The sequence below is a fragment of the Trifolium pratense genome, linkage group LG2 (assembly GCF_020283565.1).
Source record: "Trifolium pratense cultivar HEN17-A07 linkage group LG2, ARS_RC_1.1, whole genome shotgun sequence".
Lineage (NCBI taxonomy): Eukaryota > Viridiplantae > Streptophyta > Magnoliopsida > Fabales > Fabaceae > Trifolium > Trifolium pratense.
The window spans coordinates 55,134,003-55,184,764 of NC_060060.1; the positions used below are offsets into that span (position 1 = coordinate 55,134,003).

The 50,762-nt window shown below is 32.3% G+C and overlaps 8 protein-coding genes across 8 annotated transcripts; 3 read left to right on the forward strand and 5 right to left on the reverse strand.

Moving 5' to 3' along the window:
- Positions 1 to 9,980: 9,980 nt before the first annotated feature.
- LOC123904974 (probable serine/threonine-protein kinase DDB_G0267514) lies at positions 9,981 to 11,390 on the reverse strand. The gene has a single exon (XM_045954577.1). The coding sequence runs from the start codon at positions 11,388 to 11,390 to the stop codon at positions 9,981 to 9,983; it is 1,410 nt and encodes a 469-aa protein (XP_045810533.1).
- Positions 11,391 to 26,630: 15,240 nt separating this feature from the next.
- On the forward strand, positions 26,631 to 29,550 carry LOC123904975. The gene is made up of 4 exons (XM_045954578.1): positions 26,631 to 27,268; positions 27,408 to 27,892; positions 27,994 to 28,369; positions 29,175 to 29,550. The coding sequence occupies exons 1-4, from the start codon at positions 26,631 to 26,633 to the stop codon at positions 29,548 to 29,550; spliced, it is 1,875 nt and encodes a 624-aa protein (XP_045810534.1).
- Positions 29,551 to 29,885: 335 nt separating this feature from the next.
- On the reverse strand, positions 29,886 to 30,979 carry LOC123904977 (protein MAIN-LIKE 1-like). Its single transcript, XM_045954579.1, has 2 exons — positions 30,776 to 30,979; positions 29,886 to 30,602 (listed from the first exon to the last, which is right to left on the reverse strand). Exons 1-2 carry the CDS (start codon positions 30,977 to 30,979, stop codon positions 29,886 to 29,888), a joined length of 921 nt encoding a protein of 306 aa, XP_045810535.1.
- Positions 30,980 to 33,281, reverse strand: LOC123904978 (serine/threonine-protein phosphatase 7 long form homolog). Its single transcript, XM_045954580.1, has 3 exons — positions 33,275 to 33,281; positions 31,686 to 31,894; positions 30,980 to 31,459 (listed from the first exon to the last, which is right to left on the reverse strand). The coding sequence occupies exons 1-3, from the start codon at positions 33,279 to 33,281 to the stop codon at positions 30,980 to 30,982; spliced, it is 696 nt and encodes a 231-aa protein (XP_045810536.1).
- Positions 33,282 to 33,510: 229 nt separating this feature from the next.
- LOC123903951 (TPR repeat-containing thioredoxin TTL1-like) lies at positions 33,511 to 36,382 on the forward strand. Its single transcript, XM_045953639.1, has 5 exons — positions 33,511 to 34,562; positions 34,710 to 34,905; positions 35,227 to 35,399; positions 35,493 to 35,826; positions 35,996 to 36,382. Exons 1-5 carry the CDS (start codon positions 33,664 to 33,666, stop codon positions 36,119 to 36,121), a joined length of 1,728 nt encoding a protein of 575 aa, XP_045809595.1. The 5' UTR covers positions 33,511 to 33,663; the 3' UTR covers positions 36,122 to 36,382.
- Positions 36,383 to 37,176: 794 nt separating this feature from the next.
- On the reverse strand, positions 37,177 to 38,215 carry LOC123903950 (PLAT domain-containing protein 3-like). Its single transcript, XM_045953637.1, has 2 exons — positions 38,055 to 38,215; positions 37,177 to 37,954 (listed from the first exon to the last, which is right to left on the reverse strand). Exons 1-2 carry the CDS (start codon positions 38,124 to 38,126, stop codon positions 37,442 to 37,444), a joined length of 585 nt encoding a protein of 194 aa, XP_045809593.1. The 5' UTR covers positions 38,127 to 38,215; the 3' UTR covers positions 37,177 to 37,441.
- A 2,361-nt stretch (positions 38,216 to 40,576) lies between these two features.
- Positions 40,577 to 41,807, reverse strand: LOC123903952 (PLAT domain-containing protein 3-like). Its single transcript, XM_045953640.1, has 2 exons — positions 41,508 to 41,807; positions 40,577 to 41,379 (listed from the first exon to the last, which is right to left on the reverse strand). The coding sequence occupies exons 1-2, from the start codon at positions 41,577 to 41,579 to the stop codon at positions 40,864 to 40,866; spliced, it is 588 nt and encodes a 195-aa protein (XP_045809596.1). The 5' UTR covers positions 41,580 to 41,807; the 3' UTR covers positions 40,577 to 40,863.
- A 3,696-nt stretch (positions 41,808 to 45,503) lies between these two features.
- Positions 45,504 to 48,214, forward strand: LOC123903953 (ankyrin repeat-containing protein BDA1-like). The gene is made up of 2 exons (XM_045953641.1): positions 45,504 to 46,604; positions 47,296 to 48,214. Exons 1-2 carry the CDS (start codon positions 46,008 to 46,010, stop codon positions 48,022 to 48,024), a joined length of 1,326 nt encoding a protein of 441 aa, XP_045809597.1. The 5' UTR covers positions 45,504 to 46,007; the 3' UTR covers positions 48,025 to 48,214.
- Positions 48,215 to 50,762: the final 2,548 nt, after the last annotated feature.

Below are 50,762 nucleotides of genomic sequence, written 5' to 3' on the forward strand. Positions count from 1 at the left end.
TAGTTAAATAAGTGCGTTTTTTTTACATGTATTTAGTGTTTCTTTGGTATTCTTTGTGATTTCCTCATCACACTTTATTTTATTTTTCTGTTTTTGTGCGGTGTTCACTTCTTTCAATTCGAAGGATTAATTTCGATCTAGTGCAATTCCAACCGACGAATTTGGAATTTGGTGTCACCAAAGCAACAGATTCAGGAGCATATATATATATATATATATATATATATTTCGGATAAATACTTCAAAAATACAATCATAGGTTGAAAATTGCACTGAAGAGATAACTGCAGAGGCAGAGACAGGAGAGGATCCAGATCCATAAGTAACAAAACCTAACATCACAACAAGGGCGGTCTTATGCATAAATTACTAGTGGGGTTAAATTTTTTTGTCTAAGAACTAAATTATTATATTAAATTTACTAAAAAATTATATTAAAATAATCGTAACAACTAAATTTACAAAGGAAATAGTCTATAATCCATTTATTAAAAAGCTATACTAAATTATCAAATCTTTATAATTTTAAGTTACTCCATTTGAAAATATGGGAATTGATATGGGCTAAAACATTAGGAAATGTTCTTTGTATATATGATGAGAAAGGACCGAACATGATGTAAAAAAGGACCGTAGGCAATAGATATAGCCCACGCACGAAGCCCTTCCTCATCTTTTCCCTGCAATTTCAATGACAAAGCCTCTATGCTTGTGGTGTGGGTGGGAGTACCTTATCTGATTTTAGGTCTTTTTTTTTTGTGTGTGTGTCTTTACCTATTTCAAGAAAATAAATCTGTTAAAATAAATTAATATTCATATATCTAAAATATTGTTGAGAGTTGAGACGTAAACAACTAAGTTATTAAATTCTAGTAAAAAAAAACTAAGTTATTAAATTTACGTGGTTAATAAACTCCAACTAAACACAATTCATTCGGAAGGATATGATTTTAATTTTAAGTGAAACAATTATTAGTCATATTTTAATCACCTTTCAATTCAACTTTAAATCATCAAAATTCATTTTCTTCTCTAAGAAACTAGAGAGTTGGAGAAATAAATTAAGAGGTTGACTTGGAGATTAATTGTTCGGCCGTACCTTATGTGGTCGAGGCCAAGGGAAGTCTACTAACTATCTATAGGGTTAGGGACGGACCTATGTTGATCACTATGTGGGTTTTGGCCCCCAGTAAGTTTTAAGTAATTGTTCATGAATATACCATAATACTCTATTACTTTATTTAATTCATTAACCTTTCATAGAGATAAAAAAAAAAAAAAAACATGAGAGCTGGACTCTGTATCTCTTACCATCTTGAGAGTGTTGGTTTTGTTTTCCTTAGTATGATAATAATGTAATAGTATATTATAGTAAAAATTAAAAGCTTAGTATTGCAAAAAGAAAAATAAATTAAAAGCTTAGAATTAGAAGGGATTAGCAATAGCAATTTGTACCAACAAAAAAAAGTTAGAAGGGATTAGCAATATTTCTATTAAAATTATAAAAATAAATTTAAATGTGTCTTTTAGTAGTTATTTTGGTCTTTAAATATGTTTTTAGGTAATTATTTAGTCTTTAAATGTATTTTTTGTTAATCAATTTAGTCTATACAACGGTGTAAAAAACAGTATAATGCCCCTATATAGGGCTACTCCACCCGAGTCACGGTCGCTCCACATGAAACCACCCCTAGGAGACGAAGCAAACCGAGGGTTTCGAGGCATAAATAGAGCTCGGCAATGAACTAATCAATGTTACTAATTAATGTTTGAAATTTAATTGTTATCGATACTTAAGCATCGCCCAGCCCAACCCATAACTGCTATCATTTGAAAAGTGATTTTGCATCATTCATTCATTTAGTTGGTTTTGTTTTCTTTCTTTCTTTCTTTCAAACATTCATTTAGTTAGTTGAAACAGTCACAACAAATAATTGATGGATTATGGCCATGTTGTACATTGGAGTGATTGGACCACTTTGATAGCTTTAGTTCTAAATATACACGAATAATTGATATCTTTAATCCTAATTGATGGGCTAATCTTTATAGATATGTTTTCAAACTAATTGAATTCTTTCTTTCATCTTAGAATTATTTGGAGTGCTTATGTAATGTGGGGATATATTTCCTTCTTGTACCGGGACTTTGTAATTTCTGCATTGTCCTTGACTACTTGTACTATATGTGCTTGGACTTGTGCCATCTTAATGCATGTTGCCTTTTTAAAAAAAGTAATTAGACTTAAAGCATGATATGTTCTCAAGACTTGACTCCTAATCCTTTCTCCTCATCTTTCTAAAACTAGTCGGATACCATTTTTATTCTTCTCTTTCTTCGTATATGGGAGAGGGGTGATTTAAGATTAATTTTGACAAGGAATCACCCCTCCCGTCTTTCTCCTGAATGGTCAAGCTGATAAGCTCTGTTGTTGACCAAGTCGATGTTGAGCTTGTTGTGAGTGGTCAAGCTGGTGAGCTTGTTTTGAATGATCAGGTTGGTTGAGTTTCTCCTTACGATCCAAACTATTGTTGAGCTCGTCCTTAATAATCATGTCGGTGAGCTCGTCCGAAAGAACAAGCTGGTCTTGATCTTGATCGTTCGTTAGAAAGGACCAAGCTGTAATTGAGCTTGTCTGGAAGAACCAAGTTGGTGTTGAGCTCACCCTAAATGGCAAGCTAACGAGCTCGTCCTGAAAAACCAAGTTAGAGTTGATCTTGTCCAAAACAACCAAGCTGGATGTCAAGATAGTGTTGATCTCATCTAGAAAGACCAAGCTGGTTGAGCTCTTCCTAAATGGCTAAGCTGATGTATAGTGTGACCTTAATGCTTGAGGTGAGCTGGACTTGACCTAAATAATCAAGTTAGTGCTTATTAGAGTCTAGATAGTCAAATTGAAATAGTAAAGGACACTTGATATGACAATCTATACCAGTTCATTGTCTAATTACTGTCATTAAGAGTCTGTTTGGTTCTATGGAAAAAAAAGTGTGAGGAAAGAAAATTACGCAAGCCAATGCATGAACTTGAACTAAAATTAGTCTAAATGCATGCATTGATTTGCGTAATTTTATTTCCTCTCATCTTCCTTCCATAAAATCAAACTGACATTAAATGATGTGGTTTCCAAACAAATCCGAGAGCACTATTTATTATAAAGAAAGATATACTTAAACAGTTTAGTGGATATATCACATATATTGAGAAATTGAGAAGATCTTAATCCGCAAGCATATTTCCATAACATTAGAGATTAGATATGAAAATGTGTAAATTCTTTAGTAAATTAGTATGTACTACATAATCAAGATTAGTACTATCTAAGGATATCTAATCTAAATAAAACTTTGCATGACAAGACATTATGATTTTGCATTATAAATGAGATCTCTCGGTCTGTTTGGTTCTATGGAAAAAAAAGTGTGAGGAAAGAAAATTACGCAAGCCAATGCATGAACTTGAACTAAAATTAGTCTAAATGCATGCATTGATTTGCGTAATTTTATTTCCTCTCATCTTCCTTCCATAAAATCAAACTGACATTAAATGATGTGGTTTCCAAACAAATCCGAGAGCACTATTTATTATAAAGAAAGATATACTTAAACAGTTTAGTGGATATATCACATATATTGAGAAATTGAGAAGATCTTAATCCGCAAGCATATTTCCATAACATTAGAGATTAGATATGAAAAGGTGTAAATTCTTTAGTAAATTAGTATGTACTACATAATCAAGATTAGTACTATCTAAGGATATCTAATCTAAATAAAACTTTGCATGACAAGACATTATGATTTTGCATTATAAATGAGATCTCTCGCATGCTTTGTCTTTTTACGGCATCAGGTACTTGAATTGATGTTTTTCCCTGTTGAAGGAATGGATTCAAATGAAGTGGGAAAAACAGTGCAGCCTTTTTCATGAGAGGATGCCAAAAGCTGTTCATCTTTTTGAGTTTAGGCTCAAAATTGTAGGGCACTATGTCTTTGCGCGGGTGTGTGTGTGTGACAGATAAAAGAAAAGATAGTCTTTTACTGTTTAACCCTTATAATATGCTTCTTAGTTGTAGCCTGAAAAATGGTGCAGGGGAGAGTGATGAGAAAAAAACATCATTGCTAAAGAGCAAGTGAAAGTTTTGTTCATTGCTATGGGCCCTAAAATGAAATGTCAAACTTCACAGAAAGCATGCCCTTCACAAATCTCTCAAAATCCATTTTCTAATCATTTGAGTTTTATTTAAATGAAATGTAATTGATAAAGTTAATGTGAAAAAGTGTATCCACTTTTGTGAAAGTAATTTTCCATGGTTCATGTGACTCACTTTTTTATTAAAGAAAATAAAGATTCAATTTTTATTTTATTTTTTTCTAAGTGGCCTACAGTTTTAAAATTTCATCCGTAAATAAGTGAGGTGTCAAAAAGTCGAACTTAACTCCCAGCATATATAATACGATGTCTCTACCAACTAAGTTAAATTTATGAAAAATTAATGGTTACTTGTTAATAAATATTTAATTTTTAATAGTTTTTGCTAACAAGCATCTTCAAAATAATCTATATATAAGGGTAAAATTTCTAATCACTAAAATATTTAACAAAAAAAAATTAACTATACATAATTTTATAAAACTTATTATTTAAGATTTTAAAAAGTATACCGAAAGTACTTAGCTTGTTGGCGTTTACTTTTTTAATCTTACCCCATATATCTCCCCTGCTCATGTCTCATCATTTTAATTTTAAACACCAAAGTTTTTTCTTTTTTTGTTGGAAAAACTCCAAAGTGAAATCATGAAAAAGATCATGATATATCAATCAAAGAAATGAAAAAGATTAGTAACTTTTGGATGGTTATAATATATCCTTCCCGGCCCAGCTAGCCCTTTCATGCAAAGGCAACTCACTTTAACTTCACAATTCAAAAAATTAAATTTCATAATTGAACATCATAGTAGTGGCTGCAATGTGTTGATATATTAAAGGCTTATTTAAATTTTCCAGAATGATGATGATTATTATTATTATCTCTCTTTCTATATATGAAAAAGTTTGATTTGTTTCTCTTTACTCGACCGACAAAAATTGCCGAAATTGTTAGGCCTGACATCATAATGAGGATTCGAATTCTGACTTTCTCACTTGTATGTGAATTTATAATGGCTTTGACATTTCGTCTATCTACAAAAAAAAAAGTTAAAAGAAACTTATTAACCACTTGAAAAACCATGAGAAAATCAACAACAAATTATCTTCTTCAAACATATGTTAAAAGATGAAAAGACATATGTTAAAAGAAATTATCTTCTTCAACAACAAATTTAAGTTACACTAAGATATTAATCTCTGCGGTTATAGCATGAGAAAATCAACAAAAACAATTTGTCACAATGATGTTGGACAAAAAGATGAAATTAAATATTGCTAATTCTTTCTTTCAAAATGTAATTGCTAATTTATCGCCTAGATAAATTGAAATGCAAGTGGGGTAGAGGATGCCATATATAATCATGCTGGGGATGAGTAGTTAATTCGAAAGCATCATTAAAATCTCTTTGATTGGAATTAAAATCTCACTATCACTTATGAATAGGAGAATCAAATCATATATCTAGAATGTTAGCATTAGGCAGCTACCAATAGCCAGAGGGGTAAACAACAAAACAAAAGGCAACGTTAGTTTTTGCCATTCTTTTGTTTATTTGGCATGTGAAATTTGTATAGAGAATTTCTAATTTATAATTAAGAAAGTTGTTCAAATGATTATTTGAATTAGAGGTTGCCAACTTGCCATAGTGGATTCAAACTACTCTAGAACAATTTAATTTCGAGAATAAATTAATATAATATCAGTGGTTGATAAAATAGATTAATTTTATTTTTTACAATAAAATAAAATAATAATTAATATTATATTTTTTCTAATGACAAATAATATTGTATATAATGAGCAAAAAGAATAAGAGAAAATTCAAAATATAAAAGGGCATCAAAAGTACACCCCCGCCAACATCTAACAACTTATAAAAAAACACACACACAACCTACAAGAAGACACATCAAAAGCTAAACATTTCCGCCCTACCACCACAAGATGATCCAAAGATCCCTCAGAGATTTAAATTTTATTTTATTATTTTTTTTGGTTGACTATCCTAAAATTTAGAAATTTATCACTTGAGATGGAAAATGAAAAATTTTGGGTTCAAATTACGACGACTATCAAATATATAATGCGATGTTTCTACTAACTGAACTATTGAATTATTATTCCCTAAAGTTTAAGATGCATTAATTAATTTTTCACAAAAAAAAATTCTAATTAAATAGAATTCAAATATCAACTAGATATTTTTTTTTTTGTCAAAATAAAAAACTATTTGTCTTTCTTAATTATTGAAGACTTATTTTGAAAAAAATATATAAACAATTTTAATTAAAAAACTATTTTTTTAACTTCTATATTTTTGTCAGAAGAATTTATATTTAAAGATGAGTTAGTATTAAAGGTATCGTTTGATCTGACTTTTTGTCCTCTTATTTAGAGTTTCTGCAAACAACTTATGCAATTTTTATATATTATTATAAGTTTGTCAAGGTAGTTTATGATAAAATAACTTATAAAATTATAATTTTCACTAATGTGAACTTATAAAATAACATAAAATTTAATTTATATTGCATAAGTTATTTGCATAAACTTAAAAAAAGCTATGTCAAACGGAACCTAAGGGTTAGAACAGTCATGGTTTGCCATTAAAAAAAGTCATGGCTTGCGTATAGAAATAGGACCATATATCATGGCGATTGAAAAAAATGCTCTCTTGAATTTTTCCACATATTCTAGAACTAAATTGAATTAAAATTTAAAAATAAATAAAAAATGTTCATGTTCTAAATTAAGTTTAGTCCTTATTATTTTTTGTTTAACCAGAGTTAGTAATTAGAATTTTACATATAAAATGAATAAACAGAGTTTTAGAGATTCAAACTCCAATTTATATATATAAAATGTAACGTTTCTATTAACTGAATTAGACACGCGAAATCATTCCTTCTTATTCTAGTTAAAGAGTGATTAAGGTCGTATTCAAATTTAAAAAAGGAATATGAAACTCTAACTAATTAAATCTTACACATGAACAAACAACCATCAAAGTCTCATTCCTTTGAGAGATTTCGATCTACATATATAATTAGTATTTTAAATTGAAAAACCATATTATAGACATTTCATTCCCCACAAACAAAGTTTTGTAAAAGAGCTGATTAAAGAAAAAAATTGCCGGAACAATTCACGAATACGATTTTCATTTTCCCTTTCCTTCATGCTAAAGTGTGTGAAATGCGAGTTCACAAGTCATAACTCAATTGTTAAAAATATCAAAATTATTAGATCAAACATTATTATCAGGATTCGAACCTTGACTCTCTCACTTATCCCAACTTTTTCACTTATATGTGTGAGTTTATAATGATGTTGCTTCCATTTTATTTATCTACTAAAAAAATGTGATGCGAAATTAAATAAAACAAACAAATATGGTGGAGAACAATATCCTTTGAAAATAATAATATATCAATGGGTGCTTCTATATGCATCCTCCTTTTTTCCGTCTTTTCTACAAAATGTATTTTAATTGAAATGCATTGTACATAATTGACATTCTATTTTGGTACATCATGGTTACATATTCTTCTAGCAAAAAGTAAGTAAGATGAATACTTCAAAATTAAGAAGTTTCGGTCGCCGTGAGCTTAGTTTAATTAGTAGGGACATTACTCTATAGTTAGTAGGGACATTTCTAGCCACTAGACTACTTGATAAAAAAATAAAATTAAGGAGTTTTGTTGGATATCTATCTATCATTTAATTATTTAATCACTTCAAAATTATGTGACTTATATTTTGAATTTTTTTATAGCCTTATTTTAAAATGGTTATTACACATGCATTATATTTGCATGCACATGCATCATGCATGCATGTTATAATATTACTAATATCTTCATCGATTTTTTTGTTTTGTTTACAATGAGCTGGGGATCGAACCCAGGACATATAACATACTACCTCAATCCCTCACCACTAAACCAAATCCAGTGGTGTTTTTAAAAATAAAACCGTACCAAATTAACTGTTTTGGTTGATCATCTTAAAATGTTTCATTTTTCAAACAATACATTCATTTTGTGTATTTCTTGCCATCATTTTTTTTTATGTGTTATCTGCTATCAATTTTTTAAACTATTAAATTTTCATACAAACTATTTCATGCTCTCTATTTTTCAAACAACCTCAAATTAAATAAATTGATACATCATACTTAAAATAAAATAAAACTAATCAAAGACTGTCAATAAAAGTGTAATCAAAGATTGTCAACGAAATTTGTTCATAAAAGATTGTCAACAAAATAAAAGTGTGTCAACGTTATAAATCAAATATTTAAACCAAACACATAAAAGTGTGTCAACTTTATTTAATCAGAAATTCATGTAAAATTTATGCAATGAAATAACATTATAAAAAGTGTATACCAAACATAATTCATTATTAAAATTATTTTGTGGGATTTTTATTTTATTAAAATTCAATATTTTTTATGAAATTATGCTCCACAATTGTAAGATTTTAAATGTGTTCCTAGAGTAATTTTATTTATGTACCAAAAAAAAGAGTAATTTTATTTATTATTTTATTAAAATTCAATATGTTTTATGAAATTATGCTCCACACTTGTAAGATTTTAAAAGCATTCCTAGAGTAATTAATTTTATTTATATAAGAAAGTTCATATGAATTGGATCTTGCAGAACAGAAGGTGGCAGCTAGTGGAAGTTGAACATACATACTAACAAAGTATAATTCAATTTCTTACCAAATAAATCAAACTTTTATTGCCTCCTAAAAGTAAATTCCTACTTTGTCAAAAAAAAAAAAACAAAAAGTAAATTACTACTATTTGTGTGTTAGATAGCGCACACATGAAAACAAATTTGTAATTATTATATTTTGTTGGTAATATAAAATTTATAATAATTCCCCTGTGTTTTATTCACGGGCATAATTATTTTTTTTTTGCAAAGACTCACGAGCATAATAATGAAATGAAATATTGAAATATAAAAAAACACATCTTGTCAACCGAAAAATAAAAAAGGAATAAAAGAAATGCCTAGCTATAATAAAAAACATATCTTTGAATTTGAAAAAGTAGATTACGGCGGCTAAAAATCCCCCCAATCTTGCCACCAATTACTCCTAGAATCTACAACAATTTTATATATAATTGTCCTTAAATTAATAATTGAAATAAAAAATGTAGAATATTAATAAATAATATATACACTTAAATATATAAATAAACTATAAAGGCTATAGAGGCTGCAAGACAATAGATACAGCCAACATGTATGTAACTTGTCAATATTGTTCAATTAATTAGATGAATGAACATTGCAATGATCTGAATAATAATAATCTCACACTTGTCAAAAAACCAAAGTTTAATTATATAATTATCTGATAAAAACATGATTAAGCTATAGTGTATTATCAAAGACACAAATGAAGTAATAAACATTGAAACCTACTCAAGGTTTCTCTTGTATATTGCTATATATATATATATCATCATTAAAAAAAGCATAAATGAGATTAAAAAAAATGAAGAGTAGAAAGAGAAATACAAGCTACTCCATAGCCTAGTTGTTATAATTCTAAAAGGACTTAATGAAAAAGCAAATAAAAAACATTGTTGAATTAATTTGATTTGATGGTCGTGGTTTATGATGAAGATACCAAGATTCTTCTTTTCTTTCATTTCATGCATTAGCGTTGTACTACTACTCTGCCAGCATAATTTAGTTTAAATAAATTATAAAAGTATAGAAAATAATAATTATATATATGTACGAACCTACCTTCTTAATTTACTTCTCTTTTCTTCATTAATTAATTTTGATTAATTATGTTAATCAGAAGAAGAACAATTAATCCATGATTCCACCGTACCTTCACCTCTTGTTGTAGCCACAGCACATTCTTGTCCTTTCTCTATACCAAAATCTGATGTACAATTCCTTTCTTCAATGCAACTCAAAGACCCAAGATTTCCTCCATTATTCGTTCTCCTACTCGTACCCCACTGATTCCCCGACGAAGAACTACCCATATTATTGTTGACCACCGCGTCCGACGACGACGATGTGGGAACCATGTTCTGACGATGAAGAACATTACCAATGTTGTTGGTGTTGTTAACATTAACATGATGAGATAATTCTTCAAAAAGAGAACCCCTTTTGATATGAGAATCAACATTGGGCGAGATTTCCAAGGAGGTTTGTTGTTGGTGGGACCCAATTGGATATTTTGTTGTTGCTGTTTCAGAAATTGATTGAAAACCGAGAATTTGGTTGTGTTGCATTACAGGATGATGACTCTGCTGATTCTGATGCTGCTGAGATAAATGGTAGTTAATGGTAGTTGAATTATTATTAGACACTAGCAAATTTTCCACCATGGATGAAGAAGGTGGAAAAGAGTGAATTTTCTGAGCAAAAGGCCGAAGAAGATAAGGTGGTTGGAGTGGCGGCGGTGGCGGTAGAGAATCCATATGAGATGATGAAAAAGATGATCTTGAAGAACCAAAAAGATCCAATCTTGTTCTTGGAAAAGGTGAAGAAAATGGTTGTGCTGGTATACCAGTAAATTCTTGAACCATAGCTCTGAAATTCGTTGTATCTGTTGTTAAAACTGTTGTTGGTGCACGTCTTGAAGCTCTTGATCTTTTCTTAGGATTATTATTTCTACCCATATTGCTATTGTTGATGTTTTGAAGATTTTGTTGATCATTGGTAAGGGATGTTCCACGTTGTTGACGATGATGATGATGATCTAATGGCTGAGAATGGTGTGTGGTAGGAACAGAACCACCAACAACGTTAATGTTTTCTCTTGTTTCACCAACCACTTGACTCAACAAAAAAGCTTGTTGATTTTGATGAGAAGATGATGATGGTATCATTAAGTTGCTAAGATCATTGTTGTTTTGTTCAGATCTACCTGTAGCACCTTTAGACCACATCATATCAAGATTTAGAAATGAGTTTTGGTTTGATGGTGTTGATTTTTGTAATGAATCCATGTAATAATTTGCTAATGGATCAAACATTTGTTGTTGTAAAGATGAAGATTGTGGTGGTGGGTTTAGAAAATGACTTATTGATCTTGTTGTTGTTGTTGTTGTTGTTGTTGAAGGTAATAATTGATTGTTCAGAAACATCGACAACTGATCCGATTCAGGTCTTGATGAATCATACTCTTCAATTTCATCACCACAGCTTGAAGATTGCATACTACCACTATTTCCTGAATCCATGATGAGAGAGAGAGAGAGAGAGAGAGAGAGAGAGAGAGATTTGGTTTTTCTTTCTTTTGGTTTAGTGTAGGTGGTTACTAATACTACTACTACATGCTATAATAGTACTATTTACACCTCCACACACTCTCCATATTTAAGTGGTGTGATCGTACAAGGACAGAGAATGAGGTATGGGACAAAAGAAAAAAACATGAGAAAGGGGTGTTTATGGACTAAGGTAATTATTAACAAAGAAAAAGATTGTATTCTTTCTTTCTTTCTTGAGAATATATTGTACTAGCTATACTCATCACACATAATATGACACACCCACGTTTTTTCATTCAAACCTTATGGATCTGAAACAAAAACAAAAACCGTACACTGTTCTTACTTCTTTGCCTCACTTTTTATTACTTAATATGTCTTTGTGACAAACAAAAGGAAATATATGTGTATAATACATAAGAGGGAAGATGTGTAAACACAAACTTACTCTGTTTGGATTCAAGAGAAGAGAGTGATTCTTTGTAGTATTATTAGGGTTTCATGACAAACATATGAGTATGAGGGGGGTGTATAAGAAGAAAAGGATAGTTTTTTTTTAGCTTTTTTGTTGTTTTGAAAGTGAGATTGTTTTTATGTTTGGGTTTGGGGTTTGATTCATCTGGAAAATATCAGAGTGGTGGTGAAGGGTGATGATAGGCTTATGTATGTATGGTCAAAGTATGTGAGAGTTGTGCTTTTTATTTGCAGTGTGAAATGGAGAAAAAATTAAGATTAAGATATACTACTAGTAGTAGTATGATAGGGGTTAAGGTTAATTGGAAGTTGTTAATAATTTAATGAATCATTAAATTAATAAAATATTAATATATTTTTTGTTTTTATTATAGATTTTTTTTTTTTTACTAGGAATAATGAGGTGGGCATGCAGTCAGATTGGAGTGATGGTTGTTGAGTTGCGTAAAGAGAACCACCATATGATATCTACCTTTTCTATACGCTTCAATAATTAAACCAATACAAAAATACTTGCATAAATATATGATTTATTACACATAATTAAAAGGATTAAACCAATAAAAAAATACTATATTAAAGAATAGTTTTGACGGTAAACTGGTCAAACCTTATATACCAACCCGTCAATCATGCATAAGCCAAAACCAAATAATAAAAAAAAAAATTGTATATTGATTTCATTTTTGAATAGATTTGACTAAGTCAGAAGCAGTACTACACTAGAAAAATTGTCAAATAATTATAAGTAAAAATCTGAGGGAAAATCGTGATACTACTTAATTCTCACGTAAAACCTAATATGTTCCACTTTTAGATGGTCTTCCGCTGATACTATTATTTATTATTTATTCATCTATGCTAAATTGCTGAATCAGTTGAACAACATCATAAGTTCGCTCCAACAGTCGAATCTAAACACTAAAATAGGAAGAAAACATTACTATCATCGATTATTTATTAATTAGTTATAATTAAGGGCTCTTTAATTTCTACATTAATATATAGATTTAATATTTTAGGTAAGAATATATAGATCAAATTTAATAATCCTTTTTTATACCACAAATTTAATATATTATCCTCATAATAATCTACTTGATTTTTTTGTATTTCATTGATATTAAATTTTAGAAATAATATATAAAAAAATGTAAAATCTATTGTTAATCAATAATAACTGTTAGATCATTATTGAAGTCATTTACGGCGGAAAAATCCACCCGAAAAGCATCCAAGAATTTTTAAAAAATAATAATAATTTGTGGTGGTTTCTTTGAAATTAGTAGCGGTACTTAAATCCGCCGGAAAAAAAAGCCAGGAATTAAAAATTGAAGAGAGGGATTTGCGACCGGAAAAGCAATGTAGATTAGCAGTGGTTTAGAAACAGCCGAAAAACTTTAGACGGGACGTTAAACTTCGAGAAACCGCCGCAAAGGAGGTCCAATGGCTATGAACTGTTTGTGGGCGGCTGCAAACTAGTGGAGACACACACATAATTATTTCCCAGTTATTTGCGGCGGTTTAAACTGCCGGTAACGGCAACAACCATTTTGTTGCGACGGTCTGATTCCGCCGGTAATTGCGATGCTTTTTTTTTTTTACCTATATATTCAACTCCACTTCTTTTTTTTTTTCATACTCATTTCTTCAAAATTTATTCTCTTTATACACATTATCTCTCCCTTCTCTCTAAATTTTTAGGTACTACTCTTGCATTTAGCCGGTGTTCTATATATGTTATTTCTTTAATATTAATTTTAAATTGTTTTTAATATTAATTCTAACTATTTATTTATTCGTTGATAGTTTTAATATACCATAAGTCTAAGAGAAAAAAGAATATGCACTAACAGTGTAAAATAATTTTACACTGTCAATCAATACAAACCATGTTTTCCGCCATATCACTCCACTAAACTTCACTTTCTTAATATGATGTGAAAGAATGCTTCATTCTTATTAGTTGTCAGTGTAAAATTAATTTATATACTGAAAGTGTGTTGGGCATAAATTTGTGTGCATAGTCTTTAAACTCTAAGTTTAATTTGGTAACCGAGATGGATTAAACGTTAAGTAGTGGAGTCATAAGAAGTCCAACATTTAATTTTCAAGAAAAAATAATTAATTGGCAATTTTATCATTAAAAAAGTATATCTTCTTTTTATACTTGAAATAAAAGTTATATGCATATATACTCTGGTTTAAAAAGATTATATTGTATATACAATTTTGTCAAAAGAGAAAGATCATATACATAAAATCAACTTGGTTTACACTTTACAGAATATATATAGCGGTCCTTGTCATTTATACGTGTAATATCTTTATTCTTTTTCCTTTTTTAATTTATACACCTATGGTCTGTATTTACCCCCTATATATAATAATTATAATATAACCAATCTATACTCCAAATATATAATGTACTCGATTCTCACGTCTTCAAGGTCTACACGTAATGTATAATATGGATATAATTCACTTCATCATAACATTATTTTAACCCCCCTTTTCGCGTTAGATGGGTCGTTTACTTACCTCATTCAAAATTTAAATGGAGCCTAGAATCTCTTTTTTGCTTTTCACCAAAAAAAAATCTCAATTTTGCTTTATGGTATAAATAGTGTGTCAATTAATTCATTAGGAAGGCAAATTTGTCAACAATTCTAAGTGTGTGTAGTTCAATGGAGGTGCAATTTTAAAAAGTTGTGCATGGTTAGAGGAGAAAAGAGGGGAAATAATGAGAGACAATTGTTTTGTTACAATAATTTACATACAACATTATTCACCAAAGTGAAAAAAAGTCGTAAGAGAAAATATATATTATATGTATTTTGTCTCTATAAGTATAGTTAAATTAGTAGATGTATTGCATGAAATATATATATCCGCTTATAACAAACATAAATACAAAAACGCATTAAAAAACACAATTTTATTGTTCATAAGCATTACACTAATTTTTTTACATTTCTTAGTAGAAGGTAAATGTAATTATCTTTGCAAATTCTCTAAAAGCTCGAAGATTTTCTGTCTTAAACTGAAACACTATCCCTTTCTCCTAAAGTTTTTCTTATAAAGAGAAATAATTAAAAAAAAAACTGCGCATAAAGGTCAGACCTATTTATACCTAGTTAGTTTTGTTTATGTACCAGTATAATTTAGGTCATTTATTCTCTATTTAATATTGTAGACGTAAAACTCCGCATAGCCTTCGGAGAGATTCTTAGTTTGAGCCCTATTAATATTTTTAGAGGGAAATAAATGTAATTATCTTTACAAATGTTATAAAAGCTCAAAGATTTTCTATGTATTGGACTGAAGCACTATCCATTCCTCCTAAATTTTTTTCTTATAAAAGGAAATTAAAAAAAAAAACAACTGTTCCAACCTTTTGTACTACTCCTGAGTCCCTGCATACCAAAACTGCTGAGCTACATTTGGTACGACCAAGAATATTCTGAAAGGGTCATCAATTTATTTTATTTTGGGTGAAGTGGGTCATCAACAAATTATAGTACATTCCTTTAAAAAAAAAAACAAATTATAGTACATAATTAAAATTATATTATTAAACAAAGTTAAATATTTTGAATATAGAATTGTGTCGTTGGTTGCTTGTGTGTAGAGACTGGAGAGATATTAGAGATTCAGAGCCACTCAATTGATGTCCTTCAATCCTTCGTTGCATATAATTATGTATTAATTAAGTTACTTAAACATATAAAATTACTTTAATTTGGATTAACGGATGAATGTGGTCACCGTCCCTCCACCTACAAAAAAATTGTGGCAAATCTATGAAAGATTGGGAAATGATGATGGGACCTCTAATCTAATGCCCATTATTGTCATCATATGGATGGTACATTGGTATGGTTAGATTACTGTTCAACATACACATTTCCATGGTTAGAGTACTGCTCAACATACACATTTCCACGTTGGATATCTTAATTAGGACGGTTCAAGTGTAATCATATTTCTTGCCATATTAAATAAGAGTTTTTTTTTATGTTCAGGTTCCGTGAGCTTAATTCATGACAGCGACATTGCATTATATATAGAGGTAGATTGATTATAAGTGAAAATTGATTCTGAGTGAGAAACTGATTATAAGTGAAAATTGATTCTTATTGAGAAGCTGATTGAGTCGCGATTCTGAGTGAGAAGATCGATTCTGTGTGAGAAGTGATTATATGATTGAAGGATCCATTTTCATCGTGATTATGAGTGAACTGAACGAAAAAAAAGCAAATAAGTAACTGAGTGAATTGAACGGGAAAAATAAGTAAATAAGTAATTGAAAAAGAATTTGGTAAAAAAATAAATAAATAAAGATTGACGGTTAAATGGAGTGCTTTTTGATTGGGATTAACCACCAACACAGTTCGTAGCAAATGTTTTGTAGCAAATCTTATATTTTCTTGCAATGAGAGTTCGAAACATGATATTCGACTCATTCATTTTAAGAGTGAAATTTCTTACCACTATACTATTTGACCAAAAAACAAATAAGGTTTTCTTTATGAGGCGGTTAAATATGTTTTGAACCTTTGTAAATCCGCCAGAAGTTAGAATTTGTTGGTGGTCAGTGATGGCCAAAATCTGCCAACAAATAGCTCGTCGGCGTCGCTATATTTCTTGGCAGCTAAAGTTGCACCAACACGTGAAAAAGAGAAATGTCGACAATTTCCTGGAGGTAAAAGCAGCCAACAAGTTGCTGACAAACTTTTAACTTCATGGCGGCCAAAGCCGACAACAAATATATATATATATATATATATATATATATATATATATATATATATATATATATATATATATATATATATATATATATATATATAAAATAAAATTATACCGTGAAAAAAAAAACTCTATCAATTAACGTGCATCCGCAAAATAATCCCCAAACTCAAAACAATTGACTTTTTTTCTTTTTTTCAAATCTCAGAACAATCTCGATACAAAAACTCAAAACAATCGAAAATACTGCCAATCTACAATAATGAACAATTTTTCAAATCTGAAAGCAAAATAATGAAAACAAAATCAATGAATTAAAATAACAATTTTTATGTTTTTCAAATCTGAATCCAAAATAATGAAAACAAATTTATATTTTTTTAACGTGAGATGAATTTTTTATGTGTAAAAAACTAAAAAAAATATATATTTTATTCATCTCTTTTTTTTAAAAAAAAAAATTAACTTTTGCAAGAGAGATTCTTATAATGTATTACACATGAGCTTTTTCTAACATGAACAAGTGGTTCATGTGGTATACCATACACAAGTCTCGAATAACATTACAACGAATACGAATTTTACAAAATCGACCGTTGGATTGAAATATTATATCATATAGATCATCTATGAAAATTTTTAGAAAAATTGAAAATCATTTGATATGTTATTGAGATCCATCAAAATGAACGGTTTATGTTTTATTGAGATCCATCAAAACAAACCTAGAAGAAAAAAAATAGCTTACCCAGTAAAACAAAACAAATAAATGAAACCCGGAAAGAAGAGAAAGAATAAAGTAAGAAGAGAAAACTGGTGATATTCCAGGTGAGAAAGAAGATAAATTTTCTGTGAGTTTCAACTTTTTTGGGTTGCTGATGAGAAGAGAAATAGAGAGAAAATTGTTTTGAGTTGAGACACAAAGAAGAAGGCTTAATTAGTCTTTTGATCCCTTAAAGATATTTTAGGTTTCACAATGGTCCCTTAAAGAAAAAAATGTCAGGATTGGTCCCTTAAAGACACATTCGTTTCTCAATTGGTCTTTTCCGTCAAATTTTTACAAAAAACGTTAGTTTTAGTAGACTGGATTGTGGATGTCATTAAGTGTAAGTGGTCCATCAAAAATCTTATTAATTTTTAAAATTTTAACCATTGGAATTTTTTGTTATATTTGGAGTTAAAATTTAACGGAAAGGACCAATATGGCAAAAATATATGTCTTTAAGGGACCAATCCGGACCTTTTTTTCTTTAAGGGACCAATCCGGACTTTTTTTTTCTTTAAGGGGCCATTGTAAAACCTAAAATGTCTTTAAGGGACCAATACACTAATTAAGCCCAAAGAAGAAATATGATTGATTGTTTTGAGTTCACGTTTCCAATATTTTTTAACTTGTTGGCGGCCTAAACCGCTATAAATTTTAGATTTTTTTTTTAAAAAAAGGTCAACATTTGTTGGTAGTCCAAACAGGCAATAATTGTTTTTTCATATATTTGTTAATTAAGAAATATTTGTTGAGGGCTTAAGCCTTCAATAAGTTGTTTAGGGTTTTTGGCCCTCAACCAATTTTGTTAACAAATTCATTTTTTCTTGTAGTGGATATTCACCCTCTCAGTTTCTCTACCTTGCCATATCTCCCATACCAAAAAACCCTAAGCTAGCCTTATCTGACTAGAATTGGAAATCTGCAATGCAATCTAAATTTTATGTTGTTATTAGAAGTAAGACGTGAGATTTAGTTCCCGACCTTGTATTGTAATCTTATTCGATGTTTGTGAATTTTTAGGCATAAGAAATATTTTGATGCCTCCTTTGAGCGTTATAAGGCTCGTCTTGTAGGTGATGATGGAAGGTCACTGTTTCGCTTTTTTAAAGACTTGGGCAAGTATACACAGTCAATTGCAATAAAGTATCGCACCCACAGGGATTGCGAGTGGAACTTAATTTCAACTCGTATTCAGTCAATTCTTAACTTATGAGCATAAAGGTAACAAAATATCATTTTGGGGTTTTTATAACAAAGAAATATAAATGACAATAATGAAAATAGGTTTTGATGACAAGAGTTGGAAAGTGTTGAAATCAATGATCAGTTCAACTACAGTTCAATGCATGTGTGTGATAAGTGATGTCATGGCTACTATGAACAAGCTTCCTTGTGGTGTATGTCTACAACGTTAGGTAATAAAATGAGGGATAAGGTGGGTCCTATGTCTAGGTCACACTTAATTCATTTTAGTTCAGAAAAGATCTTGCTTGTTTTAAATCACTATGGTCTCAAGGCTTATGTCTAAGTCCTAGAGTAAGAAGTATGTGTCCATCCTCTATTTAACCATATTAGTTCATTAATTCCATTTACTATTAGATGTCTCATAATAATAATAAACTAGTATTTAATCCTAAGTTGATCAAGCTGAGAATCAAATATATAACAAAATAGCAAATGAACCAAAATAGCATAACAACACACAACACATCACATAAATGACATTAAACTTTCATCGAACTTCACATAATTCCAACATCAAGAGGTTTAGCTCATGGTGAGCGTTACAACACAAATAATAAGAGGAATAGATCTACACATCATAAGAGATAAGAAATGTAAACCTACAAACACCTGGAGATGATGTCTCGACCTCTAAGTCAGCAGCGTCGCGCCTCCAGTCATCGGAACTGCATCAGAGTTATGGCGGCGGCTCAACTAGCTCTCCATGAAACTTAGGTATTCTGCCTCCAAACTAGAACTTCCTTCTCATGCATACAAATTTAGGTTTATTGGCTCCTTTATATAGAGATCAATCTTGGATCATGGGCCATAACCACTTAGAATAAGACAACCCAAAAGAATAAGGCATATTCCCTTAAGATAACAACAGACAATACAATCTGCACATGGGAAATCTGCCAGCTGTCTTATCTTTCGTCCGATAGTGTTTTTGTCTTCTTTCACAGCATACGTGGAGTTTTGACTACACATGCGACTCCATGCAATCTTAGTTGTATAGAACTCAAGTATTGACTCTAATTATCAATGCATTATCTTTGAACCCTTTTTGTCTTGCTTTAGGTCCAGTGGTCTGTCTTGACTCAAGTTATCACCAGAACTCCTCTTTTTGGACGAAGGATTACAATTATGTCCTATTTACATACTAGACTCAAAATACATAAAAATGACTCAAAACATTGAATGATCACCTTATGGTTAGGCAATACCTAAATTAAATAGGGATAACAAACATCACATAAAGTGAGTTATCAGTCACAGGTTGCATGTGTGGATTGTGATGTGACTTTTAGCCCTGTGGTAAAACCCGCTACCATTAGAATAACACTCACCATTTGCTCTATCTAAATCTTGGCTCATTCATCATCTAGATGTCTATAATGCCTTTTTTACAGGGTGATCTTCATGAAACTGTCTACATGCATCAACCATTAGGTTTCCGCGACCCCCATCATTTAGATTATGCATACCGTTTGAAGAAGTCACTTTATGGTCTCAAGCAATCTCGTACCAATGCTTTGTTGACTTCGTCACTACTATTGGTTTCCACCATAGCACATTAGACCACTACATCTTCATATATCGACAGGGTTTTGACATGGCCTACATTCTTCTATATGTAGACGACATCATCTTCAAACCACCAGTCACTCCTGTTGACACCAAGCAGAAACTCGGCACTTTATTTGAGACTCCTTATAAGGATCACGTTCACTCAACCTGACATATCATATGTCGTCCTGCAAGTTTGTCTTCATATGCATGCACCTCGCACGAAACACATACTTGCTCTCGAGTGCATTTTGCGCTATGTTCAGGGCACCATACATTATGGATTACAATTGTCACCATCACCATTAAAAAGTTTATATCCTACACTGACGTTGATTGCACTGAATGTCCTGAACTAGATCTTCTACATCTAGTTACTGTGTTTTTCTTGGTAACAATCTTAGTCTTCCTAATGGCAACCTACTATCTCTCATTCTAATCTTAAGGTCAAATATAAGGGTATTGCCAATGTTGTCTCCGAATCATGTTCGATTCATAATCTTCTCCCATAGCTTCATTTTCCTATTTCTCTGACCAATTTTGTGTATTGTGCTTGTGCCAATATTAATGCCTTATATATCTCTTATAAAAAGATGACGAACCTAGCTATCAAGGAACACTTACATGGGCAAAACCCGAATAATATTTTATTTGGACACACACTAATCCAAAAATTTAAAGCAAAAATAATATAATGACATCAGTCAATATCATTTTATTTCTTTTCTCTGCAATTTTTATTTGGGTCCCGTTTGAATTAGCTTACTTTTGAGCTTATGCAATTCTTATGTATTATTATAAGTTGGTCAAGGTAGTTTATGATAAAAATATAATTTTCACTAGTGTGAACTTATAAAATAACATAAAACCTAATTTATATTGAATAAGCTATTTGCATAAACTCAAAAATAAACTAATCAAAACTGGGTCTTGTTATGTAATTGTGCCTAACAACTCATATTTATATTTGTGCTTATCAAAAAAAATTTCCCCTAGTTATCTCGCTTCTGCCGTGTAGAATGGAAATTAAAAATTTAATGGTGATACACTAGAGAGACAACAATTGGTTTCGTGATGTGTTGATCTATATAGATTTGATATGGAGAAAGTGATGTGAATAGACACACATTATTTTCAAGTCTGTATCTAATAATGTGACTCAAAATTGAAGGATTTCAATTTCAATAACAGTAATAAGATAAGATACATTCTAATATTGGCGCCTATTTTTCTTTTGATTCGATTCCAACGTGGATTGTATTATGTTTATAAAGTAATCTGAATTTGATATGGTTCTATCCAAATTCAGAAAAGAAATTCAATAAAAAACTCAAATTAAGTTTATTATGAAAGTTTGTTAAGTTGATATATTATTATTTATGAAAGATGAAGATTGCCTTTATATTATAAGAGAAATATTAATGGAACACATTTTTAGAGAAAAAATGGGACACAATTAACCATATTTTCATTCATGAGAAATATTCTCGTTAAGAAGTCTCCCGTCGGTTGCGAGATGGTTTGAATATGTTTTTAAGTGATCGGGCAATCCTCACATTACAAGTCGATTTTGCAGAATTGAGTTAGACCCAACACACAATTCTAAGATGGTATCAGAGTCTCCTCTACGATCCGTTGGACTTCTTTTTTCGATAGGTCCATCCACCATTTATATTCGCGCTCCAAGTCCAATAGCGCGAGGGGTGAGGGCATTTCTCACCTTACAAGCGATCTCCCAATTCTTATAATTCTTGAAACACATTTTCATGGAAATGACAATATTGTCCCAAAATATATTTTCCAATAAAATTTCTCATATTATAAATTCATATTTAGGTTATCTCACATCCGATGTGGTAATTGTTAACACACCCCCCTCACGCTCAGCATAATTGAGTTTTATGCATGGATATAAATGGCGGTAGCTCCATAGCAAAAACCTAATAGCAAGTGGATCAAGAGATCACAGAGAGACTCTGATATCATATTAGAATTGAGAATTTGATTTAACTCAACTCTATATTACTGAATTGAGAATTTGACTTAACTTAACTTTACAATACTGACTTGTAAGGTAAGAATTACTTCTACTTTATAAATTCATTCGGCTTATCTCGCGATGTGAGATTTCTAACAATTATCATAAATTTACCGTGTGTTAAAAAGAAAAAAAAAATTGAACCAGTAGTAATATGTTTGGGGAAAATGAAGTGGTGGAGATTGATAAGGAAATAAGTGGTGCAGAAATAAGGGCATAGTCAAATACTAGAAGAGTGTGGTCCAATCCAACGGTTTGGGTATGGTGGCGTTGGTCCTTTTGGGGACATGGTTGGTTGTTACCCACTGCCTACAAAAGTTGAGATGAGATAGCTAAGTGAATTTGACGATTGACTTGTCTTTGATATGGCAAGCATTCTGAACCTCATCCACGCCTCTTACCAACTCTTTTGTGGCAATGGTTTCAAGATTAGTGAATTCTTAAGATAACAATAGTCCAAATTCTCCATTAATATTGCTAAATTCATTGACTTCTTTGGTAAAGTAATTTGGAAAGTTTTAGTAAGTGTTAAAATCTAAGTCCGTGTCCTAATTTGTTTGTTGCTCTTCTGGCATCACTATCTGGGTCCCTGAATAAAAAAATGTTATACTAATTAAATATGATTATTAAGAAAATTGTTATATTATTGAATTTGTTAACTAATTTACATTAGGAAAATGCTAACTAGTGTATCCAAACACTAGTTAAGAAAATCAAAAATAGTATATTAATATTTGTATATTCAATATATTTAAAATATACAAAATATTATTTTCAATGTAAAAATTTCTTTTTTAATTTCTTAACTAATATTTTGGGACACTAAATAGCATAATCTTTTCTCCAATATTTATAGTGCTTATACTTTATTAAAAGAATGTTTACGAGATAGAATGAATAACTCAACTTATTTGAGTTAAATACTCCCTCCGGTCCTGTTTATAAGGAACACTTTGGAAAAAAAAAATTGGTCCTTTTTATAAGAAACTTTGACCAATTTTCAAATGTTTTAAATGTTCAATTTCACTTAAATGAAAATAACTATGTTAAATGTGTTTCCTTGATCTGTGTGATTTTTTCAAAGTGTTCCTTATAAAAAGGACCGGAGGGAGTATTAAATTAAAACATTCACCAAAGAGAATTCATTGTAGTCAAAAGGCTTTAAAATTTGTGGTGACTTTTGCAAAATTACTACTCCCTCCAAATATAAATATAAGCAAAAAAAAAAAACTTTAAATTTTGGTTATTATTATAAGCAAAAGTTTTACTTTTAACTATTGAGGAGTGCTAGCAACACACTCTTTAACAAACATACTTTAACACACTCTCTTCTATTGGTTAAAATTTATATGGATCCCATAAAAGTTATATGGGTCCACATTTTTTTATGGGACCTATGTGAATTTCAACTAATAAAAGAGAGTATGTTGGAGTGTGCTTGTTAAAGAGTGCGTTGCTAACATTATTCTTTAACTATTATACCAAACATACAAAAATAGTATTTTTGAAAAGAAAAAAAACATGTTTTGATCATGTTGGCCATCAAAACACTTCAAACATGGAATAACATACAAAACATGTTGGCCATCAAAAATTACATATTTTTGAAATTGTGGATAGAATGCGAAGAAAAGTGGTATTGGTATATGGAAATGGAATAACATACAGAACATTAAGGTGGTTGAAGTGAAGGAGTTAGGGAATGAAGTGATAAGTGTTGTAGTTATTTTAGATTTAGCGTTAACAGTTGTATTAACACAAGTTATTAGGATTAGGGATGTCAGTTGAATTTGTAAGTGGGGATCTACGTGTGAATTGTTACGGTTGACCGTCTGAAGGTGGAGAATTTTTTGCTGTGAAGATGAGGATGGTGGAGAAAGTCCCCCTAAGGGAGGTTTGAAGATAGAAAAGATATTTTATTTCCTATATCAGAGAGACTTCATTCCCGAATATTTTATTAAAATAATTAGTTTAAAAACCCGTGCACTCGCACGAGTCCTTGACTTTTATTCTATATTTAAACTTGTCATTATATTATGGTATAAAATTTATTTATAATAAAATATTTAAAAATTTGTTATATAATATTGTTAAAATATAAGTGAAACTATTGTGCTATTTTTTTGTAAAACTTATTAAATAAATAAATTTTATTATAATTATCAATGATAAATTATCCAATTTTTTATGTATCTGTCACAAATAATAGTTCAGTGTATATTTTTAATAAAAAATTAGAAATTTGATTAGGAATATTTAGGATAATTGATAAGTTTGTTAGTAATTAACTTTATATTATTGTTTATACCTATATATAAAGAGGATACAAAAAAATTTGGTGTGGACTTTTCATAATACCACCAATACCCTTGAATTTTTTTTAACAGCAAAAATCTTTTATTAACAAACCCACCAAAATATAAGCATGTCTTTTTTTAGCGGCAAATTTTTTTTTATTAACAAACTCACCATAACATAAAACATGCATTTTTTTTAACATAAATTTACATAATAGACATAGACAGGTGCGAACGCGCCTTGTGTGGCCGCTAGTTATTAATAGTTAATAGTGTTTTTTTTATGAAAAATATTGTTTATGTTTCCATTTATATATTCCTAATTTTATGCATATTCATCTTATTGTTTCTATAATTTTTTTACCGACTATTTTATTCTTTTAATAGATTATTGGGTTTATCGTATTAGTATGTTTTGTTGTTATTTTTATGAGTATAAGTTGTTCTATTTTGTTCCAATCTATAGTCTCTTTTGTTTCTATTTTTAAGCATATCATTTTTTTTTTGTATTTATCTTATAAAACTTGCAACGTGGTTAAAAGTAATAAGGATAAATTAGTAACTTTGGTGGTAATCAATTTTAATATATTAGTAATAGATATTTATATGTATATATTCAAGTTTTATATATATTATATTTATTTATATTTTGACACAATAATATGTGTATACATTTTATTTATATGTCATGTTTATTATTATCACATGACTCACAATAATGTCTTAATCTTTTTTTTTTTTTTTGGTTACATGTCTTAATCTTTTTTAAACTAGTTTGATTAAAAATTTGATATATTTTTTAACGTTAATGGATCCACGCGGTAATTGGGGATCTACAAAAATAGAAATGAAAAAGAATATTCTCTGAAGCAAAAATTAAAATAGAAATGAGGACTATTTTCAATAGTCGAAAAGAGAATGAAAAGTATTCAATTCCTGCCCTGGTGTTAGGATAGTAACTAATTATTGGGATTTTTTTGGGGTCAACTAAATAATACGTAGTAACTAAAAATTGTTTGTTGTGGATTGTGTGATGTGTATTGGGCCTAGTTAGTACTCCATCCGACCTTATTTAGAAATTTTTTTTTCTACCCCAATAATCTTCACTTTACCCCAACATTTTTCTAAAAATACCCAATATACCCTTATTAAAAATTAATATATTTTAAAAAAATAATTTTTGTCGTATTATACTGTTCCGGTAGAATTTTCATCCTCACGAAAAACTGTTCCGGTAAGTATTTATCCTTACCGGTAAGTTAACTTTACCGGTGCACTTTTTAAAAAGTGTTCCGGTATGTTAATATTACCGGTACACTTTTTATAACATTTCCGGTATGTTTATTTTACCGGTACACTTTTTAAAAAGTGTTCCAGTATGTTAATGTTACCGGTACACTTTTTAAAAAGTGTACCGGTATGTTAATTATATTTCGTTTATCATTATACATACCGGTACACTTTTTTAAAGTGTTCCGGTAGTAAAAGTGTTCCGGTATGTAATAAGTGTACCGGTATGTTATTCTTAATTTTTTTAATTTTAATTTGTTTTTTTATTTTTAAACAAATATGGCTTATCTCGGCGATACAAGTCAAATGTTGGTAGATACTACGGATGTTTTTTCAACTCATCAAAAATTTGCTACCCCAGATGATGTTGTCAAATGGGCTCGAGATGTTGGAGATGCCAATAAAGTCGGTATTATCATTACTCGGTCGGATAAAAAGAACGGAATAAGATGAAGAAATGACAAGTTGATTTTGGGTTGTGACAAAGGTGGAAAGTATGACTCTTCAGAAAGTTCCACGACAACTGCATCGAAAAAGTGTAACTGTCCATTTAAAATTAGACTACACCTTCAATAGATGGTTCAGGATGGAAAGTTCAGGTTATTCATGGAGTTCACAACCACGGGCTACCTGACCAATATCATGGTCATCCTCGCAAGGCACGTTTAACCGCTGATGAAAATAAACGTGTTCAAGATTTGATAAAGCGTAAAGTAGCACAAAGACACATTGTTTTAGATTTGAAAGATTAAAATCCAGAGTCTGTTGTTGATGCCACACTTGTATATAGGAAAAGACACATGATGCAAATACAGGAAAGAGGCTCCAGAACAGAGCTGCAACACTTGCTGCAGTTGTTAGATGATGCAAAATATGTCAGCCAGAATAGAAGAAAAGATGATGGCTCCGATGTTTTGAGTGATATTTTTTGGGCGCATCCAGATTCAATCAAGTTGTTGAACTTGTTTCCCATTGTTTTGGTTATGGACTGCACATACAAAACTAATAAATATAGACAGCCACTGCTTGAAATTACTGGCATAACTTCAACTAACATGACATTTGTTGTTGGATTTGCTTACATGGAATCTGAGAAGACGGACAATTATCATTGGGCGTTAGGTAAGTTGAAGCAATTGATTACTAAGCAAGATATATTTCCTAGAGTAATTTTGACTGATAGGGAGTTTGCTTTGATGAATGCAATTAAAGATATATTTCCACATACTACTAATATGCTTTGTACGTGGCACATAATCAAAAATGTGAATGCGAGATGCACCGTGCAAATACCTAAGGATATGCAACAGAAGGTGAAAAATTTGTGGAGAGATGTTGTTGAAAGTCCGGATGAGGTGGAGTATCAGCAGCGGTTGAATGCGTTTCAGCAAGCATGTGTTAATTCAAGCAATTTGGTCGAATATGTCAATAACACCTGGTTGGCCCCTCACAAAGAACAATGCCAACATAAGACTAGAAGTTGACAAAATTAAGAAGTCTTTTCAAAAGAGTTTTTACTATGCAGAAAAGACACATAGCAGTCCATTTTTTCAATATTTGAGAAACTTTGTCTCCAGGGCCGCTATGACACTAATTTCTGATGAGATGAAGAGAATTGACATTGTTGGAACAAATAAAAACTTGTGTGGTTGCAAACTTAGGTCAACATGTGCGTTGCCCTGTGCTTGTGAATTGAGTGGATATACAACCAGCGGTGTACCAATACCGTTAGATTCAGTTCACAGTCACTGGAAGAAATTAACTATGGAAGAACCATTGGAGGATGACACAAATGATGGATATGAGTTGGACATGAGTAATGCAATGGAGGCAATATGGACTCAATTTCGGTCACTTGATATTGTTGGTAAAAGAGCGTTGAAGAGTAAAGTGTTTGAACTTGCTTATCCAGCCTCAAGTTCATTGTGTCCACCACCTGAAAAAATAAAAACCAGAGGAGGAGTGAAGAACAAATATAAAGGCAAAGCACCAAAAGGTTATGATGTGTATCGTGATCCATCATACTTTGAACACGTTGAAAGAGAATATGGTGATTCACAAGGTGACTAATTTATTTTTTTGATAATATAGTTATTGCTTATATTTTTATGTCTATATTCTATTATTATATATTTAACTTTTTTTGTTTTTACATAAATCTAGGTACATCGAAGAGGTTGTGTACACAACAATCACAGTCATCTCAGAAGGAACTATCTCAACCCTCTCAGAAGCAACAATCTCAACCATCTCAGAAACAACTATCTCAGATGTCTAAAAAACTGACATCTCAGAAATATTTGGGGCAATTTCCTGATCATATGCATCCACATATTGTTGACATTGCTGATGTGCTTGAAGATGGAAATTGTGGTTTTAGAGCTGTTGCATCTTTACTTGGTTACACAGAGGAAGGTTGGTCCATCGTCCGCCGGGAGTTAGATGAAGAGCTTAGAAATTGTTGGCGTTGTATGATTGGCCTCATTTTGCTAAAACATGTGATCCTTCTTGATGTGCAACTACATGCTTCCACCATCCAGTATAAGCAAGATGTTGGGTACAATGCTTCAACATTGGATACCACATCCAGTGGGCCGGGCCTGTGTAAGTTGTGATCTCGCGCCTAAATTCTAAATATGGAATCCATGCTAAATCTTCGAATGAGACAAGGAGCGCCGTCACGTATGATTAAGAGGCTGACACCATTGTTCAAGTTACTGAAACCAGATTTGAGTCTTACAAAGCGTGAGTTTAGGTTTTAGTATTGTGTCTATTGTGTTCTGAGTCTTGTGTTGATTTACCACTAGACTAGGAACTGTGTGTCTGTGTGTTGTAATATCTCTGGAGCTTCTAAGCAAGGAGATAGTGTGTGTATACCATTCCAAAGCTTTTAAGCACGGAAGTGGTGTGTGTGTTTTATGAAGTGTGTCTTCACCTATTGAATCTAGAAGTGTACGATCACAGTGGCTGTGGTCAAGAGGAGGTGAGCGGAGGTTCTCATACCTAGGTGTATCTTAGGTAGAATATAGCACGGGTGGTGATTAGGTGAGAAGTCTTAAACGGGAAGTTTATTGAGGGCTTCAAACTAATACTATCATAGTGGATTCACTCCTGGATTGGTATCCCCCAGAGTAGGCTTATGCTGAACTGGGTTAACAAATTACTGTGTTAATTTATTTTCAGTCTGTTAAGTTTATTGTTCATTTCGTATGCGCTGTTGGATGCTGTATCATTGATTCACGCATTAAAAGTGTATTACAATGGTGAAGCGTTGAGTACAACATCTTAACACTAGTGTGCCAGAATTTCAGAAATAATAACAGTTTGTATGAGAAATTATTCAGACAAGAATTGCAGGTTGTAAGAGATTCGTTGGTAGCAAATAGATGGTTCACCATACCTGCTATGGGTTACTTGGTAGCAAATAAGTATAATGTCGTTCTCGTCACGTTGGGTAAACCTAGTAAGACTTTCTTTCCTATGATGACTTTATATTCCTCTTCAGCAAGGTTTTTTTGTATTGGTTTTGTCAATGGAAATCATTGGGTTCCGGTAAACATGTCAAAGGGGTTTCCGTTGCCCGAAGTTACAACTGATTGGAAGAAATTTTGTTCACATGAAGCAAGGTCTTGGATGTCAAACTTAAACGGACGCCTACAATATTGGAACCTTCTAAATCCTCCGGTGAAACCTCTTAGTGGTGTTATGTCTGTTGAATAATTTTTAATTGTATGTCAATTAATTAAATATTACCTATTTTTAATTGATTATTTTATGTCGAATATTTATATTACTTATGTTTTATCAAATATCTAAATTCGTTACTAACGTTTATTGTGTTAAAAAATATTTTATGTCAATAAAATGCAATGCCTACTTTAGTAACGTTCATTGTGTCAAAAAATAATGTATTGAAGTACAAAAAACATTTGATCGATAAAGTTCATAATCTAAATAAAGTACACGATATAGTAAAAATAGTTCAACAAAATACACAATCCAAAAATAAAAGTACATAAACCAGTGTTCAAAAAAACATAACAATAAAAAACTAGTCATGGGTATGCACCACGACATACATCTAGTGCAAAAAAAAGCTCCTCAAATCCCTCATCATCCCTATCAGCGTCTATCCTCGTCAGAAATGTCTCAAGCATGCCTCGAGCCATACCTCTCCATCTCCGCTCACGCTGTAGTGCAGTTTCTTGTGGTGCATCATCTGCTGGTGCATCGTCTACTGGTGCAGGTGCATAGTGCGGAACTGGTGGTGCTCCATGTGGTCCATCAACAGGGCGACACAGTCTAGGATGTGATACCCGATAGTACCAGGACATGTAATCAGGTACAGTCTCAAAAACATATGTCACTGGACGTGTCGGCTGAAGTATCCGATCAACGGACGCGTGATAACCAATCCAGTCGCTATCAATATCAGAATAGGCAGGAGCTAGAGGTGGTGGTGGTGGTATATACTGTACAAATCCAAACTGCCTAATACACCTCTCGGGCAAGTAAGGAACTACCGTGGATCCACGCAGATGACCACTATACAGAGTAATCAGATCAAAAGGAATGCTACCTCTGTGAGTCTCAAACGGACGCCATATCACGTCATCAGGGGTCAGTGCATCCAATATAGGCTGATACTCGGGGAGCTTGGTCTTCCCTTGCTTATACATCCACCGCATAGCTCGAGGAAAGCCAGGATCATCACAATTAAGTCCCGACGCAGCCCTTCTACCAAGGGTAGGAAAATACTCGTGAATCCAACACTGTTACAAAAAAGAGAAAAAAAGAAAAAAGAAAATTGTTAACAACGCAACAAAGAGAAAAGAAAATTAAATTACGCAACAAAGATAAAAACAAAATTTAATTACACAGCAAAGAGAAAAAAAATTTAATTACGCAATATTTCAATTATGTCTTTGTAGTGAGTGTCACATACCTGAAGAAGTGTCGCATACCCTGCAAGGGCCCTCGTAGAAAACATGGATGCATCGTTCAAGTTATCGTATAAACAAACCAATGCAATACTGGCCCACGAAAATGTATGGACTGCAGACAAATCACTAAACAGAAGTAGCCATTTGGCATCCACACGTGTATAACTCTTATCGGCCAGAATGGTACATCCCACCAACATCAACATCTATGCCCTAGCTGCGCAGTCATATTTCCAGTAGAAATTGACATTCCTCATATAACTCTCATATAGCCACTGCTGTGAAAAATAACCACCCCTCTGCGCTACAGTCTCTCGCAATGCAAATTCATACTCCTCTCCTAACAACTCAGCTGCAAGTTTCGCAGCTTGTTCCTGAGAAACTGATACAGGAGTATAAAACTGACCCCTAACAGGTAGATGCAGAAGACATGCCACATCGTCCAAAGTAATAGTCATCTCGCCGAACGACATGTGAAATGACGACGTCTCAGGGTGCCACCTCTCAACAAATGCAGATATAAGCTGCGGATCGGTAAGTTTCAAGCTAGTCCGCTCAAGCCAGCACAACCCCGAAATATTCAACCACCCTTGAATAACTTCAGGATGGTGATCAGGAATCCTGTCAGCTAACTTTTTTCCTAAAGATGCTATTCGTAGCTCAATTTTGTCACCTTCGGCACGTTTCTACATATATTTAAAAAAATACATTGTGAATAATAAATTAGACCGAATAATTGGATGCATACCATAAGACATTGAAAATGAACTATAATAATATTTTAACACTAAATTTGTATGCAAAATAAGGATTTAACAGTTGTAACGAGAGTATAAACAATACAAATTAAAAAAAAAAAAGGATCAATATAACTTAACAAATAATAACAAAAAAAACAAAGTATTACCTGACCAAACCATGCTCGTATCGAGTCAAAAGACTCGTATCGATCGGCCCTCCAGGCCAACCCTCCTGCACAGCCTGCTGCTCAACCTGCTCCTCAACCTGCTCCTCATGCACTGGCGGCAGCTCATCGTGTTCCGGCTCCTCCTGATGTCGCCGAGACTCTCCACGTCCTCTGTTATGCTTAATTCTACCGTCTGATCCTCTTGTACGCACCACTGAAAAAAAAACAAAAAAAAATAAAAAAAATCACTGTGAACCGATACACTTTTTTAAAAGTGTACCGGTATGTAATATGAAACTCAGACGTCGAATGCATACCGGTATACTTGAAAAAAAGTGTACCGGTATGAATATTCATACCGGTACACTTTTTTTCAAGTGTACCGGTGAAGAAATCAAACCGGCACACTTCGAAAAAGTGTACCGGTATGTAAAATTACACTTACTCTCTCAATTTCGGCAAACTCACACCGGAACACTTTTTTTGACTAGGGTAAATAATATTTTTTTTTTTCAGTTTTACATTATATATGAGGGTATATTTGTCATTTCAAATAGGATTGTTGGGGTAAAGTGAAGATTGTTGGGGTAGGAAATTTTTTTTTCCCTTATTTATAAACAAAAGTTATTTTTTAGATTTATTGAAAAATCAATATATCTAACCTATATTTAAGCTAAATACATCAATTGTTCAATGAATCTAAAAAGTAACTTTTGCTAATAAATTAGGTCGGAGGGAATATATGCTAGCCCAAGTCCATAATGTTTGTACAAGTATATAAATAAGTGAATTTTTCTCTTCTTCCCTTATATTTCTTCCACATCGAAATTTCAATTTTGTCCTCATAAATAGTTTTTGGAAAACGTTTTTCAAAAGTCATATTTATTTATTTTTGAAACAAAAAAGTCATATTTATTTTTCGAAATAGACTTAATTGTTTTCAGATTTATTTTTTTCATTCACATTCCAATTTCGGATTCTATTTTTCAAAAAGTTAACTCTTTCGAAAAATATTTTTCGAAAATTCAAATATTTTGAAATACAAAATCCGAAATTGTTTTGGAAAATATTTTCCAAAGTGATTTTGGAAACTGTTTTCGAGATCATATTATATGTAATCAGAACCGCAAATCTATTATTCTAACATAATTTTTCATCAGTCTCAATCATTTTTTTACCCCTGTTATTAACACTAATTAATATCCAAACATAATCCAAAATATAAACATCTCACAACGACCCCTTTTTTCCTATTTTTAAATTTTATTTATTTTACATAATATCAAATAAAAAAAATTACAAATAAGTTATAGTGTTTGGCATGTTACAGCTGGATACATATGAAGCTCAAGTGCCTTCTTTTTCCGTGTCTTCTTTGTTGTTTTTCTAAATGAAATGTCATTCTAAAATTGTTGAGATCCTTATTAAGCCAACCACCGATTTTGTTGGTTTTCCTGTCACTATCAAACCAAAAGCAACAAGATTAAAAAAAAAATTAAGAAAATTAAAACAGATTTTTTTTCTTACAGATTTCAGAAAAGAAGAAAATAAAAACAGACTATTGCAACATTTGATTATTAACATTACAGCTAACTTGCCATCCCAACATTCTATTTTTCTTTTCTTTTTTGCTTAATTTTAATAAATTCATCTCATGATCACTCCTTCAAATTTCATCTCTACAATTTCAAAAGAGAGACATAATAAAAAGTTATAATTTAATGTTTTGAGAGCCTCTCCAGGAGGAGGCATTGTTGATTAATAATCTCCTGGATCAAAAAATTATACAATTCAATTATGTCTCAACATTGTGGATTATAAGGTGTTTAATTGTTTAAACCCTTGTCAACATTTTATTCCAAAGGATTTGGTGGGATTAATTCATATTTGCCTCACCCTTGTCTTGATTAGCTTAGGAAGAATTTATTTGACTTTGTAACAATTCATTTTACAAAGAATTTGTAACATTATACATAGAAAAAAATGGGAGACATTTCACCGGAGAGAAAATCGGGTTGTGGATTGATGACAACGGTATTCGGAAGACATAGTCAACGGTCGAAAAAAGCTACCTCTACAGGATCTTCTCCCATACCACGTAGTAGAAGTGCCTCTAAAGAGGTAGTTTACGTCAATCCACCTTCACACAACGTAGCTTCTCGTTCTGTTTCCAATTCTTCTTGTTCATCAAATAATAATAATAATCCACAGAGAAGAAACTCCAACGAAACGACAATGCCACGTGGCACGTCAAAAAATTCAAATTCATCAACTACACAGGGGTATGTTAACCAAGGTAGGAGGGTGCCAAAAGAAGTTGTTGGAATTTCAGGTGAGTTGGATACCATGATCAATGATCACCAAAAATCTAACTCGAAAGGGAGTACTTTTGTTCGCGCTTCTTCTGGCAATGTTATGTTATATGGACATTTAGGTAATCTTAGACAAGGAGCTAAAGATAATAGTTATTCAAATGCAATGGATAATTATAACCAATACTTTGAAAATGCAAATTCAAATGTTGGAGGAAACACAAAGAATGTGTCGAGTATTAATAAAGAGACAAATTCCTCGACGAAGTTGAAGGGAGAAAATACGGGTGGTGGTTCACTTTGTAGGGCTATATCAACTAGAATGGATCCAGAACAGTTGAAGATAATGGGGAACGAGGATTATAAGAATGGAAGATTTGCGGAGGCGTTATCTTTGTATGATGCAGCTATTGCAATTGATCCTAAAAAGGCTGCTTATAGAAGTAACAGAAGTGCTGCTTTAACTGCTCTTGGTAGGCTTCTTGAAGCTGTGTTTGAATGTAGGGAAGCTATTCAAATTGATCCTCATTATCATCGAGCTCATCATCGTTTAGGAAGTTTGCATTTTAGGTAGGTTATGCATATGAAATTACGCAACATTAATTCAACACTTCTATTCGATCTTGTTATCGGATACATATATCTTTTTGCTTATGTTTATGAGCGGAGGGAGTGACTGTCTGACTGATAGCGTGCGTTTCTTACTTTTTATTACAGATTAGGAGAAACAGATAAAGCCCTTTATCATTATAAACAAGCAGGGCCAGAGGCTGATCCTGATGAAGTTGCTAAAGTGAAGATTCTTCAAGCTCATTTAAATAAGTGCACCGAGGCTCAAAGGGTAGGAGATTGGAACAAACTCGTGGTCGAGACCTCCAACACTATATCAGCTGGTGCAGATTCTGCTCCACAGGTACTAATCAATTATTAATTGACCTATATATCATATCATCTCGTCGACTATTTTAGTTTATGGTTTTGAATTGTGGTTCCACTTGCAATTTCATTATGCTACAAACCTTTATATTGCAGTAAAATGTGGCTGCAATATATTGTGGCCACAATAACAATTGCGGGCCACAATTTAAAACTATTACCCTAATCTCTCTCTCTCTCTCTCTCTCTCTCTCTCTCTCTCTCTCTCATACACACACACCTAATGTTTCTATTGATCTATCACACACACATACATGTAATGTTTTTCTTGATTATGTCACTGGTTTTGGTTTTTAAGATATTTGCATTGCAAGCCGAAGCCCTGATAAAACTCCGTAGGCATCAAGATGCGGACAACGTAATGTCAAAATGTCCTAATTTTGATGTTGACGATTGTACCAAGTTCTTTGGACCAATTGGTAATGCAAATTTGTTAGCAACACGAGCTCAAGTTGATCTAGCTGCTGGCAGGTAATTAGTCCTTGTTTAGTTTCTGGTCTACCAATAATTTCAGAAAATAATGTAACTTGGAGAAATGACAATCATTGAACATTGTGTTATCAGATTTGATGATGCTTTGGAGGCAGCACATAAAGCAACTAGGCTAGACACTAACAACAAGTTAGCAAACAAGGTATTGGGAAAGGCTCGAGCCGTGACAGGTGCAAGATGTAGAGGAAACGAGCTTTTCAAGGCGTCGAAATTCTCTGAGGCTTGTAATGCATATGGAGAAGGGCTTCAGCATGATCCATATAACTCAGTTTTACTATGCAACCGAGCCGCTTGTAGATCAAAACTTGGTCAATTGGAGAAAGCAATTGAAGATTGCACCGCTGCTCTTAACTTACGCCCATCTTACACCAAAGCAAGGTTGAGAAGAGCTGATTGTAATGCTAAGGTGATCCGTCGACCTTTTTTTTATTTCTTTATATACTATACTTGATGCAATTTAGGCGAATATATTATATACAAGTTTCATAACATACGATTAATATTTAACTTGTTGGGATATATATATCTGCTAATAAGATTTGTGTGATGTCGATATATTGTGAAATTGATTATAGTTGGAAAGATGGGAAGCTTCAATAGGAGACTATGAAATCTTGTTAAAAGAGACACCAGAAGACGAGGAAGTCAGCCGTGCATTGTCGGAGGCTCGGGTCCAACTTAAGAAACAACGAGGCGGATAAATGACATAGTTAGAGGGGATCGAAGATCAATGAAGATACCAAAGGAATAAACATCTGCAAGTTTGAGTTTACCGCATGCTTTGTTTCATGTCGAGAAAAGAGCTTTTTTTGTGTGCATCGGCAATTAAAGAATATTACACATCACAAGATCAATCCTTTGGAAAAGAAAAGTGAAATTGCAGTGTTTAGAGCCAAAAAATGAAATTCACTTCAGAATTCAAAACATTTCAGATATAAACACAGCACTGTTTGTTTTGAAGCTAACGGAACTAAAATTTAAAGTTACAAGTTAGTTAGTAATGTATAGTACTCTCTTTGGTTTTCTTGTTTCTGTTGTAAGAAACTACATAACACTTTTTATGATGGATTTGTATATTAGTCTACTAGTAATGCCACTAATTAAACCTTCATATACATCAAAATCAATTATCAATACAGTAAAAAAAACAAAAGATAAACAAACACAAACAAGACAACTAAGAAGGGAAAGGTTAAACAAAAGAAAGCAAGACAACGAAAAGGAGATAGAAACGAACCTGGATTGCCTGCGGTCACTGACTGCACGCGATCACACATATATTAAGACTGCAGTTTTCCCAAGTCACCAAAGGTCATGAAATCAAATTCATTGCTGACAAAAACTTATTAAACCAAAATGCAGCAACCCCTTGTTAAGGCCTTGTGGTCCTTGATTTGAACAGCTCCAAAATAAGTCCCATTTTATGATATTGTGTGTGAAATGATTGTATAAAATTACAAACATGTTTATCCTATATTGCATGACATAAAAGATATAAAACTACTACCATATATTAAAAGTAATGTTCCATAAACTAATAGTCTAATACATAAAACTTGCAGACACTAAAAACAAATGGATGGATCCATTTTGTCAAGCATCTCAAAATCACTAAGAGCCACTCATTTTATTCTAACTTAAACTCATTTCACAATTCATTATACATATTAATCTACAATATAATTTCAATTTTTTAAAAGTATATACTATGAACTGTTAATTTTGAAATCAATAATTCAATAATTACTCTATAAAATCAAAGAGAACTGAACCTTTTTATTTCTGAAACTCAGTCCAAGTACAGTTTTTCAATGCATCATTTTACATAAAAAGACAAACTCAAAACTACAAAACTCCTCCAAAAATCCAAGTTTTTATTCAATGACAATACAACATACAAAGGTTCTAGACAAAGAACCCGATAGCCAATTCTACTTTGCGACTTAAATAAGACCGCAAAGTAAATTACAAAGCATACCAAAGTCAAAAGGTACTCTCAGATATAATATCCTTATGGAAATTTAATGCACGGCAGAGCGCAAAATAGAGAAATCTGAGTCAGGCCCAGTCCCAGACTCAGATCTGACAGCATCAACGATCTTTAATTCGGGACGGGCCTGACCCAAATTATACTGGCAATCATTCCTAATAGCTGTAAGCTCGTAAGGTGACGTGTCAGTAGCAAGCCACTGTTCCACGGTAAATTCATGCTGAGCACAAGGAGTGTGGACCCCAGTGGAAGTAACCTCCACATAATTACAGTACCAACCGTGATGAGAACCCGATCCGTCTGAAGTCAAATTCAGATTACAAACGGGTCCATCTAAACAAGGACCTCTACCACTGAATATGTCAAGGTTGCCCCGTTCGAAGTAGTTATAACCCGAACCCATTAACCCGCCCCATGCTTCAAGATTCTTGATTAAAATTCCGTAACCGTTTGCGTTGTATAATGTGAGGGTCATGATTGAGTCTGTTCCTGCTTTGATGATCGACCCGGTTCTAACGTACACCGTGTACACACAATCCTCATCCTATGTTAAAATATTTATATTATTATTATGTTTAGTAAAAATTATATTTAACCATCAGTTAATTAACAACATAAACATAAATGATTAGAGAAAGTCTTACCGATTTGACGGTTGCGGTGAAGCAAAATGAGAGGAGAAAGAGGAGAGGGAGGAGATGAGTTGGGTTTGCCATGAGATTGAGATAGAGATGAAGTTGGGGAAATTGATGAAGTTGATAAATAGAGGACTGACATGTGGTTTCTTTGCTCCATGATTTGAGCGGGCTCCATACCTGGACCCTTTTATGATTTTTTAAGAGATATTTGTGTGTGAAATGATTATTGTATTGGGTAGAACGTAGATTATTCTCCCGCTTCTAAATATAAGAAACAAATTATATTTTAGATTGATTGAATAATTAATGTATCTGATTTATTTTTATTAAATTTTTTTTTGGTAGAGAATGTATCTAATTTATCATACAAACTAAATATATTACCGTTGTTTAATTAACTTAAAAAATGATTTATTGACATGAAGGACCGAAAGAGTATTTGATTATTACAACCATGTTGGTCCGTTTGTATCACTTATTAAGGTTTTTGAAGAAGTTAAATTAGCTCATCCAAATTGGCACCAAAGAGAATGAAACCTGAGAGCTTAAGAATGAGTACACACTCAGGTCCCAAGCCAATATCACCAGACCAACTCAAAGGTTGTTGTGATTGGTCAACATACCATATAAGAATTGTGACACCGATGTCCACCGAAATCAAAGTCATACAAAAAAATAGAGAAAGAAAAATGTTGAAGAGAATTGATGTTTAGTGGTTGAGATTGAAAACTTAAGGATGTCCGGTGAAATTTCTATTAGAGAGGATCCATTTTCGAAAATTGTATAAGATAGGTTACCAAAATGACAATGATAAATAACATGGCACTAGTAAATAATATTAGGATACCAACATTCTGTTGATATTTGTGACCATCATTTCACCATTTTCCTCTTTCTCTTTCGTGCTATAGCGTTCACCGTTCTATTCATCTTCTTCTTTGGTGCTAAGGTCCTCCTTCGTCTTCCTTCAACTCAAATGCGCCTAAGCAAGTTAAATAAGGTCTTCCATCGTATTCCTCACGTCAGTTTGAACTCAAACATGTTTCTCTTCAATCGAGCTTCAGGGTTCTACCTTCGATGGCATTCGAGCTTCAATCGCCTTTTTCCTTCTTCGTATTTGTAATGTTCAATTGCTTTTTGTATTCCTCTTTATTTCAAGCTTCAATCGCGTTTGCAACTTCTTCGTGGTGTAAGTTAAGTGAGAGATAAAAAATAAAAAATGAAAAAGGCTTAAATGCAGTTTTACCCCCCATGTTTTGAAAAATGCGGAATTTTACCGCCTATTTTAAAATGCGGAATTTTACCGCCCCTATTTTATAATTTGTTGGATTTTGCCCCCCACCAAAATTCTGCACAAAATCTGCTTCTGAGCCTCAAGTTCAAAGCTTCTCACAGAACTCAATTTGGATCAATAATTCACAAAACTGATACCGAAACGACCGTATTCGAGTTAGCTTTCCACAGAATCAAACCCCACTAAATTTGGAGTTATAGAGAGAGATTGATTGCCGTTTTAGTGAAGGTCTGTCCAATTACTAATTCTGCAAAAATCTACATGTGATCATCAAATTCAACATCGTCTACCAAACGCATCGTAACTCCAAATTCGATGAAATTGAAATGTTAACAAGGGTAATTTCGTTAGCTTTCCATACATGTAATTAGTATTAAAAAATGAGCTACAGGGTGAGAGGCATGACGAAAATACCAGTAGTAGTTTCATACGATAATTAATTTGAACAGACTTTCACTAAAACGGTAATTAATTTCTCTCTGTAACTCCAAATTTAGTGGAGTTTGATTCTGTGGAAAACTTACTCGATTGCGATCGTTTCGGTACCAGTTTGGTGATTTATTGATCCAAATTGAGTTCTGTGCGAAGCTTTGAACTTGAGGCTCAAAAGTAGATTTTGTGCAAACTTTGGTGGGGGGCAAAATACAACAAATTATAAAATAGGGGGTAAAATTCCGCATTTTAAAATAGAGGAAGTAAAATTCCGCATTTTTCAAAACAGGAGGGTAAAACTGCATTTAAGCCAATGAAAAATTACATGAATAGTAGTACAAATGCAAATTCATCATCCCTAAAAACAACGAAAAATGAATTACAAATCAACTTTCAACATTCAAATAATATAACAAAATTTAAAGTCACATGAATATTGAGATTTACAATATTAATTACATAATCATTGATCGAATAAGTGGTTTTAAAATCAATGAGCTAGCATAATATTTTTATTTTACCCTAATAAAGTCAATGAAAACCAAATATTTTTAAGGTTATGTTAACGTGTGCCCTAAGGGCACATGATAAGGTATCCTAATATAGAAATATTGTATTTAATAATGTAAGAAATTTAATGCATAAAAATAAAAATACACAAATTCCCAAAACTAATTTCTATATTTGTTTCCTTAACATGTGCCCTTAAGGGCACAAGTTAACATTATCCATATTTTTATGTTTGAAACTTTGTGCGCATATTCTTAAAGCATCATTTTTACATGAAAGCCAATCCCAAAAGTCCAAAAGCCCTTGATGAAGCTGATTTTATTTTTCAATGATATAATAATACAAATACAAGTGTTCTAGATGGAGAACCTGATGACCAATAGTACAACTACTTTGCGACCTAAACAAGGTCATGTAGGACACACTATCTGTAACTTCAAACCATACCAAAAAGTACCTCAAAATATGAAGTACTATCTCATCAACACTAGCAATACAAATTATAGAACCACCTCCAGACAATAGCATAATTAAAATAACAACCGAGAACCATACAGATTTATTGCTCTAATAATCATCCTACACCCGAACAATTGACCTCAAAATAGTGTAATCGGATCCAGGCCCGGACCCAGGCCTGGATCTAACAGCATCAACGATCTTCAATTTATGATGGGCCTTACCCAAATCATTTGAGCAGTAGTTTCTAACAGCAGAAAGCTCATAAGGCGAGGTGTCGGTAGCGAGCCATTGTTCAATCGTGAACTGTTCTTGAGCACAAGGAATGTGGACTCCAGTGGAAGTAACCTCCACATAATTACAATACCATCCATGATGAGCACCCGACCCGTCTGAAGTCAAATTCACAGCACAAACAGGTCCATCCAAACAAGGACCCTTACCACTGAATATATCAAGGTTGCCCCGTTCATAGTAGTTATAACCCGGACCCATTAACCCGCCCCATGCTTCAAGATCCGTTATGTATATTCCGTAACCGTATGCGTCATATAACTTTAATCCGATGATTGAGTCTGTTCCTCCTTTTATGATCGACCCGGTTCTAACATACACCGTGTACACGCAATCCTCATCCTATACATCAGACAAAAAATATTTAGACATATTATTTTGACGTCAATAATTATAATTAATCCATACAGTTGCGCGTAGAAAATATCTTATTATAACACAAACAAGAGAGCGAAAAGAGAAAGTCTTACAGATGTAACGGTTCTGGTGAAGCAAAACGAGAGGAGAAAGATGAGAGCAAAGAGAGATGTTGGGTTTGCCATATGAGATTGAGAATTGAGATGAAGTGGGAAATTGAATTTGTTTCAAAGTGATGGATACTGACAATATTGTGAAGTAGGTGTGTTCATAAATAGAGGAGTGACATATGGAGGGTGGAAATTGAATTGATCAAGCTAGCTAGCTGAAATGTTAAATATGTTCTTTATGGACAAGTTTTGATTAATTTGCTTTTTATTTATTATTTTTGGAAATGTTACTGTCATGCGGTGTCCTCTGTTGGTTTGCTCAGCAATCAGTTACTTTGAAAGGAAAATTTTGAAATTCTTAAAAATAAATTTATTTTTTAGATTTATTATAATAATTTTACCTTATTTTAGTTGAATATTGATATTTCTACAACTAATTTTAGTTAAGTAAAAAAAAAAAAACTTTTGTTTCCTTCTTTTTTTGGGATAAAAACAACAAATAGGAAACAAAAAATAGAAGAGAAAATAAGAATAAATCAGAGTATGAAATAGAAAATTGTCCAGAATTAGTTCTACAAATATAATTTATCTTTTAGTTTTAACTTTGTCTCTTAAGGGTGTTCGTACATCTTGTACATATTTGTCATTGATAATTACAAACAAACACATTTTTTTTATAGTACTCATATATAAGATAAATGTTTGACATTGATACATAAAAAAGAAATTAATAAAAATTAAATATATTAATCCTTGATAATTATAAACAAAAAAACAGAAGATAAATATTTTTCATTGATGCATAAAAATAAATTAATATTTTAGCAAAAACAATATTGGATTTCTTATCAATATTTGGCACTTATCATGCATATAGTGATAAGATCATTGAACTGACTAAACTTAGAATTTTTAATGGTCGATATTATCTTAAACTGTCAATAGAAATTCTAAAGAAGAAATATAATAATTTTTCTTTGATCTAAGATTAACATAGTAATTGGAGGTCGCTGAGAAGTCTGCTTTATAGCAGTTATTGATTGGTCTGGTATTGCGTGTTGACAGGGAAGATAGATGGAGATGGGTGCCAAATGCTTCAGGCCTTTTCAGTGTCAAATCTGCCTATATTTTTTTGCAATCCCGGTTGAATTCGAGTTATTTAGATTCTGATTTAGTTTATGATTTGCACAAACTGTGGAAGAATGATGTTCCGTCAAAAGTGGGAGTATTTGGCTGGCGCTTGCTTCTTGAGAAGCTTCCGACTCGCGCCGCTTTAGCATCTAAAGGTATTTTATCTAATCCTCATGATTTACCTTGCGTTTTCTGTTTTCAAGAAGTGGAAGATTGCAACCATGTTTTCTTTAGTTGCTCTAAAATCTTTGAAGTCTGGAAGCAAGTCTTTTTGTGGTTGGGTTTTGATTACAACCAACAAGAGGGCGGATGGAAACATTTCTTGAGGTTTGGATCATTAGTGAAAACGAAGAAGGGAATGAAAGTTCGGCATTTGATTTGGTTGGCCACATCTTGGTGCATTTGGCGCATGCGGAATAATATCTTGTTTAGAGGAGAGAAGGCGGACTACTCAACTTTGGTAGATTCTATTAAATTCATTTCGTGGCTTTGGTTTAGTGGTAGAGCAGGTCGCAATGCAGATTATTTGTACTAAAACTGGTGTATTAATCCTCTCTACTGTCTTCATAGTATATCAGAAGTTATGTATATTTGTTTTTGTAAGGGTTTGAGTACGCCTTGTACTCCTTATTAATACAAATCTTTGCTTATCAAAAAAAAAAATGTTATTTATTGTACTCTAATTCTGGACACCTAGTATCTCACGGTACTAGTTGAAAAGATATTGAGTACAATTAAATACTTGTATAATTAATGATTAACCAAGATGGGAGCTGTCAACTCATGGTAATGAGTTTGAACTCTATGATAAAATGAAAAACATGGCCAGGTGAATTGAAATAGAAAAGAGTTTCTTGAGTCATATATGTTAACTTAATAGAGCTTGACAATAGTATCATGCTCTAGAGTTAACCAAAGTTGTAACGACAAAGGAAAAATAAATATATTATTCTTCTAATGGTTCTTGAAAGTAAAATAGTACTTCATAGTATCCGGACGTTAAGGAGTGTTACTAGACGCCTACCTTGATTAATATATTTATTTGATTAATATATTACCGACTTAGTATTGAAACTACAAAGTCACACACAAACGAGTGTTCTAATTCTTACTAAGGAATTATTTTATTTGACAAATTAAATTAATGATTTTAATTAAAATAAAACTATAATTCTAAGTGGAATATTATTTTATTTTTTTGCTAGTACAAAGAATACAAATAATATAAGTATAAATTGAGCATATTTATTTTTGAAATAAATATACTATATATATATATATATATATATGGATGGTGAATTGGTATATGAACAAGTAGTGAACTGATATATGAACAAGTAAGCATATTGATTCATAGTGGAGGCAATTAACATGTTAATTGATTTTCATATTAGTGGAAATATGAAAATAAAAGTTTTTCTATTGAGTGGGAATTGATTTCTTTTATTTTGATAAAAGTTCACATGCCTATAAATAGATACCATATAACTTGTTCAAGACACACTACTTTTCATCATATATCCATTTGCTTAGTTTTCTTGTTTCACAAACGCAAGAGTTGCTGGTAAGGATTGAGCTCGGTGTGGATAGCGTAGAGACTTCACACTATTGAAGAAATTTTTCATGATTCAAGAACTAATTAACAGGTACATGTTTACTGTTATATTAGTTTGTCATATAATTTAAACAAAAAAATAGATCCAATTTTATCCGCTGTGCGTGTTTTGAACACATTTTTTCTTTATATGCACCATGCATAAATCCTAGCTCATTTAGTGGTATCCCAACATAATTGCTTCGTACACCCCAGCCCATTTCGTCATACACCCCCAACATAATTGCTACGTACACCCCATCCCATTTCATCATACACCCCCCAACATAATTGTTTCGTACACCCCAGTCCATTTCGTCATACACCCCTCCAACATAATTGTTTCGTACACCCAACCCATTTTGTCATACACCTCCCAAGCTCATCTCCAAACTAATTGCAACTAACCGTTATAATTTCTAATTCACTTTTCTGTCCAAAACCAACACCAACAACAACACGAAATCATCGTTCATCATCATCACCGTCACCGAAATCATCACGGGAATCATCATTCATCGCCAAGTTCGAGATTAGTGATTGAAAATGGTTTCTTAATAGTATATCAATTCTTATTAATAATTTCATTGTTTTTTTATTTTATTACACAATTATTTTGATTTTACATATAAGACTATCAAAACCATTAAACCACAATTATTTTGGTTTCAAAGTGATTTTGAAAAAACTAGACAAAGGCAAAAATTCGTTTTACAACGGAAGAAACAAAAGAGAGACGATGGGACTTTACAAAAAAAAGCGGTAAAACAATGAAATTATTATTAAAAATTTACCACTTTTTTTGGTCAATCGGTGAATCAATCAATCAATCAGTGACCACTTTTTTTGAAGCGTATAGATCATCCATAAAAATTTTGAATTTTTTTTAAAATCATTCGATATGTTATTGAGACTCATCAAAATTAACGGTATTAATAAAAACCCATAAACCGTTAATTTTGACGGGTCTCAATAACATATCAAATGATTTTCAAAAAATTTCAAAATTTTTATGAATGATCTATACGATATGAACTTTCAATCAAACGGTGAGTTTTATAAAATTCCTATTCATTATAATATAAATCACTACTTATGCACCATCCACGACATAAAAGCTTGTGCTAGACTTGGCCCCCTATCACATGATTCACATCCAACAAAGGATTAGTAAAGATTCAAAATGACAACAAAACCCAAACACACGTTTCTTTTACAAGCGCGTTTCCTCAAATGGTGGAATTTACTTTTGCTTTAGCCTTTAGTGATGACCAGCAAAGCGAAGACTCATTGACTTTTGAGGAAAAGAAGTAAGTATCTCAGTCGAAATTTCACAGAGCTATCTTGTCTTCATACAAGAAATCATAAGCAAGTTGTGTGAATGAAGCCCTTTTGCTTTTTTAGAAAGAAGGAAGTAACTCGGTAAGGAGGTTGTGTTGTGTTGTGTTGGTAAGGAAGTAACTAGGTAAGGCATGTGAATGACATTTGTGTCGTTTTTTTTCACATCATTATTCGGTCAATTGAACTGTCTAATCTAGTTCGAAAGTCAGTTCTGAGATCAAGTGATTTCAACCGTCTCCAATTATAGTTGTAGGGATCGAACTGTGGTTCTTCCTACTGATTTCAGCGTCAATCACCGCTAAACCAACTAACAATTGATTTCTTGTATCATTATTTTATTTTCTATATAAAGGAGTAAAGAAAATGGAAACCATGTCAATCAAATATCATTTATTGTTTTGTCTACACACATTACTACAATATTTAGAGCTTCAAACATGAACACACATATTGGTAGCCGGTTGAAAGCTGCAGCTCAAGCCGGTAATATAAATGATCTCTACAAAGTAATTCAAGATGATCCATCCATTTTGGAGGATATAGATTTAATGCCATTTATTGAAACTCCTTTGCACATCGCTGCATCTCTTGGTCATCTTCAATTTGCCACTGAAATTATGAGGTTAAAACCTTCATTTGCTTGGAAGCTAAATCCACAAGGATTCAGCCCCATCCATCTTGCTATGCATAATGACCAAAAGATGATGGTGTATCGCTTTGTTAGCCTCAATAAAGACCTTGTTAGAGTTCAAGGGAGGGAAGGCATTACTCCTCTTCATTTTGCAAGTCAAATTGGTGAGGTTGACCTTATAACTACATTTCTCATCTTGTGTCCGGAATCCATTGAATACTTGACTGTGAGGCGCGAAACTGCTCTGCATATTGCTCTTAAGAATGGACAGTATGAGGCCCTTCAAGTACTTGTTGGATGGCTCAAAAGAGGCAGTATCAAGCTGGAAAATGACATAGTAAACCAGATAGATGAGGCAGGCAATACCATTTTGCATATTGCAGCACTAAGTAGTGAGCCGCAGGTATTCTTATGCAATAACTAAAATAACATGTCTCTTGTATATTTTTCTTGTTTTTCTCCCGATAAAAAAATAGGTTTAAATTAATAAGTTTCATGAGCTCCAGGAATTTCGTTTTTAGTCCTTGCTGAAAAAATTTCAATAACTTTTATTTTGAGCAGCAAAAATCTTTTATTAACAAACTCACTGTAGTATAAGTCATGCCTTTTTTTTTTACATAAGTTTGTATAATATAAAATATGGATCACCATCCATTGTTAAAAAAATTTAAATTTTTGCAAAAGATATTTCTATAATGTATTAAACATGACCGTGAAAAAAAAATTCAAAATTTCGAATAATATACAGTTGACTAAATAGCAGAGATCAAAAATCATAACAGAAAAATATTTGAAGGACTAAACTTTGCTGAAATTTTTTACAAGAACTAAAAATGAAATTTGAGATATATTTGTAGGAACTAAAAAAAATATTTAACCCTAAAAAAATACTTATAAAAAATACCTCCCTCCTCAAAATGAGTTATTTATGTAACTATTTCACACATTAAAAAAAGTTTATACAACCAAACTCCAAGGGTACCAAATATATTTACTAAAATTTGTTGTAAAGATTTTAGTTTCTAAATAACATGAACGATTTCTAACAACTGCATTGTTCATTTATTTATTTATTTTTTGAACAATAAGTACAGGCACTTAAATTGTTGATAAAGACCAGAATAAATTTGAATGAAAAGAACTTGGACAACAAAACCTCATTAGACATAGCAACCAGTTCGGAGATGAAGAGTATATTATTCAGTGTTGGAGCAAAATCTAGCTCAGAAGTTGTTGCTGCTCCCACAGTTGCACGTCTACTTATGAGACCAAATATTCTTTCCAAATGGTTAATTCGGCCAAATGGTGAGAAAATAACAGAGGAGGAGAAACACAACACTTGGTTAATAGTTGTGACTCTTATTGCAACTGCCATGTATGGATCAATTATGACTCCTCCTGGTGGAGTTTATCAGATTAGTGTTGGTGACGGCAATAATTTAAACATTACTTCCTCCAATTCTACTCTTTCTACCTTCGGATTTCCTGGGAGCTCGGTATTGTCACCACTGCATTTCTATTTGTTTTCAATTTTGAATACGCTTTCCTTTGTTCTATCAATTTTAGCAATATATATTCTGATCCCAAGTGGGAATGGGATACAAAGCAAGCTGGTGTTCTGGTTAATAGCTTTGTTTTTCATGTCATATATGCTTTCTTTGCAATGGATAACCCCGGAAAATGTAGAATCCTCTCTAGTTTGTATACCTTTCCTTTTCATTTTTACTTTCAGTTTATGGTTTGTTAATTCAATCAAATTCAGACTAGCCAATTTCAATGTACCTAATTGGAAGCGCAGTGTTAAGAACCTGAGGATGCAATAGGAGAAACAGCAATGAAGGTTGTGGGTCAGAGATAGATTAGTACAATCATTAATGAGATCCGCAACTCAAACAACCGCCGGCCAAATTCATTGGTTCTCATTGTTATAGTTTGTTTTGTTTATGTTTATCTTTCTATAGATTTTGTTGATTTGATTGTTTATGTTTGAATCCATGACCTATTTATGTACTATTTTTCCGTTGAATTTTTCTTGGTAGGATTTTTAATGGGGGAGGATTCTCACACCCTAAGTTTTAGCTATTATTTTGCACTGTATCTTTTTAATTTTTATTTTTGTCTCATTAGGATAGTGTTTTGGATTATAAGGGTGTGCAGAAGGTGAAGGGTGTGGAAGAAGCACCCTGGTATGCTCTTAATATAGCTGAACTACCACGTAGCCCAGGTCTTCAATCACCTTAAATCCCATAGAGGCAAAATATAATAGACATGATAAGTGTCTTTTACATAAAGTAAGTTTGGTTGAAGCATTTTATCAAACAGAAAACATGCATCTTACAATGAGACAGAACAAAACCAACATCAAAACAAAGCAAAGACCAACACAACACAAAAATTCACTTCAACTCAACCCTTTTTTTTTTAACATGAAAAGACAAAGTGAAAGAAAGAAAGCAAGACATTAGCACAACGAGATTACCTTTGGCGAAGACAGTGGAAAGAGATGCGAAACTGGTGAGACAAACAACGGTGAACGGAGATAGAGAGTGAATTGAATTGAGGTAAGTGAGTTACACCGAATCCAGGCAAAATTGCAGAAGCAGAGACGTAAGAATCGATGATTACGACGCCGTCGGAGGAAGGGGTGGCGCCGATGAGGAATTACCAATGGAGGAGGAAGGAGACGGTGGTGAATGAATGAGAACTGGAACTGGAGAGTAAACCGAACCGAGTTATGGCTTTTGCTTCTAAAAGAGAATCGAAAGCACGCCGTTTTTGCTTCTAACTTCGTTTCATGGCGGTTCGAGGGAGAGAGAAAGAGATAGAAGAGGAAGTGAGAGAAAGTTAATTTCAACCGTCAATGATACTCTTAATTTCAACCGTCAATGATACTCATGACATCGGAATGATGAATATTTACTACCTATCAAGAGACCTCAAGTGGACGCCGTCTATCTTCTTTTAAAAAAAATTAATTTCAACCGTCAATGATACTCTTATATCCTGTATCTAGTTTTTAAAATGCATGGACCCATCGTCAGATTATTAATTAGTTTTGGAGAAACTTTTTTGGCACCTCTTGAGTATTTTCGCTCTACTAAATTACCAAAATAGCATGCGAACTATGATGTTCTAATTTCGCCAATTTATACACTTGCTTTCTAAATAATAATATGGATAAATTAAGAATATCTAAAAACGCACACTGATGCGGGAGTGCGAGAAGAAAACCCATTAAAAATCTCAGTCAACATAACACTTGACCCAAAAAAGTTAAGGCCGACATAAAATGACTGTTGATTTTTTTTTTTGGTAGAAATGACTGTTGATTTTTAATGACACAAAAGACATACCAAAACAGAATTAAAATCATTGTCAAAAAAAAAAACAGAATTAAAATCAAAACAGGTAACATTTAATAGAATATTACAATGGCCCTTCACTCCCATAGATTTTGCAAAATCATATTTAACTTGCTGATTCAACCGGTTGCAACTTGCATTTGCCTCAACTATTTTATTTTTATTTTTTTGGTTACAACTATTTTTATTTAGTTTTAAGTATTTTTATTAACTAGTTGTTTATTTGTAAAAAAATAAACTAGCTATTTGTAGAGCTGGGTATGCGGGCTAGCCCGCCCCGTTTAACTCGCCCTGCATAAACCCGCATATTAAACGGGGCGAACAAGCCCGTCGGCAAATATAAACGAGTTATAATATTAAGTCCGAGTCCGGTCCGCATAAGCCCGCGGGTTAAACGGTTAACCCGCGGACTATTACCAAAAAAAATAAAAAATCACTTTTTTTCAAAAAATAAACTAAATTAATAAAATATTGATATAATGAAAGATTAAAAAAAAATATTATTAATAATTTTATGTTATAACATATAAATTGTGGTGTGGTGACTTCTAGGGTGAGGGCTCTATCAAGTCCCTCACCGGTGAACCACTCATAACAACCATTAGATTGATCCACTACACATATACCATTATAATGATAATACACTAGATCACAGGTTTATTTATTTATTTTGAATAAACAACTCTCTTTTTCTCTTATTCACAAAACTCATCAACCATGTACAACGGTTGCTGTAGAGCCAGAAAATATGCACCGCCGTTGTCCCTCCAACCTCCGTCGTTGCCGCCGACGTACAATCTCGGTTATTCCATAAGCCATTAAGCCCTAGAAATTCATTTATAATTATCACTCCCTATTTCCCTCAAAACTGAAGGAAAACACAACCATAATCTCATCTAAATCCTAAATTTGATTCCCTCGCTCTCAAACTTCAAATATAAGATCTAACAAAAAAAATATGATTTTCAATTCTTTACAAACATATTGAATTTAAATAAAGGTAATTATTAGTTTCTCTCTTTTTCAAACAACAACAAAAAGAGGGCATGTGTGGAATGGAATTGTTGCAAAGAGAGGGGTTTTCAAGGTCCTTTCATAAATGAAGATTCTTCCTTCAAATTCTTTCCTGTTGAAACTATGAAGTTGGAAATTTCTTTTTTCTTAATTAGTAAATTAATGGTAGATTGGATTAAATCAAT

What these genes read in the sequence shown, in the direction of transcription:
- LOC123904974 (XM_045954577.1), bottom strand. Translation starts at nt 11,390, where the DNA reads ATGGATTCAGGAAATAGTGGTAGTATGCAATCTTCAAGCTGTGGTGAT.
- LOC123903953 (XM_045953641.1), top strand. Translation starts at nt 46,008, where the DNA reads ATGAACACACATATTGGTAGCCGGTTGAAAGCTGCAGCTCAAGCCGGT. An exon ending in CACTAAGTAGTGAGCCGCAG is followed by an intron (nt 46,605 to 47,295) that starts GTATTCTTATGC and finishes CAATAAGTACAG; the next exon opens with GCACTTAAATTGTTGATAAA.
- LOC123904975 (XM_045954578.1), top strand. Translation starts at nt 26,631, where the DNA reads ATGATGCAAATACAGGAAAGAGGCTCCAGAACAGAGCTGCAACACTTG. An exon ending in GAATATGTCAATAACACCTG is followed by an intron (nt 27,269 to 27,407) that starts GTTGGCCCCTCA and finishes CTTTGTCTCCAG; the next exon opens with GGCCGCTATGACACTAATTT. An exon ending in AGAATATGGTGATTCACAAG is followed by an intron (nt 27,893 to 27,993) that starts GTGACTAATTTA and finishes ACATAAATCTAG; the next exon opens with GTACATCGAAGAGGTTGTGT.
- LOC123903952 (XM_045953640.1), bottom strand. Translation starts at nt 41,579, where the DNA reads ATGGCAAACCCAACATCTCTCTTTGCTCTCATCTTTCTCCTCTCGTTT. An exon ending in TCACCAGAACCGTTACATCT is followed by an intron (nt 41,380 to 41,507) that starts GTAAGACTTTCT and finishes TCTGATGTATAG; the next exon opens with GATGAGGATTGCGTGTACAC.
- LOC123904978 (XM_045954580.1), bottom strand. An exon ending in CTCGATACGAGCATGGTTTG is followed by an intron (nt 31,460 to 31,685) that starts GTCAGGTAATAC and finishes AAATATATGTAG; the next exon opens with AAACGTGCCGAAGGTGACAA.
- LOC123903950 (XM_045953637.1), bottom strand. Translation starts at nt 38,126, where the DNA reads ATGGCAAACCCAACTCATCTCCTCCCTCTCCTCTTTCTCCTCTCATTT. An exon ending in TCACCGCAACCGTCAAATCG is followed by an intron (nt 37,955 to 38,054) that starts GTAAGACTTTCT and finishes ATTTTAACATAG; the next exon opens with GATGAGGATTGTGTGTACAC.
- LOC123904977 (XM_045954579.1), bottom strand. Translation starts at nt 30,979, where the DNA reads ATGTTGATGTTGGTGGGATGTACCATTCTGGCCGATAAGAGTTATACA. An exon ending in GGTATGCGACACTTCTTCAG is followed by an intron (nt 30,603 to 30,775) that starts GTATGTGACACT and finishes TTTTTGTAACAG; the next exon opens with TGTTGGATTCACGAGTATTT.
- LOC123903951 (XM_045953639.1), top strand. Translation starts at nt 33,664, where the DNA reads ATGGGAGACATTTCACCGGAGAGAAAATCGGGTTGTGGATTGATGACA. An exon ending in TTAGGAAGTTTGCATTTTAG is followed by an intron (nt 34,563 to 34,709) that starts GTAGGTTATGCA and finishes TTTTTATTACAG; the next exon opens with ATTAGGAGAAACAGATAAAG. An exon ending in GAGCTGATTGTAATGCTAAG is followed by an intron (nt 35,827 to 35,995) that starts GTGATCCGTCGA and finishes AATTGATTATAG; the next exon opens with TTGGAAAGATGGGAAGCTTC.